General features: G+C 37.7%; 1 long non-coding RNA gene across 1 annotated transcript; it reads left to right on the forward strand.

Moving 5' to 3' along the window:
* The first annotated feature begins 19,756 nt into the window (after positions 1 to 19,756).
* LOC150021340 (uncharacterized) lies at positions 19,757 to 47,090 on the forward strand. The gene is made up of 3 exons (XR_016514242.1): positions 19,757 to 19,854; positions 20,918 to 21,066; positions 46,725 to 47,090. It is a non-coding gene; the product is annotated as an uncharacterized LOC150021340 (long non-coding RNA).
* The last annotated feature ends 24,999 nt before the right edge of the window (positions 47,091 to 72,089 follow it).

A 72,089-nucleotide genomic window follows, 5' to 3' on the forward strand; every position in this document is an offset into this window, starting at 1 on the left:
CTTTGAATCCTTCTTGCCACTCTCTTCTTGCCTACAAAGTTCCTTTAAGAAATCAACTGATAGTCTTATAGGAACCCCTTTGTAGGTAACTCTTCTTTTCTCTTGCTGCTTTTAAGATTCTCTCTTTATCTTTAACCTTTGGCATTTTAATTATGATGTGTGTTTATGTGGTCCTCTTTAGGCCTAGCTTTTTCAGGACTCTCTGTGCTTCCTGGACTTATATGTCTATTTTCTTTGCCAAATTAAGAACATTTTCCTTCATTAATTTTTTTCACATGTATTTTCAATTTCTTGTTGTTCTTCTCCTGGCACCCCCCATGATTCAGTTGTTGGCATGTTTAAAGTTGTCCCATAGGTTCCTAAGCCTTTCCTCGTATTTTTTTTTAATTTTTATTTCTTTATTCTGTACTGGTTGACTGTTTATTTATTCCTTATGTCCCAAATCATTGATTTGAACCCCAGCTTCCTTCCCTTCACCATTGGTTTTGTGAGGAATTCCTTTGTTTCATTTAGCATAGCCTTCACTTCTTCCCTTTTGCGTTTGCCCTACTCAAGCATATCTGTCAAGTCTGTGAGCATCTTTATCATCAGTGTTTTGAAATCTGTATCTGTTAGGTTGGCTATCTCCTCATTGCTGAGTCCTCCCACTGGAACATTAATCAATAGCCTCTTTTTGGCCATACTTTTTCCTGTCTCCTCAACTTGATAGGCTTCTGTGTTTGACTCTGTCTTAGGTAGAGATGTAGCACCTGTTATGTTGTAAGGGGAAGAGCCTTAAGTATTTGTCAATATGGGTGACCAGTTTCACCATGTTGTGGTGCTGTATGCGGGGGAGGGGTTTGAGAGGAAATGGTACCACTTGGTCAGCACTTGCCTCTTTTCCAGGCACTTCTCCAGTTTGCTGTATGGGACTAGTGCCACTCTAACTGTTGCCCTGGATGCGGTTCTCAGGGTTGGTGGGTCTGAAGACATTCTAGGACCATAGAGGCCTCTAAACAAATGAACTCTGCTGAGATACCAGCAGTTTCTTTTTCCACCCCAACCTCCACTGGTTTTCACAGTCAGAAACAATGAAGCTTTATTTTACCTAGCACTGGAGCCATAAGCTGCATGGTCTGGTCTGGGGCTGGGATCACTCCAGGCTGTCCTTCCCTACTTTTTAAAATGTGTGACTGCACTTTCTGCCAGCTGGCCACAGCCACTGTTGCTGTGCTGCTGCTTCCACATTATGTCCTCTCCTCCCCGGCTCCGCCCCTCCTACCTGTCTACATGAGTATTTCTTCTTTATATCTTTGTTTGTTGGACTTCCATGCAGCTTGATTTTGTGGAATTTTTGGTTGTCTCCAGTTTTTAGGTAGTTGTATATGTCTTCTTAGTTTTGGATGGAGACACAGCATGTCATGTGGTTTTTTTCTGGTTCCACACATGTAAGTGAAATCATATAATATTTATTGTTTCTTTTTTTCTCTGATTTGTTACACACACACACACACACACACACACACCATATTTTCTTTATTCCATTCATTCATTGATGCACATTTAGCTTGTTTCCATATCTTACACTTCGTAAATAATGCTACAATGATCATGAGGGTGCAGATATCTCTTTGAGATAGTAATTTTGTTTCTTTTGGATGTATATTCAGATATAAGATTGCTGGATCATATGGTAGTTCTATTTTAAATTTTTTGAGGACTCTCTATACTGTTTCTCATAATGGCTGTGACAACTGACATTACTACCAACAGTGCACAAGGGTTTATTTTTCTCCACATTTCCACCAATACTTGTTGTCTTTTGACAATTTAATCTTTTGTCATTCTAACAGCTGTAGGGTAATATTTTATTTTGGTTTTAATTTGCATTTCCATGATAATTAGTGATGTTGACCATTCTGTTATATAACTGCTGGCCCTTTATATGTCATCCTAGGAAAATGTCTACTCAAATTCCTTGCCCATTTTTAAATTGGATTATTTTTTAATTTTTATTTATATTTTTGCTATTGAGTTGTAAGAGCTTCTTATATAGCTGAGATATTAATCCTTTATTGGATATTGTTTCCATATATTTTCTACCATTCTTCTGGTTACCTTTTCATTTTGTTAATTATTTCCTTTCCTACAAAGATAATTTTTAGTTTGATGTACTCCCACTTGTTTATTTTTGCTTTTGTTTCCTGTGCTTTGGGTATCAAATCCAAATATATATATATTATTGCCAAAACTAATTTCAAGGAGCTTTTCCCCTATGTTTTATAGTTTCAGGTTTTATGTTTAAGTATTTAATCTCTTTTGAGGGTTTTTTTTTTTCTGTATGGTATAGGATAAGGGTCCAATTTTATTCTTTTGCATGTGGTTATCCAGTTTTCCCAGCACCATTTATTGAAGAGATTATTCTTTTCCCATAGTGTATGGTTAGTACTTTTGTTGAAAATTTTATGTTTATCATATATGTATGGGTTTATTTATGGACTCTCTATTCTGTTTATTTTTTTAATCTATATGTCTGTTTTTATGCCAATATCATTCTGCTTTGACTTACTATAGTGTTTTAATACAGTTTAAAATCAGAATGTGTAAAGATTTCAGCTTTTCTTCTTCAATTGTTCTAGCTACTCAGGGTCTTTGTTTGTACCATACAAATTTTAGGGTTGTTTTTTTCTAACTCTGTGAAAAATGCTATTGTAATTTTGATAGGAATTGCATAGGATCTATAGTTTTTTGGGGGGGGTAGAATCAACATTTTAACAATATTAATTATTAGAACCCATGAGCACTGAATACCTTTCCATTTATTTGTCTCTTCAATTTTTTTCATCAGTTTTATAGTTTTCAGTATACAGATCTTTTACCTCCTTGATTAAATTTATTCCTAAGTATTTTACTGTTCTTGATACTATTGTAAGTGGGACTGTTTTTTTAAATTTCTTGGATAGTTTGTTGTTAGTATAGAGAAATATAACTGATACACATTGATTTTGTATCCTGCAACAAAATTTATTTATTAGTTTTAACAGGTTTTTGGTAGTCTTTACAGTTTTCTCCATATAGGATCATGCCATCTGCAAACAGAGACAATCTTATTTCTTCCTTTTTGATTTGGATGACTTATATTTCTTTCTTTTGCCTAATTGTTCTGGCTAAGACTTCTAATACTATGGTTGAATAGAAGTAATAAGAGTGGTCACAATTGCCTTGTTCCTGATCTTAGAAAAAGCTTTCAGCTTTTCACCATTGAGTATGATGTTAGCTGTGGCTTGTCATATATGACCTTATCATATTAATTTATTCTATACTTATTTTGTTGAGAGGTTTTTTTTTTTCATGAAAAGGTGTTTACTTTTGTCAAATGCTTTTTCTGCATCTATTGAGAGGATTATATGATTTTTGTGCTTCATTGTTTATGTAGTATATTACATTTATTGATTTGTGGATGTTGGACTATAATTGTATTACAGGGATAAACCTCACTTTATCATGGTGTATCATTCTTTTAATGTGTTGTTGAAATCAGTTTTCTGTATTTTTTTTGAAGATTTCTGCATTTATGTTCACCAGGGATTAGCCTTCAATTTTCTCTTTTTATGTAGTGTCCTTGTTTGGTTTTGCTATCAGATTAATGCTGACTTTATAAAATGAGTGTGGAAGTGTTCTCTCCTCATTAGTGTTTTGGAAGAATTTAAAAGGGATTGGCATTAATCCTTCTTTAAAATTTTGGTGGAATTTACCAGCAAAGCCATCTGGCCCTGGGCTTTTCTTTGTTGGGTCACTTTTGATTACTGAATCAATCTTTTTACTCTTATTGGTCTTTAAAAATTTTCTGTTTCTTAATGATTCAGCCTAAGGTATATGCTTCTAGAAATGTATGCACTTCTTCTAGGTTATCCAGTTTGTTGGTGTATAATTATTCATTACAGTCTCTTATAATTCTTTGCATTTTTTCAGTGAATCAGGACTATTTCACATATCTAAAAAGGCATTTTACTTTTATAAGTTTCAGCATGATGGTGGAAATGAAAGACAACTGAGGGTGGAAGGAGGGAGAATAAACTGTACCCATAAAGAACTCATTAACCTAAAAGGAGCTGACAACCAGTTAGGCAGCCAGCATCTGTCACTCCTTGTGTACACTTTTTGTTTTTTTAAGAGCAAAAGGTTTACTTTTTAAAAGTGAGTCTATAAGTTCACTATAAAATAAATAAGAGAAAATTGTCTTGCTGCCATTTACCATCAAGAAATATATATTTTTGGTATTGAAAGAGCTTGCCTAGGTCATTTTTTTTCTTCCTATAGCTGCTATAAAAAGTTAAGCACTTAAACATGCATTGTTTTAGGACTTGCAAAAAATGCTTGTATTTATAGCATTCTATTTCAATTCTCCTGATTATTCAGCATAATTAAAATAAAGCCCTCAAACACAAACAGCTAGTCAAACACTTCTGGAAGTTTCTCCTGACTCAGGCCTTTAGTGGCAAGAACACATTATACACACTGTGGGAACTCTCCATTTAAGGACATATGTGATCCAGGACAGTTAACCTTAACAAATCTTTAAATAAATTTAGTCATGCTTTCCCCTTGACTTTGTATTTCCATAAAGAAAATATATGGAACCTTTACAAAACAGTAATGACAGGGATGATTATGAGGCTCACATGGCAACTTTTGGTGGGTTAGCAGTCAAAGTGTTATTTAATATTGAAACTTCACACAGAGGGATTTAAACTGTTCCAGAGCATTCCAACCTCCAAGGAAGCAAAGAACTTGTGAAATGATGCATTTTCTGGAGTATCAATGAATGAACATTTTTGCCATGAATTTCTGGGTACTAGTCTTCTTAAAGTGTCTTATAGTAGCTGCTTACAACAAACTCTACTGATTGTTTCTGGCACCATTGATAAGAACTTGAATAAGGATTTGTTCCAGGTGGCACTATAGTTGCCAAGATTCTCTGCTAAAACCCTTGCAAAAGCCACTGACAAAATTACTTACTTGAGTGTATCAGAAGAAATCACCACTGGAAGTAGAAGCAGGACTATCAGATGTGGGGGGAAGTGTTTTCATTCTCTTCTTTCCCAGTGTAAGTAACTTTAATTGGTGTGGAAAATAAAGGAAAACATTGGTCTTATGAGAAAATCATAAGAAAGTATGACTAGCTTCCTATCAGCCAAGCTAATAAAATATTCAGAAACTTTGGAAAAAGGATAAGACAGACATTGAAACTAACCTCTATTTCATCCCTTGGAGTCTCTGTGAAGTACATAATCTTGGAAAGAGTTAATAAAATGTTGATTAATAGAAGATGTACAAGCTATAGCCAAATAAACACAGAAGCTAGAAATATTGAGAATAGGTTAGTTAATAAATTGATTCTGTTATTATTTTCAATTGATTGGGCCTGAAACCTAACTTCTTATGACTATTTCTTAAAAAATTACCAGAGAAAAATAGAGTAAAATCAATATGCTATTCCCTTGTCATGAGTAATTTTATTGCCTTCAGTTACTAGTACCATTTATCTCAAAGAGGTAAGTGGATATCCCTGAAAGCTCTCATTTGCCAGTGACAGAATATAACTATGAAGCTGACTTTTCTATTTGTGGTTAGATTTCAAAATGCTGAAATGGACTACAATAAAATGCACCTTGTTCCTAGGAATCTATGCAGCTTGTGAGACTTTTACATAGTACTTTTTTTCTCTCTTCAGAGATTTTTTTCAAGTATAATTCTCAACTAGTTTGTGCTGAACAGATCTCAGTGAATTCACTACCTTATAGCTTGTTAGTGAACCCAGAGGACACATTCATATTTGACATTCTCTTCCTCATTCTCCATATTATATTTACCACTAATTCCTTTTAATTCTACCTTCATGTGCCTGGGGTCACACCACTATATCTATCTCTACTGCCACATTTCTAATAAAGGGAACATCATCTTTTTTACTTTTTTGGGACATCATCTCTTGTATGAACTATTGCAATAACATCAAGTTCATCATTCCATTTTCTCTCTTCACCTTCTCCAATGCACTTTCTAGAGACAGAGAAGTATTTTTAAATCATCAATTGAATCCCATGCTATTTCTCAGCTTAACATTTTTAAGTGGCTTTTCACTGCACTTAGAATGAAATCTGAACTCCCAATTTTAAGTTACCAGACCCCAGTGCAAATGTCTTCCTCATTAAGATTATGCATGATGAATAGTTTTCATTTACTTCTTTGGATTCAGATATTTGAGCAGAGCAAAGTGAGATCAAGGCATTTATACACTCAACTCTCTCCCTGCAGTTGCACCAGCTTCTTTCAGGGAGACCACCCCATGTTCTCATAACTACACACTCCTCTGCCCCTCCAGGCCCCATCTTACCTTATGTGTTTTCCTATATCTTGCCCACTCCTTTGTAAGTAGTTCTTTATTAAACTTTTCACAAACTATCCAGATTACATGTGCCATCTCTATTAGGAACATGGCTGATAAAGTATTTGGCAGTGGAAATGGCCTGAAAAATTGATTCTTGGATTTGATAGCTCCATACATTTGTGGAATATATAAATAATCTTTTAGTAGGAAAGAAAAGGACATTCATAATCCATGGATTACAGCATATTTATGATTACTTAAAATTTTACTCATGTGGCATAGGCCTAAGTGCAAGTAGAAAGCAAGGGAATAGGAGATCAAGTGCTATGGCATTTGGTCCTATCGTAGCAATAGTAACTCTAAAGACTATTGACCAGCTGAATATTTCTGAAGGCCGTGGTGATCCTACAAGGTGACAGGGACAAATTCAGAGCCATAAAAATACAACTCAGCTTGGAGAGGGACTTCCGGCCAAGATGGAGGCCTAGACTGAGAAGCTCCATCTCCCTCCACAACTAAGAATGAATACATCTACCACAAAACCAGAAATAACCAAAAATTCCAGAAAATAAAGCTATATGGGAGTCCAACATATGAAGTTATAAAGAAGTGGTGCTCATCCAGATGGGTAGAAGGGGTGAAGCTGGGGCAGAGAGGTCAAGCTCTGCTGGCAGTGGCAGCTGCAGCGATGGCGGTGGGACAGCCGTAAGCACAGACACCCATATTTAAAAAAAGGCGAGAAACACCTGGGGAGCATCCCTGGCTGCAGATCAGACGCGTCTGCTCATGATTCCAATGTTGGGGAAAGCAGACCCCCATTGCCTCAGACTGTGAAGGCTGGAGGGGGTGGGGACAGAGGAAGAAGCTCCTGGTCTCTCAGCGGAGAGTAAATGACAAGAATTTATCTTGGGCCCCCTGCCCCCACACAAAACGCCACAGTGTGGTGAGAAGGGTCACCTGGTAGTGACGAGTGCATGGGGCTCCACCCCATATAGTGTAGGAGGTGTGACAACCCTGCCCAGGAAGCAAAGGTAAACACAAAACTGTCAGGATGGAACAGATCATGATAGAGATCCCAATGATGCAACTAACTAGCCAGCAAATATCTGATCTAACATATCAGCAGATAGGAATCTTTCTGAGGCACAGTTCAGAGCTATGGTTATAAGAACGCTTACAGAGTTGACAGCAGATATTAAACAAGATGGGGAAGGAGTGAGGGCTAGTGCTACTGAGATGAATGAAAACACATATGAAACAAATCGTGAGGGAAGGAAAACCAGGGATCAAATCAACAAATCAGAACATAGGGAAGGAACAAACAGTTAACTGGTGCAGAAAGAGGAAATAAGAAGTGAGGAAAATGAGGAGAGGCTTAGAAACCTATGGGACAGCTATAAGCAGGCCAATCATAGGGTTGCTAGAAGGTGAAGAAGAAGAACTAGAAATGGAAAAATTATGTGAAAAAATAATGAAGCAGAACTTGCCTAACTTGGGGAACAAAATAGATTTACAGGTCCAGGAAGCACAGAGAGGTCCAAAAAAACTGGACCCATGGAGAACCACACCAAGACACAGTATAATCAAAATATCAAAAATTAAAGATGAAGAGAGAATTTTAAAAGCAGCAAAAGAGAAGAATTATGTACAAAGGGGTCCCACTAAGACTATCAGCTCATTTCTCAAAAGAAACTCTGCAGGCAAGAAGGGACTGGCAAGAAATATTCAAAGAAATGAAAAGCAAAAACCTACAATCACGGTTACTCTATCCAGCAAAGCTGTCATTCAGAATAGAAGGGCAGAGAAAGTGCTTCCAGCACAAAGTAAAATTGAAGGAGTTCATCAGATCCAAACTACTGTTATATGAAATGTTAAAGGGACTTGTTTAGGAGAAGGAGGACCAAAACTATGAACATTAAAATGAAAACTGCATCACAACAACCAACAACAGAAGCTAGGGAATTGAAACAAAGGCAAACTAAGTAGGAAACAAGAGTGGAAAAGTAATTATAGGTATGGGGAACATATTGGGGGGAGGTCATCTGGGAGGGGAAAGGGGAGGAAGGGAGGGAGATGGTATAGGACTTAAAAAGCATAGTAGGAGGGAGTGGAGTAGACAGGAAGATGTTGAGAAGAACTATATGCACAACCAATGGGCATGGACTAAGGGTGGGGGAGACAACTGGATGGAAGGGGGTCACTGGGTGGAGGGGAACAAAGGGAAAAGGTATTGGGACAACTCTAACAACATAATCAATAAAGCATATTTAAAAAATACAACCCAGATTATGAGATATAAATCAGAAACCTTCAAGACCATCTTTGAAGGATACCTCCCTACCCCATCTAAGGGAATAAGACTCCCCTGGAATGAAACTTAATGACTGCTGCTGGATGAGGTGTCTCACAAAGACGTGCCAGTTCTCCTTTGTACTCAATGCCACTAACCTTCATGTCTTCTCTGCCCATGATAAGAGTTAAATCCCAATATGGATCAGATGAAGACATGCAAAGGCTGCTCTGGAAGATTATAGTGTATACAATGAAAGGGTCATAGAATCATATCATTACGTATTAGTACAAATTAGGAGCATGTAAAAGTAAAGTGTGGATTCCATAGGTGTTATTTGATTGGACAAAAATAATTGATGTACACATATCACAAAAGTTACAAAACTTAATGTGTTGGTGTAAACACCTAAGAGTAATTTTAATCAACAAGATTGGCTAATTATAGGCTAGGGTCAATGGTGACCTACCATCAAAAACATTTAGTTCTGAAATTTCCCTGGCATACTGCAGAGAATGGAGTTAAAAGTCCTAAGGAGATAGCAATATTGAATTCATTTAATATTGTGAACTGCTTAGATACTCCTCTAACCATACCTGCCACTAGGGCTGGGAACACTTTCTCAATAAAGCCTTAAAGAAAATCCTTTGTGAGAGGTCACTTATGTTCTTAAAAGATTCAGTGGTGGCTGTGCTCTGTAGGTTGGTAAGCATGGTCAGGATACTCATTAGTTTATTGTTATTAACTAGATAAATCTCAACTTTGGGCTGTGTGGATTTCAATAGTAGCTAAGCATTAATACTTTGAATGACAGAATTGAAGAGCAGAGAATAAAACCCTACTTTCAACATCTCAACATCCTGGTAGTACTCACTCTTATTTGACATAAAGTTGTGAATCAAAAACCTTAGAACATAAAAATATATATTTTTTATTAAGTTACTACAATTTGGTGTTTCATTTTTCTTGTCTTTTTAGTTTTAGTAATTCAAAATTTTATTTGCTATTTTCTTTTTAGCACTTATGCTTTATCTTAAAAACATAACTCAATTTATAAAATAAATTAATTGAAGTTAAAAGAGGGATGTAGATAATAAATATGTGTGAAAGATTAAGAAGATTTGTTCTATAGAGCACGATTAAGAATCCACTGGTTAACTAGTCAAGGTGATTGGCTTATCACTTTTAGAATTGTCCTTTCCCTTTCTAAAAGAAAGGTGATGAGTTATTTTTATCAGAGGCACTATGCCTTCCAAGAACTCATAAATAATATTTAGTGGCTCAGTAATTGCTTCAGTCAGTTCCTTAAGTACTTTGGGATGTAAGTTCTTAGGATCTAATAATTGAATGGCATCTAGTTGTTTTTATTTTATTTTTTTAATGTGATCTTTGTTATGAAACTGCCTTTTTTTTTTTAATGCCCTATCACACATGTAATTATAGATTAGCGTTGGAAATTAAAGGAAAGTTGCTTTGTCAGTATCATTTGTAGAATTTTTTTTTTACTATAGGCCTAGTAAAATAAAAGTAAATTTCAAATTTTTTTTTTAGGATTTCCAGGAAATGAGAACATGCATGTTAAGAAAACTACTAATAATATGATATTATAAATAAAATTAATATAATTTATAAAAAATGTTAATGAGTGTTTTTGACAGTAGATTTTAATTCATAGGAAAATTCTTACTAGTTTGTTTGAAATTGAGTTTTCATAGATTAACAACAACAATAACAACAAAAGTGACTAATATTTTGTTGAGCTTCATATACTAGGCCCTGTGTGTTAGTTCATTCCTTTGTATGGATGATCTCATTGAACTCACAGATCAAATTATTATCTATGTGGTAACACAACAGAGGAAATTAAACTTAGAGAAGTTAAATAAATTCCTCATGCTCATACAGGTAGTGAAATTAGCTAAGTTGTTGTTACTTGCTATTGCCTCAGTTCTAACTCATGGTGACCCTAGGAATAAGTGGTGTCCACAATGTCCTGTCTATGCTAAACTGTCTCCCCTTTGAGGATGCTTCTCTCTAATTATGGTGATGGGGACATTCTAACTAGGAGAAATTGGAAGTTAATATTCTAGAAAAAGTGTAAAGTTAGGTATGAGAGAAAATTTGTAAGTCATCTTGTCAAACATCATATTTCACTGATAAAGAACATGAGGCCCAAATAATATAATGTGAATCTACACTGTCTGGGTTCACCTCTTAGGTCTCTCAATTCCTCAGTTTCTTCCTTTGTAAAACGGGAACAATAATAATAGAACCTACTTTAAAGAGTCACTCTATGATTAGTCTCATCTATGTTATATCTAACTTTCCTCTTTCTAAAGTTTAAGAACAAGAACATCATTAAGTGTAAAGGAGGAATGATATCTACATATGTCACTTTATATTCTCATTCTCAGAAATATTAGGGTAAAGAATAAGAAAGCTTCTGCCCAGGAACACATGTAACAACAAAAAAAAATTAAATAAAAATTGTTAACATGGTGAAGGTTATACACTTTCTTTTCTTTTGGTTTCTTGGAGCTAATTTGTAGACAGAGGGAGATTTATGCTCATTATCAGGATGCACCACTCTCAAAGTAGCAGAAAATCTGACCAACATACACTTCTCTAAACTAAAACTACTGTTTTGACTAACAAGAAGTGTTGAATAAGCAGTTGTCGGCACTGGTTTATCTAGTTAATCATGTCAGGATTGCTGTCCTGAAATTGTATTTGCTTTTCTCTCCTGGCCTCAAGATAATTACTCTAGGTCCAAAAATCATGACTGTGGGCAACCGGTCCTCATGGTCTAGGGAATTGTAGCCCGGGCCTGAGCATGCTGCTGCCGGCATCCCGGCTGTGCATGTCTTTTAGTCTCAACATAAGGCTGTGTGTGGAAAATGACTGAAAACCACTCAGAGGGTTGCCATGAAAATTACATTTGAAAAATGCTTATTATGCTTTAGAACTTGCTCTGATTTCTTTATCTGTAGTATAATATAAACAATTTCTAGATGGGAATGTATGAAACCTTACACCTAATGCCAGTGGGGCACCAAGATGTTTAATAAACCATAACACAGACTGGTCACTGTGCCCCCTGTACTCGTACATGTAACCTATTATTGTTAGCTATAACCCTAATGCCTCCAAACTATTGATGATTCATGAATTTTGACCTTGTATCTCTCATGTGTATCCTCCTCAATAAAAGGCATGAGGGAAGAGGGTCTAATCGATGTTCTCCACTAGAGAGGCAGCCACCTTCCTTCCCCAAGACATAATAAAATGTCCTGGGTAAAAGTTTGTTCTGCTGTGGTCACGAAGCCTCTGCTGGACAGAGCAACTTCCAAATGAGCCTAGGGTGTGCGAGGCACCTCTGCCATACATGACCTTGGTTAAGGCATGAAGAAAGGGGGAGGAAACAGAGCCAGCCCCCTCTGTTCTTTTTATTAAGATAAGTAAACTAATTCTAAGAATACCCCAGTGTACTTGTGCCAGTCTTATTTACTAGAACCAGGGCTATTATGTTTTCAACTGGTTTTTCAGTGTAGGCGGTCAATGGAGAGTAGAGTTGGGAATAGATTTTGAATAGTCAATAGTTCTATTTAGATTTATAATTATTATGTGCTGGCCACATTTAAATATTTGCTAGGGTACATATTAATGGAAATGGGGAAAGAAATGGCCATTTATAATAATTATTTTATTTAATCCTCAAAACACCTTTGAGAAAATAAATAAACTGAGATTCAGAAAAGTTAAGCCTATTGCAAATATCTTATATATAATGTTCTTTGAAATTGGGTCTGACTGACTTAAAAGTCTGTTTTTTCAATTGGAACATGAAAAAGTGAAGAGAGCTTTGAAATAATAACCACAAGTTAGTGAATGCCTTCTAAATGCCAGGTATCACAAAAGCTAACACATTTTAAAATAGATTATCATATTTATCCTCATAGCAATCCTTTGAGATATTCTTATCCTTATTTTATAGGCAAGGTAAAGGAAGCCAGGAAAGTTGGCTAGCTTGTCCAAGTTTACTCAGATAAAAACCCGAGGCTGGAATTGGTATTTAGGTTTTGTCTAAATCCAAATAATTTGCTCTTAACTACTAAAACAGATTTACATTTGTCATTTGTATTTAAGAGAGTGTTGTCTAACCTCCCATCTTAACATGTGATGATTCTAGAAGTTAAACATATTATAATAACTTGGTAGTTGTTGCAAATGTACCCTTGGGTTTTTCCCTAGTTACCTGTTAGAAATGTCAGGATGAAGTCCCAAGCAAATGGTTTCAGAAGGCATAGATACTCTATCTTACCTGATGGTCTGAAACAGGTTGAGGTTTGAAAAGACAGTTGAATAGGGGTATTTGCCTAGAACCAACTCATTCTATTCCTTTTAACTACAGTGCCATATTTAAAGCTTTTTTATGCAAATAGGACAATAAAAAAAAAAATCCCTCAACACCTAAGATCACTGTAGCTTCGCAGTTGAGTAACACGTAGCTGTAATATTTCCTGGTGCATTAGAACATTCCAGAACTAAGGGCTTTATGGAAGTGAGGAAGAAGCAAGTATAAGGCATTGTCTTTATTAATGATCAGATGATAGTATAGACTTTGCAGGAGGCTTAGAATGGTAACTGTGTATGGATAAAAGGATGAGACAATTTTTCCCCATGTAACTTCCCTTTAAATTAAAGATGATTTAAAGGCCAAAATCCCTTCAAAGGCAGTCATGAAGACTTTCAGAAAGAGACGTTGCAGCACACTTCACTGAGGAGAATAATATTTGCCCTGTGGATATCAAATACACAGGAAAAATACCTACAACGGCTGACGGCAACCACTAAAGGAAAAAAATTAGATAAAAACACAGGTGTGAGATTTTATTGCTAGCACAGCTGTAATAACTTTATAAAATGAGTGCTTTACCTCAAAGTGTCTGACTTGAACATCTGAATAATCTTATTTCTCAAGGCATCTGTCAATGGATCTGTTCAGTTCTCATTTGGTCCATGCTTATGGGTGAACCTGTTCCCATTAATGACCAGAAAAAGTGACTTCATGCAACACTAATCCCAAAGAAGTGATAATTAGGCATTTTGAGTTTCTGCTCTTCCCTTCAGTTTAATAACTAGTCCTTTCTCTTGCTTGAAGCTATAACTACATGACATTATATTATCAATTTTAACATAGCTTTTTACCCTTTTTGCTACAAGACAAACACATACATATTAAATCTTTGTGTTTTTCAGAACAATTCAAATATTTAAACTTTTTTCTGAACTTCTAATAATACTTTTTGTAATGGCATGACTTCTTTATTCTAATGATAATTATTACAAATGAATCACAAGTAACATTTATTGAGTTATTGCTAAATGAAAGCTTATAGAAATACGTGCTCTTATTATTTTTTATCTTACAAATGAGAAAATGATCCCCAGAGAGATATGTAACTTGCCCAATATTATATAGTTTATAGGTGGAAAACTTATCTTAGTCCAAAGCCTCAACATATAAGACAATGCTAGAGAAATCTAAATTGTACAGCTATTTAAATTTAAAATTCCCATTTTGAAACCATAAAACTACCTTGAATTACAATGGTTTCCTGTTGGAAAAAGTGGAAGTAATTATGGACCTTTCTTCTCACAGTTTATAGCAATGCCCCTTGATAGCTTGTGCTCCAGTATATGTTTGATGAATGATTAAATTAATTGGCAATAAAATACAAAGGAAATGCTAATGCTTGAGTATGTTCAGAATAATGTTATTTCTTTACTATTTTCAATCATATTTAAAGTATTGAAGAATGGACATTTGTTGATGCTACGTCGTATTACTTTAATGCCCTGCATTGTTGACTATTTATACATAGATTATTCATGTTCTATGTCATTGTTTTATATTGAAATGTATAATGTTTTGTACAGCCTTTGTTTGGAGTCACCCTGACTCTTTTGACAGAGATGGTCATTAAGAGGCACAAGATCAAAGACATGAGCTGATCGAGCAGAAACAAACATTGATGCAGCAACAGGATAACTCCTCATGGAGACAGGCTGCTCTATTTGCTTGCTACCCAGAGAACAGCTTTAAGAATCTGCTCCTCATAGCAATTTTTCTTGCTTCAGGAAATCAGGTCATGGTCCCAATCTGACTGTGATTTTCACACAGATTTAGGCTATTTTTGCCAGTGCTCCCATGTTGTGCAGATAATTGAGAACTGACTAAAATTTATACATTTTTCTTTAGGGTAATCAATGGAAATAATGGCTATAAAATTAAATTATTTTTTTCTTGAGGTTTGCAGAAATTAAATTGACAAAACTTTAGTGTGTAATATAAAGTTCTTTGGAAAAAAAAGAGTACCACACAAATTGTATCATTTCACTTCACTTGTTCCTCATTGTCTAATATCCAAACAGCTTAACTTGGTCATCAAGGCTTCATAGTCCCAGCCCCAATGTTTTTCTTAGTCTTAAATTTGACTTCTATTGTATGTATGTTATGCAAGACCAAATTGAACTATACATTAATTCCTGTACATTTACTACATTTTCAATTCTTTATTTCTGTGAAAATCCTACTCGTTCTTCTAGGGTGCAGCCTCTTTTATGAAGTACTGACTAATGCCTTCAAAAAAAAAAAAAAAAGGTGATCTGTTCTTTTTATAAATCCCTTAACTTTGTGCTTCTCTTAAAACACATGGCAAGTTCTCTTTTAAATACAGGTATTTCTATAGCTGACATTTGTAAGTTCTTTAAGAACCTGGGAAATTGCCCATCCTTCTGGTAGGAGATTAGTCTGGGGAGTGGTAAATTAATACATTGTGGGGACTGTGGAATTAGAATGATGTGCAAGAATCAGAAAATAGAAGGTCCACTTATAACAGAACCCACGGTCTGCCCTGATTGAAGCAGAACCCATGGGCTGTTCAGTTATGAGGGGCTTAATTGCCCACCTCCAAAAAGCATAACTCTCATACCAGAGTTTGGTGAAAAGAAAAGGAATTGTTTATTTAAAGGTTATACAGACTAAGATTAATGGCAGATTTCTGCCGTTAAGTCTTACTTTCTTTAAAACACCTACAAACACATAGTACTGCCTCCCCCTGCCAAATCAGGCTACTTTTAGAATAAAAAGTCAGAGGTACCATTTTCCTCTAAGAAAATAGAAGTCTGTGGATTTCCCAGACACAGTTCAGCTTTGCCGGCAGCTCCAAATCATTCGTGCCTGATTGGGGAGGTTTTACCTGTGCCGTGGTGTTTTTAAGCTCTTAATCAAGAACCATGTGGTTCTCTTTCATCCCCTTGGTTTTCCCCTTCTATGTCCTTGCAAACTGTGTGGAGTTCCCCTGGTTAATGGCTGCCACTTTATTTTTAAATGCCCGACCATAGTCTGTGATGCAGTCAATGTGTGGTGAACAGTTGCAGCCACTTGTAGAGTTTTACATAGGCCCTGTAAGATTTTCATCACCATTCTACAGTCAAAGCACCTCCCATCTCCTTGGCAATTGGAAGGACCAAAGTCATTTGCATAACTAAGAAACTAGCTACCACACTAGCCACCACTAGTATACCACTAGATACACAAAGGCATCTCTTAGGAAAAATAGCTTTGCTCCACTGAGTCCCATCCCCCACTCCCCAAACTATGGGTCCTGGGGAATTTTGGGATCCCTGCTCTGTAACACAATCATCAGAGAATTATTGGTATTTAAGAAAGGCCATTTAAAGTCCATCCAACTTAAAAGAAGACCAAACACATAGTTAATAAATACTATTAACATATTTGATTAGGATTGTATCATGAGAAATAAAAATTAGTTTTTTATTATATTTAATTTATATTTGAATAACAGATCTATTAGAATGAACAAATTATTATTTAGGAAAATTTTCCCCTCTGTGTGATTTTCCTGACTAAACTGTAGCACATTATCCCATTTCATGTGTGACTTTTGCAGGTCATCATTTAGAGTGTCACTTTATAAAATATTCATCCGTTTTCCCAAAGCTTCTCTAGGTCCTTTACTATTCTGATTATTTTCTTTTAAATTGTAAATTGTTTTATCCTGTTGACCTCTCATCTTCAATAGTTAAATGACTAGAGTTGGAAATTTCCTAATTTGCTAACAATTGTTCTTGTAATTCAAGCAATCTTCAATGTCACTCTCATTAACTTTATAAAGTTTTGCCTTTTTTACTACAAATTCAATATCTTTAAAAAATACTTTGTTTTCTATTTGCATTGTAGACCAATACTCAATGAAAGATTCTCAGGCAAAAATGTTGAACTGAACAGTTATGTTGAATAATGTTAAGTAGTAGGAATTTTTGAGCAGAGAATAACCTTATGTGATCTGTTTATTCAGTATAATTTTATATTATTCTTCCCACTGTAGCTTTGGACAATGAACACTCAGATGAGAATTATCTTCTGTGTAGGTTGCATTGGCCCACTCTCCTGCCTATTTTTCGTTGATGTTCTACAAAGTGGTCCCCATGTGAGGGCATTGGGCAGATGCTTCTTTCACTAAATCCAGCAAGAGCTGCATCTCCTTAAAGAAGAGATCCCCTTATCTTGGGACAAAGTTCATATCTACTTTTGGCATGTCTTTAAAAATATATAAATAAGGCACCACATAGTTAAAGTTTCCCTGATCCCATTATTCTTCTCTTGCTCACTCCTCTTCAGCCATGCATGTCATGTTACAGGTTTTACTACTCTTTATGCAAACTACCTCATCAGGGCCTTTCTATTTGATGCTGTTTCCTCCATCTGAGTGGCTCATGATGAAACTGTTCACATGACTCTCTTGCTCACATCATTTAGGGCTCTGCTCAAGGATCACCTTCTCAGAAGGGTATTATTCTCTGATCATTCTACCAAAAATATCATCCTTCATCATTTTTTGTCTTCTTGTACTCCTGTTTTTCTTTTTGACACTGATTACCTTTTTTTCCATAGCACTGACATTATACTACATATTATTTTGTTATTTCTGCTTAGAAGAATGTTTAACTGTTATTTCTTGAATGAATGAATAATTTTGTAAGCTATCAAGTAACCTCAACTTCAACTGTTCTAAGTTTAAGAAAAAGACAACTTATTTTTAGGAGCTTTAGAGATGTATGGTGGCTCTATTTGTATTTAGCAGCTTAGTGGTTTAAATAAGAGTTTTTTGAAATTTGTTTTAAAAATGTTGCTTTATTCAGAAATTAATGTATATGTTAGAGAAATCTACATTCAATTTTAACCAAGTGGCCACCATCTAATACTAAGAAATTTTATATAGTTTCATGTGCCTAACAAGGATTTGGGGATCATGTACTGCCATGCCCTCAAAGAAAGCCAGATGTTACCTGAATTGTAAGGAAACTCTCGATCTCATATTGCTTACAATGTGGTTTTATTTTGCTTATTGGCAGTGGCCTATGATAACCAAGTAGCATTATGTACCAGTGGAAACCTGCAGAAGATATACCAATATAGCAGTCAAGAGACTATATCTGTTTTAAATTTCAGTGCAGTGTTTCCTGGACAACTAAATGAAGCTACTTAGAGATGAGCATTACTTTTTCAAAATTAAAAAACCTAAATTCTACAAAAGGTAAAAAAATAATGTAATGACTATTTATATATCTTTTCCTCAAATGTTCTGGTCTTTATCATTTTGCTGCATTTACTTTAAAATCTGTCAAGACACACAATTTTCATTTATACAATTTGCTGAAATATTTGAAATTAAGTCACAGACATAATGATATTTTACTCTATATACTCCAACAATTATAAGAAAAAGGACATTCTTTTAAACAAACAAAATATCATTTTTATAGCTAAGAAATTGACTGACATCATGATAATATTATCTATTATCCAGTTTTATTGAAATTGCTCTGGTTGTCCCACATGTGTTCTTTATAGTTGGTGTGAATCTAGTCAATGATCCCAATTTTAGGTGGCAGATCTTCTTAGTCCTTTTAATCTATAGCCTCTCCTTTTGCTTTTGCTTTCTTCTCCCCTACCCCTTCCCACCTCGCCGTTTGTTTTTTTTGTTTTTTTTTTTTTTTTGGTCTCTTATAACTGAACAAGCTTGTCAAATCCAGGTCAATTGTTTTGTAAAATGTTCTACAATTTAGACTTGTTTGTTTTCTCATGACTAGTTTCAGGTTAAAGATTTTTGCAGAAATACATTATAGCCATATGTGATATTGTATATGTACTTCCCATATCAGAAGACACATAATGCTCATTTGTCTTGTTACTGGTGATGCTGACTGATCTCTTCATTGAGATGAATGAATAACTTGTGGGTGAAACTGAGAATGTGGAGATCCTTCCTTCTATGTTTTTTAGCATCATTTGGTAATGCTTGTTTAAATAAATTTTTACATTGCTGTTTGCAAAATGGTGATTTTATAATTTTATCATTTCTTCTACATTACTTTTGTTACAGAGAGCTTTTCCTCCCTTCCTCCCCCTATACATTTGGTTGCATCTTCTAAAAATATAATAATTGCTTATTTTCTTAAAATAAAAAAAGAACATTGCCTCAGATTTGACCAGTTGGATTTTTAAAGCTAGCCCCTAGGTTTTTGGTTACATCCCCATTGAGTACTTTTTTTTTTTTTTTTCCCCTGACACTACAAGAACATTTAGCCTCACCATTAATTTCATTTTCCTCAGCTACTTCTCCAAGAAATTTTAGTTCCTTTATGTGGAGAATGGTATTTAGAAACCAAGATCTTGGCCTAGATGACCACATTGGTGTTAAAGTGGGCATGAGCAATTTCTACTTTATTATATGTAGTCCACTTCTAGTCTTCTTACTTGTATTCCCACTTGTTTAATTTTGGCTTTTATACAAGTAGAGCACTTTCTTCCTTTGTATTTTCTTCAGCTAAGTATTTAATTTTAAATGCTGCTACCTAAAATTTGATTTAATTCCTAAGGCTTGGCAGAGAATGAGAATCCCTTCGCCTTCATCTGACAGCGTGAGAGCTCTAAAATTCCACCTTCATTCAAGTCTTACTCAGTCACCTCTGTTTGTCTTTCATTTGATTTTACAGATGTCTTGGAGTTCCCAAAATAAATAGAGATCATCACTGAACCACGATATCTGGAAGATAAGGCAAATGCTTACCTGTGTGCTTTGCCATCTGCTCTGTTTTAAATTGGGTAAGTACATATTCAATCCCCCCAAACAGCATGCATGTGTCAAATACCCATGGTGACTGGCTCTAATTCCATATGGTTGATTCTGATTATTTTTTTACAATTGTTCATATTTATAAACCCAGCAATTAAAAGAAGTTAGATACATTAATTCCTATGTAGTCCTTAATCACATGGTTCCAAAAATGTGTGTTAGGTTTTACAAGACATTGTTTCATTGAATGGACTATTATTACTTTAATGGACATGTTATACATACATATTATTTTAGAAGATTTCTTTCTTTCTTTTTGGATTTGTCAAGCCTTCATCTGCAAATAGAAAATTAATTATACCTTATTTTAATTGTTCCAAATGTGATGACAGTGAAAAGCAACAATACAAATTCCCACTATTTTTTTTCCTACCAATGTTTCTATGCAAAGATTAAGAGCGTCTGTGACTGGTTTCTAGAGTGATAATTTCAATTGGCTCAAGTCCATTAACTGTAGGGAAAAACACCTGGCAAGGCGGTTGGTAGCAGCCCGTTCTTGTTAACCTTTCAGCCTTCACAATAACTATCAGCAGGTTCAAGTCAGGGCCTCTAATAAACTGGCATTAAAGTTGCTGACAGCTAATAAATAACATTTTATGGGTTTCTAGGACTAAATAAATGAAAATGTTATGATTAATTAGAATCAAAAATTTTCAAATTTCACAATCCTAGAATTAAATAATTTTTGACATAGAAAATAAAATAAAGATCAATATGGCTTCTTAGAAGACATTTTTCTATAAACAAAACAGATTTCCAGAGTATATTATTTTAGCTACTTTCATCCTGTTTAATTTTCTGCTACTGTGCTCTTTTATTTTTAGTAAAAGGAAAAATAGCTAAGGAACAGAAAACTTAACAGTACCAACCAGAAGCAAAGTGTTAACTATATTCTTCCCACCTGTAAAATAATTTCTGCCGGTGAATTATAGAAACCCTTTAATCCCAGATAAATGTGGGAGATTGGACCTTATTCCTGCAGGAAAAAGAGTATTTAGAAGCTTCATTAACGTCATTCTTTTTGCCTTGCAGGCAGAGTGTATCTATAAAGAGAATACTAGTTATGGGAGCTAAGATGGAAGAAAGCCAGAATGGGAGAGTCACTGCACCAACAATAATCCTGTGAAAAGCTAGTCAGAATCTGTTTTCTTTCTTGTGCCAGCAGCTGGAAGAAGAAGAAGGTATGGATAAAAAGTGGCATAGGAATCCATTTCATCATGTCATGACCAGATGTGTGTTTTTTTTAAAGACTACTCTCAGCTAACTATGGTGGTAGGAAGATAGTGAAGTTCTTCCTACAACCATAGCCCAGCTCCTGTAGATGAAAGGGAATAGAATTAACTTTTTACAGATTTTATTCATTTAGTTTTAGAGAGAGAAGAAGGGAAGAAGAGAGGGAGAGAAACATCAATGCGTGGTTGTCACTCATGAGCCCCCAACTAGGGACACAGCCCTGACTGGGAATCAAACTGGTGACCCTTTGGTTTTCAGGCCAGCACTCAATCCACTGATCCTCACCAGCCAGTGCATAAGATTATTTTTAAGAGTAGAGAAAGTCTCCTGGAACACTGAGTAGAGACCTGTATTAGGAAAACTACCTAGTCCTTCACTTCCTATGTGTCTTCTTTTCTCCTCATATGGAGTACTTTACATCCTGTCACTTCTGTTCACCAATGTATGTTTTTCCCCTACACTGAACAAACCTGTAACACCAGCTGTGTATTTTACAATTTAATTTTGGCTCTATCTACCTTGAGGTAGGATCAGATACAACATGTTAATGGCTCAGTCCCACAAGACAGCTCCCAATTTCAGGTGACAGCTCCAAGTAATAGGTCCCCAGGTTACCCACAGCTTCTGTCCAACATGGGTACCAATTGGGGTTCCCATTACTTCCTCCCTCTTGGATTCAGTTATCTTCTCAAGCAGCTCACAGAACTCAGAGAAACACTTGCTTACCTTTACTGATGTATTAAATGATATAAATTAACAGGCAGGTGAAGAGATACATAGGGCAAGGTCTGGATGGTCCAGAGCACAAGAGCTTTTATCTTTGTAGAGTTGCGTTGCACCAGCCTCCTGGTGTGGATGTGTTCCCCAGCCTGGGTGCTCTCTGAACCCCATATGATTTGGGGTTTTTATGGAGGCTTTCTCACACAAGCATCATTTTCATTAATATAATTTCCTCTCCCCTCTCTGGAGAAGTATGTGTGTGTATGTGATGAAATATAAGGGAAGCTGAAAATTCTAGGCTTCTTATGATGGCTTGGTTTTTCTGGTAACCAATCCCCATCCAGGAGCCATCCAGAGTCACCTCATTAGAGCAAAAGATGCTTGTTGAGTTCTTGTTACTTAAGAATTTCCAGAGTTTTAGGAGCCCTGTGTCAGGGATGGGGGATCAAAGACCAAATATTAGAACAAAAGATGTTCCCAGTGTTTTTATCACTTGAAAACTACAAGGGTTTAGGAACTCTGAGCATTGAACCCGAGACAGAGACAGATATATATTTATATATATATATTTTCTATTATCTCACAAGACCTGGAGAGAGTAAGGTGAAAACATCACCCAGCTTCCGATCTTACAATTCAGAGTTAAAAGGTCTGGTGAAAGCAGTACTTGTGGCTATTTTCACAAGTAAGATTCTGGAGAAACAAATTCAAGTAAGGTCTTACCTTCTGGGAATGCATGGAGCTTTGGAATTAAAAAGTTTTTTTTCAAGGATGTAAATATTTACTAGTTGAAAAAATGTAGTAGGGTAACATTTAGAGGTATTAACTATCATTCTTTATAGCCCATGGCTTTTTTTTTCCCCTGGAGAAGGCAGCCATGTGTTCCACATTAATGTTTTAGGGAATGGATATCACCAATATCGAATATGAAGAGAGAAAAGAAAAATCTGCTTTTGAAGGGACTTTAGAAAGGACCTTTGAAACTCCTCATTGGGAGAAAAACCTCTGGATGCTCTAAAACTTAAGGTTTAAGAAAGTTAAATAATGGAATTGGGAGATTACATGATAGAGAAGATAAGTATTTTCCACGCTCAGTAATTCAATGACATTTACTGAGAAGACAAAAGGGATAATTAGAGGATAAGCAAGAAGGTTTATGTATGTTGAGGCCCTGTATTCTCTTCTTCCACCCTTGCTTGAAACCTGGGAAGGCATAGACAGATGCCAGATCTCAGAGCAAAATCCATTTCCTCTTTCCTAGTGAAAACCCAAACAAGTTCTGAGATCCAGAGCCCTGCTTGTTCCAGCAACATATGGAAGCAAAAGGCAGGCTCAAGTGTCATGCCCAAGATGAGAGAGCCTTGAGCAGCCTCACAGAATTTCTTATAACATACCAAGGAAAAGGAGAGAAGCTGGTTGCTTCCTATGCCTCTGAGAGAAAGCCTAAGTAACAGAGACAGAGGGATGAGAGCTAGGATTGAAGAATTCCTGCTGGAGGGGGCATGAGAAAATGCAGAGACAGCCTGCATTGGTGAGGGATTGAGGATTAGATGGGAACATGCTCATCTAAGAGAGTGTAGACAAGAAGAGTTCATGAGTAAGGAGGAATACCATCTCCTCATTCATTAACATTGAGACATTATCCAAGAACTCTAGATTTATGACAAAACCCCCAGAAAAAAGGAAATAGTCCTGACTTCATTAAGATTTTATTTCTCTCGCATGATCAAATAGAGACACAAAATACAAATTAAGTTAAATTACAGAAAAATAAACAAATTTGCAGTTTCTGTCCACCTGAGTTTTGTGGAATGAGATTCATACTCATTAAATATTATATTAGCACTTTGGCGGGTGTGGCTCAGTGGATTGAGCACTGGCCTGTGAACCAAAAGGTGCTGGTTTGATTCCCAGTCAGGGCATATGCTTGGGTTGCTGGCCAGGTCCCCAGTTGGGGGCATGTGAGAGGCAACCACACATTGATGTTTCTCTCCCTACCCCTCTCTCTAAAACTAAATAAATATTTAAAAAATATATTAAGTTATTTGTATATCAGCTTTAATACATTTTATTGGGAACTAAGGTCCCGAAAGATAGTGGTTATATCTTTCATCTTTCTGATTTCCAAGCATTTTGAAAATAATAGGAACTTCATAAATATTTGTTCAATAGTATGAAATGGTTTAGTCCAAAATGTTGCTAGAAGTAAAGTTTCTTAGCCCACTCACTCATCCATTTTTATCAAGCCTGTTGCTCAGCTACTTACACTCATTCAGTGAGTCATCAGACATAACCAGCTACGGTTAAACATCAGCTAATCCACAGATGGTTTGGAAAAGATGCAAACACAAAGATCCTAATGACTTGTGCACATAGATACCCAGTCTCAACATCAGATACTTCTCTACTTCTTGAAGTACTGTCTTCACTTGGTTTCTAGCATGCTCAACTTACCTAGCTGTCCCCGTACTTTGTTCATGACTACTCAATTTCTTTTGCTGCTTTCTCCTTCCTTGATCTTATTCAGTTTCCAGGCTATAATTTCCATCTGTCTATTGCTGATTCACATATTCATATATCTGGTCAACATTTCTCTCCTTAGCTCTACCTGCCCCCTTTACCTGTGCATTTAGATGTTTAATAGACTTCTAAAACTTAACCTGTTTAAAACTGAGCTCCTGATATACTCCCCCAAGTCAACTTCTCCAGCAATTTGCTGCTGTCTCAGTAAATGACAATCTTCCATTTCTAGTTTCTTAGTCCAAAACACCTGGTGCCATTGCTCTTTTTCTTTGAACTTCACTTTCAAATCCACAGGAAAATCTATTTGGCTCAAACATATCCAAAATCTGACTATTCCCATCACATCTACTGATGTTACACAAATCAAAACCCCCTTTCATCTCCTGTCTGGATTACTGTAACAGTCCCCCAGCTGGCCTCTCTATTTCTAACCTTGCCCTCCTGCAGCCCATTATCAACACAGTGGCCAGAATTTAAAAAAAAAAATTATAATCATATTAAAGCACTCCTCTACATCAATTTTTTTCATTGCTTTCTAATTAAGAGTAAAACCCCAAATCCTCACTACAGTTCTTTTCATGTGATCTGGTTCCATATGACCTCTCAACCCTCATTTCTCCCTCTTAGGATCTCAGTAACTCTGGCTTCCTTGTTCTCTCTCAAACATGCCAGACATACTTTAAAGAAAAGTCCTCTGTACCTGCTGCTTTCACATCTTATAATGCTCTTCCCCATTATATAGACATAGTCAGCTCCCTCATTTTCTTCATATTTTTATTCAGAAGTCCTCTTTTTAGTAAAACATTCCTGGTCACTCTATCTAAAATTTCAATGCCTAACTTCACATTTCATAGGGTCTTTCTCTGTTTTATAATTTCTTCATATATATATATATGTATATATATAAAAATATATATATATATTTACTTATTTATCTTGTTTATTATCTGTCTCCTGCATGACAGTGTTTTGTTCACTACATGATATCTGGCCCTACAATAGTGCTTGGCATATGTAAGTATTCAATAAATATCTGTTGAGTGATTATTTAGTGAATAAATGAGTATTTACTAAACAACGACCAGATTCTTTTTTAGTTTTATTAATTCATAGCCATGTGAAATAAAACTATGCTACTAACAAAATTTCTTTACATGGGTTATATTCTATTTTATTACAAAACTCAGTATTAAAAATGCTTCTGTAATACAAGTTTGTATATGATAAAATATACTTTTCTCCTAGTAAATATACTTTCTTTTTTTGCATTTTAGCATATTTTTATTATTGGTTTTATAAAACAGGTCACTTCATAACTTATTTACAGCAAATTGAGCTTGCAACGACTAACACTATCAAAGAATAATCAATTCATAAATATTAAATGTGTTCAATCTAACAAGTATACAAGCAGGGACCCCAAAACCCAGAATTTATTTATAAAAATTTCTGTATTTATTCTTACATGTTTAAACTTTAGTCACTTTCAAAATACTCTCCATTTGATGCAATACACCTATCAAGACATTTTTCACTGCTCAAAAGTTTTTGAATTCATTGATTTTGATACTTTTTAGTGCTTCTGCTGTTTTTTATTTCATCTCTTCCATATAAGCAAAATGTTTCCCTTTGAGGTCTTTTTTTTTTCACACAGAAAAACAAAAAAAGTCACTTGGGGAGATTGTTTTTGGTCAAAATCTGCAGAATACTCAGTGCAATGGGGGCAGTTATGCTTGTAAATCACTCATTATGAAATGGGAAAATGCACTGAGTCTTCAAAAAACTCACTGAAGCCAAACACAGCCTCTGACAAAAACGCCAGCTGGTGCACTGGTACAGATGGGTTCCTAGAACACTCACCTAGTGGGGAAGCCTGTACTATAGGGGCTTGTGATCCAGAAGTTAATTCTCTTTATTTTGGAGGGCCCCCACTTCATATCCTTTTTTTAAAAGGTATTTTAACTTGATAGTTCTTTTGTAAAAGTAGAAGTTCAAAGGTAAGTTATAATTTCTCCTTTTTGAATGAGGAAACAGACCCAATGGCATTTGGTAGCCTGCCTGGATTCACAGAGCTACTATGAGGAGGGACTAGTATTCAGGCCCATTTTACAACATTTTAATTTTTTAAAAGTACATTTTATTGATTGTGCCGTTACAGTTGCCCCATTTTTCCCCTGTTGCCCCCTCTGCCCAGTAGTCCCCTTCCTTCCAGCAATCCCCCTATTAGTTCATGTCTGAGGGTCATGTGTGTAAGTTCTTTGGCTTTACCCTTTCTGATACTGTTCTTAACATCCCCTGTTTATTTTGTTCCTACCAATTATACTTTTTAATTCCTGCACCATTTCCTTCTTTCTTCCCTTCCTCCTCCCAGCTGATAACCCTCCAAATGATCTCCATATCTATGATTCTGTTCCTGTCCTGGTTGTTTCTTTAGTTTGTTTGTTTTAGATTCAGTTGTTGATAGTTGTGAGTTTGTTGTTATTTTAATGTTAATAGTTTTGATCTTCTTTTTCTTAGTAAGTTTCTTTAACATCATGTAATTAATGGCTTGGTGATGATAAATTCCTTTAGCTTTACCTTGTCTGGGAAGCACTTTATCTGCCCTACCATTCTAAATGATGCTTTGTTGCATAGAGCAATCTAGGTAATAGGTCCTTGTTTTTCATCACTTTGAGTCCTTCTTGCCAGTCCCTTCTTGCTTGTAAAGTTTCTTTTGAGAAATCAGCTGATAGTCTTATAGAAACTCCTTTGAGGTAATTCTCTGCTTTTCTCTTGCTGCTTTTAAGATTCTCTCTTTATCTTTAAACTTTGGCATTTTAATTATGATGTGTCTTGGTGTGGTCCTCTTTGGGTCCAGCTTGTTTGGGACTCCATGCTTCCTGGACTTGCATGTCCATTTTCTTTGCCAAATTAGGGAAGTTTTTTTCATTATTTTTTCAAATAAGTTTTCAATTTCTTGCTCTTCCTCTTCTTCTTCTGGCATCTTTATGATTTGGATGTTGGTACATTTAAAGTCGTCCCAGTTGTTCCTAAGTCTATCCTCTATCCTTGTTTTTGTGAATTCTTGTTTCTTTTTACTGTTCTGGTTGAATGTTTGTTTCTTCTTTATGTTTCAAATCATTGATTTGAATCGTGGCTTCCTTCCCTTCACTGTTGGTTCCCTGTAAATTTTTTTTTTTTTCACTTAGTATAACCTTCATTTCTTCCTTTATGTTGTTGCTGTACTCAATGACTTCTCTGAAAATTCTTATCACCAGTGTTTTGAACTCTGCATCTGATAGCCTGGCTATTTCCATTTTGTTTAGTTCTTTAGATTTTGCTCTGCTCTTTCATTTGGGCCATGTTTCTTTGTCTCCTCAATTTGGCAGCCTCCCTGTGTTAGTTTCTGCATATTAGGTAGAGTTTCTTTGACTCCCTGTCTTAGTGTACCTGTTAAGTTGATGTGGTGGAGCCTTTGGTATTCACCAGGGTGGAGAGACCCAGTTCATGGCTCTGTGTTGGGGAAGAGGAGACAATGCCACTGCCTGGCTTCTAGAGGTTTACCCAGCACTCACACCATTTTTGGTCACTTCACTCACTTCCTGTATACAACTAGCAACATTCTGGCTGCTGCCCTGGTGGTGAAACCCAGAGTGGGTGGGTTTGTGTACTTTCTAAGTTTACTTGGGCCCTTTAAACAGTGCAAATCCAGCAGTTTATTCCACTATCCCAACCCACACTGGTTTTCACAGCCACAGGTAATGGGAATTTATCTTCTCTGTACTAGAACTCTGGGCTGTGTGGTTTGGCCTGGGGCTGGAATTGCTTACTCTGAAGGTATCCCTCTCTATTTTTATCCACCATACATGAAAGTGGGACTGTTAGTTCAACTGCCATCACCTCTCTGTGCCACACCTTGTCTCCACTCATCTCTCCCCTAATAAATATACTTTCTGAGCACAATACTATCTGGAAAAAACCTCTGTTAGTAATTAACATATAGATTACTTTGTCTCCTTGTAAATGGGTTCTTCATCCTAGAATAGTTTCTGGACCAAATAATAAAATAAGCATTACGCTTTTCAATAAATGCTCTGTCTTTGTGAACAATCTTCTGTTTTCGTTTTCTTTGCTTATGTTATTATTTTTGTTTTACTACAACTTTCAACCTCCTCATTTCTATCCATGTAAAACTTGCATATTGAGGGTGTAATATTTTTAATACTTGCTAAATTATTTTTTATGAATAAACTGATTTTTCTTTGTCTATAATTTGGGCATCAGGGAGAGAAAGGACAATTTTCTCTTTGAAAGGGGGAGTGTGCTTTTGCAGACAAAGGTAATGGAATTTGTAATCCATTTTTATTTTTTTAATTTATTTTTATTTTTTCTCTTTTATTTTTTGGTTTTTCAATTACAGTTGTCCCATTTTTCCCCCATTGCTCCCCCCACCCAGCCCATCCCTTCTCCCACAATCATATCCCTCCCCATTGTACATGTCCATGAGTCATTCATACATGTTCCTTGACTAGACCCTTCCCTTACTTATCCCCCTTCTCTCCCTCCCCCCTCCCCCCCTACTGACTACTATTCTAGTCTTTGCCTATTTAGTTCGTTTGTTTGTGTTGCTCTTTAGTTTCCTGTATTAGGTGATATCATATGGTATTTTTTCTTTCTTTGCCTGGCTTATTTCACTAAGCATAATTCTTTCTAGTTCCATCCATGTTGTCGCAAATGGCAGGAGTTTCTTCTTTCTTTCTGCTACATAGTATTCCATTGTTTAAATGTACCACAGTTTTTTGATCCACTCATCTACAGATGGGCACTTAGGCTGTTTCCAGCACTTAGCTATTGTAAACAGAGCTGCTATGAACATAGAGGTGCATAGGTTTTTTTGAATTAGGGTTTTAGGATTTTTCGGGTATAATCCTAGCAGTGGAATCACTGGTTCAAAAGGCAGTTCCATTTTTATTTTTTTGAGGTAATTCCATACTGTTTTCCATAGTGGCTGCACTAGTCTGCATTCCCACCAACAGTGCAGTAGGGTTCCTGTTTCTCCACATCCTCGCCAGCATTTGTTGTTTGTTGATTTGTTGATGATGGCCATTCTGACAGGTGTAAAGTGGTATCTCATTGTGGTTTTTACTTGCATCTCTCTGATGGCCAATGATGTTGAGCATTTTTTCATGTACCTATGGACCTTCTGTATGTCCTCTTTAGAGAAGTGTTTGTTCAGGTCCTTCCCCATTTTTTAATTGGGTTGTTTGTTTTCTTGATGTTGAGTCGTATAAGCTCTTTATATATTATGGAGATCAGTCCCCTGTCTGTGATATTATTGGCAAATATGTTTTCCCATATGGTTGGTTTCCTTTTCATCTTGCTGATGTTTTCTTTTGCTGAGCAGAAACTCTTTAGTTTGATGTAGTCCCATTTGTTTATTTTTTCCTTTATTTCTCTTGCCTTAGGAGATGTATTCATGAAGATATTGTTACGTGGGATATCTGAAATTTTCCTGCCTATGTTTTCCTCTAGGACTTTTATGGTGTCACAGTTTACATTTAATTCTTTAATCCATCTTGAGTTTATTCTTGTGTGTGGTGTAAGTTGGTGGTCTAGTTTCATTTTTTTGCACGTCCCTGTCCAGTTCTCCCAGCACCATTTGTTAAAGAGGCTCTTCTCACTCCATTTTATGTTCCTTCCTCCTTTATCAAAGATTAGTTGACCATAGAGGCCTGGGTTTATTTCTGGACTCTCTATTCTGTTCCACTGATCTATATGTCTGTTCTTTTTTTTTTTTTAATTTTGGTTTTTCAATTACAGTTGTCCCCTTTTCCCCCAATTTCTCTCCCCCACCCAACCCACCCCCTCTCCCGCAATCATATCCCTCCCCGTTGTCCATGTCCATGAGTCTTTTATACAGGCTCTTTAATTAAACCCTTCCCTTACTTACCCCCCTTCTCTCTCTCTCCCCTCCCCCCTATTGACTGCTATTCTGCTCTTTGTTCTATTTAGTTCCTTTGTTTGTGTTGTTCTTTAGTTTCCTGTATTAGGTGATATCATATGGTATTTTTCTTTCTTTGCCTGGCTTATTTCACTAAGCATAATTCTCTCTAGTTCCATCCATGTTGTTGCAAATGGTAGGAGTTCCTTCTTTCTTTCTGCTACATAGTATTCCATTGTGTAAATGTACCACAGTTTTTTGATCCACTCATCTACAGATGGGCACTTAGGTTGTTTCCAGCACTTAGCTATTGTAAACAGTGCTGCAATGAACATAGGAGTGCATAAGTTCTTTTGAATTGGTGTTTCAAGATTCTTCGGGTATAATCCTAGTAGTGGAGTCGCTGGTTCAAAAGGCAGTTCCATTTTTAATCTTTTGAGGTAATTCCATACTGTTCTCCATAGTGGCTGCACCAGTCTGCATTCCCACCAACAGTGCAGTAGGGTTCCCGTTTCTCCACATCCTCGCCAGCACTTGTTGCTTGTTGATTTGTTGATGATGGCCATTCTGACTGGTGTAAGGTGGTATCTCATTGTGGTTTTTATTTGCATCTCCCTGATGGCTAATGATGTTGAGCATTTTTTCATGTGTCTATGGACCTTCTGTATGTCCTCTTCGGAGAAGTGTTTGTTCAGGTCCCTTGCCCATTTTTTAATTGGGTTGTTTGTTTTCTTGATGTTGAGTCGTATCAGCTCTTTATATATTTTGGAAATCAGTCCCCTGTCTGTGATGTCATTGGCAAATATGTTTTCCCATATGGTTGGTTTCCTTTTCATTTTGCTGATGTTTTCTTTTGCTGAGCAGAAACTCTTCAGTTTGATGTAATCCCATTTATTTATTTTTTCCTTTATTTCTCTTGCTTTAGGAGATGTATCCGTGAAGAGATTGTTACGTGAGATATCTGATATTTTCTTGCCTATGTTTTCCTCTAGGACTTTTATGGTGTCACGGCTTACATTTAAGTGTTTAATCCATCTTGAGTTTATTCTCATGTGTGGTGTAAGTTGGTGGTCTAGTTTCATTTTTTTGCACGTCCCTATCCAGTTCTCCCAGCACCATTTGTTAAAGAGGCTCTTCTCACTCCATTTTATGTTTCTTCCTCCTTTATCAAAGATTAGTTGACCATAGAGGCCTGGGTTTATTTCTGGACTCTCTATTCTGTTCCACTGATCTATATGTCTGTTCTTATGCCAGTACCAGACTGTTTTGATCACAGTGGCTTTGTAGTATTGTTTGATGTCTGGTATCATGATTCCTCCTGCTGTGTTCTTCTGTTTCAAGATTGCTTTTGCTATTCGGGGTCCTTTTTGGTTCCATATGAATTTTTGGAGTATTTGTTCTAGGTCAGTGAAATATGTCATTGGTATTTTAATAGGGATTGCATTGGATCTGTAAAATGCTTTGGGTAGTATGGCCATTTTGGTGATGTTGATTCTTCCCATCCAAGGACATGGTATTTGCTTCCATTTATTTGTATCTTTCTTAATTTCTTTCTTCAATGTTATGTAATTTTCAGTGTACAGGTCTTTTATCTCTTTGGTTAAGTTTATTCCTAGGTATTTTATTTTTCTTGTTGCTATAGTAAATGGTATTTTCTTTTTTGCCTCTGTCTCTGATATTTTATTGTTGGTGTACAGAAATGCCTTAGATTTCTGTATATTTATTTTGTACCCTGCTACTTTGCCAAATTCACTTATTATATTGAGTAGTCTTTTAGTGGAGTTTATAGGGTTTTCTAGGTATACTATCATGTAATCTGCAAATAGTGATAGTTTTACTTCTTCTTTCCCAATTTGGATGCCTTTTATTTCTTTTTCTTGTCTGATTGCTGTGGCTAGGACTTCCAACACTATGTTGAATAGAAGCGGAGAGAGTGGACATCCTTGTCTTGTTCCTGATTTCAGGGGGAATGCTTTCACTTTTTGTCCATTGAGTATGATGTTGGCTTCAGGCTTCTCATATATAGCCTTAATTATGTTAAGGTATTCTCCCTTTATTCCCATTTTGCTGAGTGTTTTCATCATAAATGGGTGTTGTACTTTATCAAATGCTTTTTCTGAATCTATAGATATGATCATGTGATTTTTGTCTTTCATTTTGTTTAGGTGATGTATTATATTTGTTGATTTGCTAATATTAAACCATCCTTGCATCCCTGGGATGAATCCCACTTGATCGTGGTGTATGATCTTTTTGATGTATTGCTGGATCCTGTTTGCCAAAATTTTATTCAGGATTTTAGCATCTATGTTCATCAATGATATTGGCCTGTAGTTTTCTTTCTTTGCTGTGTCTTGACCTGGTTTTGGGATTAGGGTAATACTGGCTTCATAGAAAGAGTTTGGGATTTTTCCCTCTTCTTGGATTTTTTGGAATAGTTTGAGGAGGGTAGGAGTTAGTTCTTCCCTAAATGTTTTGTAAAATTTGCCTGTGAAGCCATCCGGTCCAGGGCTTTTGTGTGCCAGGAGATTTTGGATTACTGTTTCAATTTCCTTCTTTGTTATTGGTCTGTTGAGACTTTCTACTTCTTCTTGATTCAGTTTTGGAAGGTTATATGTTTCTAGAAATCTGTCCATTTCTTCTAGGTTGTCAAATTTCTTGCCATACAGTTGTTTGTAGTAATTTCTTATAATTGTTTGTATTTCTGAGGTATCAGTCGTGATTTCTCCTCTTTCATTTCTGATTTTGTTTATTTGGGTCTTCTCTCTTTTTTTGTTAATGAGCCTGGCTAGAGGCTTGTCAATTTTGTTTATTTTTTCAAAGAACCAGCTCCTAGTTTTGTTGATTTTTTGGATTGTTCGTTTAGTTTCTATGTCGTTTAATTCTGCTTTGATCGTGATGATTTCCTTTTTTCTTGCCCTAGGCTTTGTTTGCTGTTGTTGTTCTAGTTCTTGTAGCTTTAGGGTTAGATTTTTTATTTGAGATTTTTCTAGTCTTTTCAGATATGTCTGTATTGGTATGAACTTCCCTCTTAGGACTGCTTTTGCTGTATCCCATAGGTTTTGGGCTGTTGTGTGTTGATTATCATTAGTTTCTAGAAATTTCTTGATTTCCTCTTTGATGTCATTGTTAACCCATTCATTATTTAATAGCATGTTATTCATTCTCCATGAGTTTGGGTGTCTTTGATTTTTTTCCCTGAGGTTGATTTTTAGTTTCAAGGCATTGTGGTCTGAAAAGATTCTTGATATGATTTCAATTTTCTTGAATTTGTTGAGGCTTGTTTTGTGTCCTATTATGTGGTCTATCTTTGAAAATGTCTCATGTGCATTTGAAAAGAATGTATATTTTGCTTCTTTGGGGTGGAAAGTTCTATATATACCAGTTAAGTCAATGTGGTTTAGTATGTTGTTCAATGCCTGTATATCCTTGGTGTTTTTTTGGTTTGATGATCTGTCTATTGTTGATAACGGAGTATTGAAGTCCCCTACTATGAGTGTGTTGTTGTTAATATCCTTTTTGTGGTCTTCTAATATTTGCTTTATGCATTTGGGTGCTCCTATGTTGGGTGCATATATGTATATCAGTGTTATATCTTCTTGATGGATTGTTCCCTTAAGTATTATGAAATGTCCTTCTTTGTCTCTTTTTACTGCTCTTGCTTTGAAATCCGTTTTGTCTGATATGAGGACTGCTACCCCAGCTTTTTTTTAGGTCCGTTTGCTTGGAATATTTTTTTATATCCCTTTACTTTCAGTCTGTGTAAATCTTTTGTTTTGAGGTGTGTTTCTTGTAGACAGCAAATATGTGGGTCCTGTTTCTTATCCATTCCGTTACCCTATGTCTTTTAATTGGAGCATTTAATCCATTTACATTTAAGGTTATTATTGACATGTATTTATTTATTTCCCTTTGTATCTCTGTTCCTCTACTATTTTTTTGTTTTTTTCTCTTCCTTTTTCTTATAATATTCCCTTTAGCATCTCTTGCAATGCTGGTTTGGTGGAGATGTATTCTTTTAGTCTTCCTTTGTCTGAGAAACTCCTTATTTCACCTTCTATTTTGAATGAGAGCCTTGCTGGGTAGAGTATTCTTGGTTGTAGGCATTTGTTTTTCATTGCTTGAAATATTTTTGACCATTCCCTTCTGGCTTGTAGTGTTTCTGTTGAGAAATCGGTCGATAGCCTTATTGGAGCTCCCTTGTAAGTTACTTGCTGTTTTTCTCTTGCTGTTTTTAGGATTTTCTCTTTGTGTTGGAATGTTGCCATTTTAACTATGATGTGCCTTGGAGTGTGTTTTTGGGGGTTCCTTTTCATTGGAACTCTCTGTGCTTCCTGGACTTGCATAACTTTTTCTCTCATCAGGTTAGGAAAATTTTCTGTCACTATTTCTCCTATCAGTTTTTCAATTCCATGCTCTTATTCTTCTCCCTCTCTTATTCCGATGATCCTGATATTATTTCTTCTCATGCTATGCTGTAATTCCCTTACATCTTGTTCATATTTTTTCAATCTTTTTTCATTTTGCTGTATCTTTTGAGAATTATTTCCTACATTATCCTCTAACTCACTAATCTGATCCTCTGCTTTGTTTAGTCTGCTTTTGACTGATTTTACTGTGTTTTTCAGTTCAGAGATTGCATTCTTCATTTCTTCCTGGTTCTTGTTGATGGTTTCCATGTCTTTTTTTATGCTGGTGTAGTTCTCTGCAAGTTCCCTGTAATTTTCTTGGAGCTGCTGGTAACTTCCTTGGAGGTTGTCATAGTTGTTTTTGAGGTTGTAGAGCATATTGAGCTTCTTCACCACCATAGTTTTGAATTCCATGTCTGACATTTGGGCTATGTCTATTCCATCTACCTCTCTTTCTGGGGATTCCTCTTTTCTTTTCTTTTCTTTTTTTAATGTGTTTTATTGATTATAATATTACATTTGTGCCAATTTCCCTTCCCTCTGCTCCCCTCCACCCGGTGGCCCCCCTCCCTCCAGTTGTCCCCCCCTTTTAGATCATGTCCATTAGTTGTGCATACAGTTCTTCTCAACCTCTCTCTGTCTATTCCATTCCCTCCTACCATGATCCTTAATTCCTATATCATCTCCCTCCCTCTCCCCATTCCCCCTCCCTGTTGACCTCCCCCCAATATGTTCCCCGTACCTATAGTTCTTTTTCCACTTTCGTTGCCTGTTTAGTTTGCCTTTGTTTCAATTCCCTAGCTTCTGTTGTTTCTTGTGATGCAGTTTTCATTTTAGATTTCATTGTCTTGATCCTCCTTTTTCTAAACCAGTCCCTTTAACATCTCATATAAGAGTGGTTTGGATCTAATGAACTCTTTCAGTTTTATTTTGTCCTGGAAACACTTTCTCTGCCCTTCTATTCTGAATGACAATTTCGCTGGATAGAGTATTCGTGGTTGTAGGTTTTGGATTTTCATTACTTTGAATATTTCTTGCCAGTCCCTTATTGCCTACAGGGTCTCCCTTGAGAAGTCAGCTGATAGTCTAATTGGGACCCCTTTGTACATAATTCTTTTCTTCTCTCTTGCTGCTTTTAAGATTCTCTCTTTATCTTTAATTTTTGACATTTTGATTATAATGCGTCTTGGAGTAGTTCTCCCTGGGTCCAGTTTTTTTGGAACTCTCTGTGCTTCCTGGACCTGTAAGTCTATTTCCTTCCCCAAGTCTGGGAAGTTCTCCTTTATTATATTTTCACTCAATTTTTCAAGTTCTAGTTCATCTTCCTCGCTCTCTGGCAAACCAATGATTCTTATGTTGGGCCTTTTATAGCTGTCCCAGAGGTTTCTGATCCTCTCATCGTTGCTTCCCATTTCCTCTCTCTGCATTGGTTGACTGCTTGTTCCTTCTCCATATTCCAGTTTGTTGAAATGAACTCTGGATTTTATTTCCTCACCATCTGTCTCGTATGTGGTTTTGTTCCTTTTGTTATGTGTGTTTTTCGCTTCTTTCTCATCTTTTTCCAGATCTTTTGTGAATTCTGTAAGCCACCTGATAACAATGGCCCAGAACTGAGCCTCTGACAGGTTTCTTATCTGTTCATCTGTCAGGTTCTCCATCTGTTGCCTGGTGAGCTGTGCCACCGGGATTTCTATAGTTGTCTGCCTCATTTTGACAGATGCGTTTTGTTTTCTTGGGCCGGCTGTAGGGGGCAGTGCCTGTGTACTCGTAATGACCCAGCGACCGGCGCCATTCGGCAGCCTTTCTTGCTGTGCCGTGGTGCTTTGTCGTCACAATCCAGCGACCGGTGCCTGTCCGCGACCTATTTTGCAGCCCTGTGGCGCTTTCTTTGGGGGTGGGGGTCCAAGATGGATTCACACAGTTATTCCGCTAGGAGACCGGGATCTGTCCTCCTGCCCCCCTGGGCCTCACTGTTCAAGGCGATGTGGTGGCTGCTTTCCCCAGCGTTGGGGTCGCGAGCTGCCGGGGGTTCGACTGCAGCCGGGGTTGTTCTCCCCGCCACTGTCCCAGGTGCGACCGCAAACAGCACCGCCCCCTTTCGCTCCCCTTACCTGTCCAAAGGGCGCCGCTGGTTTATAACTTCATATGTTGGGCTTCCGTGTAGTTTTATTTTCTGGAATTTCTAGTTATCCTTTGTTTTGAAGTAGTTGTATTCCTCTCTAGTTGTAGAGGGAGACCTAGCACGTCCGTCTAAGCCTCCATCTTGGCTGGATCCTCTTTTCTTTTCATTGAGAGGTTGTTTCTGCATCTTACCATGTTGTATTCTTCTTGTTTGTTTTTGTTATTTGGATTTGTCTGCTTTGCCTTCCCACCTTTGTGGTATGAGATTCTTTATGGTAGATCTGGGGGTTTCAGTGGTGCAGTCTCTTTCATCTCCTGAGCCTGATGTTCTCGGGGTACCTTTTATATCATTTATTTATGCTGTCTGGTTATATTTCAGATGTTTTTTGTTAGGATCTTCCTTCTGGCTAGTTGATTGAGAGTCACTTTTCCACTTTATCTTGAATTCTTTTGTGGAGATGTCAGTTCAGCCTTTGTGTGTTGTCCTGTTTTTCTGTATTCACAGCTGGTCTAATGAGGTGGGTCAGAGGTTCCAGTTCCTTGCAGCAGTGGGCCCCTGCACTGCGGGTTCCTTTGGTGTCTTTTGGAGCTAGCCAAGGTGTCTTTGCAGGCACATTTGTGAGCGGGTAAGGTGGCCCAAGAGCTTGCCTCAGGCCTGTCGCATAGCGCTCCGGGAGTTTCCCAAGGTGGCCAGGGAGTTATCCTCAGGACTGCCGCACTGTGCTCCAGGAGTTGGTCTCTCGCCTCCCAGTGCTGGGCCCCAGACACTCGTTTACAGCGGAAGTGAGCAATTGGTGCCTATTGATGTCGGCGAGGTAGTTTTGCACTCGCGCGCCTCTGCTCGCCCAAGGAAACTGGGGAGCTAGCCTCACGCAGCGCTCCGGGTGAGTGTCTGTGGGTCGCTGCTGCCCGCTGTTCCAGCGCCACAGCCGCCCACCATTCCCACACTCGCCTGGGTGGGCATGAGCTGAGCCTGAGTGAATGCTTTGTGCTCCTGCCTGGCACTTGGGCCTGGCTCCCACTGGAGCTGGCCAGGGGCGACTGCGCACAGTCTTCTGTGTATCCAGAGGTCCCTCCCTGTACCCATTTGGGCACTGATCTTATGTTTGTTGGGGTGTGTCTGAGGGGCCCCTGGATTCTCGGCCCTGCGCACCTGGGTCAGTGAATGAGGGCACTTTCCTATGCACGCCTGCGACCCAAGGGGAGGGTTCGGGAGTGAGCGTGCGCACCTCTGCGCCTGTGCTCCTCAAGAATGTACTTTCACCCCCAAACTTCCCCCCCCCTGCAGTTCACAAGAGAAAAATATAAAGAAAAAAATTACGATTTCACTTGCTCAGCAGCACGCTGTCTCCTGTCTTTCAGCACCTATGCCACCTAGTTGAGTCCTGTCTCTGCCAGCCGGCAGAGATCTGCTTTCCTCCTGACTTCCCTCTGGGGAAGCCTGTGGTTGCCAAAAAGCCTTTGTGTCCTTTCAGCTGCAGCTCAGGCAGCTACCCCAGTCAGGAATTCTGTTTCGTCCCTTTTTCTTCTTTCACTGTTCTCACTAAACAGGTTGTTCCCAGATGTTTTTTCTCTAATCCAGCAGTGCCAAGGCTCAACTCCTGCCAGTGTCCAGCTGCTCACTGAGATGTTCTGTCTGCAACTAGTACAAACTGCAGACGGGTCTTGGGAGCCTGAGAATGCAGCCTCCCCTCACTCCTCCACCATCTTCTGCCTCTTAAACTTGACTTTTAAAGCTTTTCAGATTGGCCAAGATCACTGGGCGCAATTTTGCTGGAGTGAGATTTCTTAGCCTCATGTTTGGAGCTTCCAAGTGGTAGTCACAGTGTCAATGGCATCTCTTACAGGTTGGGCAGTGTCTATCCAAGGCAAAAGTCAGACAAACGGCCTCTGACCAACGGCCTCTGACCAATGGCCTCACGACCAACCGCCTCACACTTGTAATCCATTTTTAATGCTTCAAAGCCCCAGAGAGAGGAGGAAGTTCACTGCACATGTTGACAGGATATGAAGGGCAGACGGGCTGTAATCTTCCTTAGTGTCAAATTTCTAAGGCAGGCTTTTTTTTTTTTTGTCTGGCAATTGGAAGAATATGCAAGGTAAAGCTTGAATTTTTGACATCCCTTTATTGCAGATATTATTACAGCATTCACGTGTGCACAGTGCCATGGGCATGCACTGGACCACCAGCGGGCTGCCAGCCACACTCCTGTCGCTTTTCATGCAACCCTTGCTGCTTGCTGCCGCTTATATACTATGCATAGACAAAGCTGGCTGCTAGCCAAAATATGACATTAATGCTTATATAACTGCAAGTGTGCTGCGCATGTGAATTTAATTATTATCTTTAATCAGCCCACACCTGGGTATCTGAGGTAAAAAAGCCTGACAGGCTTTATTGTCCTCACATTTAGCATTTGATACTTTAGTAGAAAACAGATGTTCTTGGGTTCCTCTGGCCAATGTGCAGCAGCTCAGCATAGTCACTGCAGTGGTTGGTGAGGTCCAATGGAGAGAAGTTCTTGTTGACATGTGTAGGCTCCTTTAGTTGTAGAGTGTGTGGACATGGTTTAAAGCCTGCAGAAGAACCTACTGTGGTGGGAGCAAACTGGGTCCACAGATAAGATGAAAGATGTGGCAGTGACTCAGAGGGATTTTCAGAATCAGGGGGCAGAGGGGAAGCTGTGTAAACTTGAACAGGTAAGATATAAGGCCAAGCTGAGAAATATAAGATCACAAGGGTAGAGCCAGAGAATAGGCTAACACTGGGTGAGTGATCACCAGCTAACACACCCAAAGATTTGCTTGAAGCTAGAGAGCTCCCCTCCTCCAATACCCAATGTCATCTGAGATGTCCACACTTATTATACAATATATTATACCAGGGGTCACCAATATGTAGGTATTTTGTTTTTATATGTCCTGTAACCTAAGAATGTTTTTTACATTTTAAAATAATTTTTAAAAATCAAAATAATTTGTAACACTTGAATGTTATATGAAAACCAAATTTCATATAAAATATTCATAAAGCTTGATTAGAACATAACCATACTGACTTATTTACGTATTGTATATTGTTGCTTTCCTGTTATAGTGACAGAGTGGAGCAGTTGCAATAAAGACTATATGGCCAATAAAACCTAAGATATACTGTCTGTCCATTTACAGATAAGGTTTGCCAACCCTTGCAGTGTACCATCTTAGAAACTAGCCTAAGGAGAAAGAGAGGAGTCTAAAGAACTGAGGTATAACATAAAAGAGACTGAATTAATCCCCAAGAGATCACTGAATTTTTGAAACCACTAAATTTAATTAGATTAGACAAAATTCAGATTAGCAAAAAAATGCCAGCTGATGCCAATTCTTCCACATGTTCTTAAATTGCTCTATGGGGCATTCTCAGTTATAGCTCAGACAGAGGGTCGGCTCTAGGCACTCAACAGACTCTGTGCAGATTTACTCACACCTTATGTGACAGTACTTTACAGCAAGTATCAGACAAATAAAGATTTTATTAGAACTCTGGGTTATGAAACCTCTAGGCAAAACTGTGAAATAGCTGGGTCTTTTTAAAATTCTCTCTCTCTTCCTCTCTCTCTTTTCTTTTTTTTTTACTTCCAAGTTTGTTAGCAGCCCTCTTTCCATGCTTGCTAAGGTATCAACCTCACTAAGGCTGTTTTATTAATGTCTTGTGCCATTCCCTCCCAGTTGTCCTTCCATGTTCTGCACAAGACAGTGGGAACATGTCATTCATTGACACTGAAATATGAATGTAGTGATAGTTATTAATATGTTAAGCCCCCCAGATATTTTGAAAATAATGACTTATTAATTCAAAGGGATGAATTCCTAATGAAAGAACTTGAGTGGTAATATTTGGTTATGTACTTTGGTTATCCTGGCTGGTTTGGCTCAGTGGATTGAGCGTCGGCCTGCGAGCTAAGTGTCGCTGGTTCGATCTTCCAGTCAGGGCACATCAGAGAAGGAAAACTCTGACTCCAAAAAACCTCCGCTGCCTTGCGGCATACCTCTTCTGGGGAAAGGCTAAGGGAGTAAACCCCGACAGAAAATCCGGAGCCGGAGTCCCTAAGGCGGTTTGACGTTGTAGTCAACACCGGCAACTCCTGCGGCGCACCTGAAACCAAGCTGTATTGACTCCGTCTTTCCCTTGGACCCTTCAGCTGCGAAGAGAGGGGGTGTCTGCTGCATGGGCAACAGCAGACCCTCCATATCACCCTGCCCAGGCTCTGTAGCTTCAGCTTCACTGGAGAGGACACTCCAGCGTCATCGCAAGATGTCGATTCAACACGGGAGGAGACAGATACCGTGTCACTCCCGAGTCGGACTGCACAACCATTCTCGGCGGTGCAGATAGACTCGTAAGAAGCTACACCATCGTCTCGAGACGGACGGCTGCCGACGACGACGACGACTTTTAGAATTTAAACTTTGGATTCATGTTAACATAATAGGTCAATTTTGTGAGGAACACATACTTATATGTATATATGTGATATATTTCTTTTTTTAAAAAACTTTTATATTACTTTTAAAGGAGAACAATGGAAATAGATAAGAATTGATGTTAAGTAAAGACACAACTGGATTTATAAGCCAAGTAGAAAAAAATATGGAGGTAATCACTTATTCCTTAAACTTAATCTTGAACTTCAATATTACTATTGATTAGGGGTTATTATTTATCTTCTTAGTTCTATAACAACCAAACCATTAACAAAAATCCAATATTTTAAAGTTTCTTTCAGTATTAAGTAGTCTTTTCATTTTTTAATCTCTAAAAACAATTTTTTTTTTTTTAGGTCTTTTTTTTTTTCAGATTTAATGTGTTTTATTGATTAAAATATTACATTTGTGCCAATTTCCCTTCCCTCTGCTCCCCTCCACCCGGTGGCCCCCCTCCCTCCAGTTGTCCCCCCCTTTTAGATTATGTCCATTAGTTGTGCATACAGTTCCTCCCAACCTCTTTCCGTCTATTCCATTCCCTCCTACCTTGATCCCCAATTCCTATATCATCTCCCTCCCTTTCCCCATTCCCCCTCCCTGTTGACCTCCCCCCAATATGCTTCCCGTACCCACAGTTCCTTTTCCCCTCTCGTTGCCTATTTAGTTTGCCCTTGTTTCATCTCCCTAGCTTCTGTTTTTTTAAACCAGTCCCTTTAACTTCTCATATAACAGTGGTTTGGATCTAATGAACTCTTTCAGTTTTATTTTGTCCTGGAAACACTTTCTCTGTCCTTCTATTCTGAATGACAATTTCGCTGGATAGAGTATTCGTGGTTGTAGGTTTTGGATTTTCATTACTTTGAATATTTCTTGCCAGTCCCTTCTTGCCTGTAGGGTCTCCCTTGAGAAGTCAGCTGATAGTCTAATTGGGACCCCTTTGTACATAATTCTTTTCTTCTCTCTTGCTGCTTTTAAGATTCTCTCTTTATCTTTAATTTTTGACATTTTGATTATAATGTGTCTTGGAGTGGTTCTCCCTGGGTCCAGTCTCTTGGGAACTCTCCTTGCTTCTTGGACCTGCAAGTCTATTCCCTTCCCCAAGTCTGGGAAGTTCTCCTTTATTATATTTTCACTCAATTTTTCAAGTTCTAGTTCATCTTCCTCATTCTCTGGCAAACCAATGATTCTTATGTTGGGCCTTTTATAGCTGTCCCAGAGGTTTCTGATCCTCTCATTGTTGCTTCCCATTTCCTCTCGCTGCATTGGTTGACTGCTTGTTCCTTCTCCATATTCCAGTTTGTTGAAATGAACTCTGGATTTTTTCTCACCTTCTATCTCGTATGCGGTTTTGTTCCTTTCGTTATGAAATTTTTTCGCTTCTTTCTTATCTTTTTCCTGCTCTTTTGTGAATTCTGTAAGCCACCTGATAACAATGGCCCAGAACTGAGCCTCTGACAGGTTTCTTATCTGTTCATCTGTCAGGTTCTCTATCTGCTGTCTGGTGAGTTGTGTCACCAGTATTTCTATAGTTGTCTGCCTCATTTTGACAGATGCGTTTTGTTTTCTTGGGCCGGCTATCGGGGGCAGTGCCTGTGTACTCGTAATGACCCAGCGACCGGCGGGCACCGTTTGGCGTCACAAATCAGCGACCGGCGTGTGCCTGTCCGCGACCTATTTCGCAGCCCTGTGGTGCTTTCTTTGGGGGCGGGGGTCCAAGATGGATTCACACAGTTATTCAGCTAGGAGACCGGGATCCGTCCTCCCGTCCCCCTGGGCCTCGCTGTTCAAGGCGATGCGGCGGCCGCTCTCCCCAGCACCGGAGTCGCGCACCGCCAGGGGCTTGCATAGCCGGGACTCCTCGCCGGGGTCGCGCACCGCCAGGGGCTTGCGCAGCCGGGATTCCTCGCTGCCCGCCGCTCCGACCGCAAACAGCACTGCCCTCTTTAACTCTTACCTGCCCAAATGGCACTGCTGGTTTATAACTTCATATGTTGGACTTCCGTGTAGTTTTATTTTCTGGAATTTCTAGTTATCCTTTGTTTTGAAGTAGTTGTATTCCTCTCTAGTTGTAGAGGGAGACCTAGCGTGTCCGTCTAAGCCTCCATCTTGGCTGGAAGTCCTAAAAACAATTCTTTGAAAAAGGTATTTTAATTTCAATTTTACAGATGAGGCTTCTAGTATTAATAAATTTAATTTTTTTATTTTTTTCTTCTAGGTTTTGTATAAGTTACAAACCTTGGAACTAAGCCAAAGTCTGTATAACTTAAAAGTCTATATTCTTAAATTGAGAATAAGTTAAAAATCCTAACCACTACTTGACCCTATTTCCTATGTTTAAAATACATTTTTATAAACGACCTAGTTGCATTTTTTTTTTCTAAATAATTATCGAGTTTCCTATATGCAAGTCCTTAAAGGCTTCAGCAGCCTACTCCTTTGTTTAACTCACAAGGTTAAATGGCCCAATTTAGCTATGCCAGCACTCTTCTTGGCAAAGTTAGAAACTCATTGTGTTGTGTTAACCTTGAAGTTATTTGATATTAAACCAATTTTACTTAGGAATTTTTTTTCACTCCCCCCAAGGTCCCCTTTATTCTGTCATATAATTTGCTGTGAAGCTAAATGATGCATTTAAATAAAATGACCAAAGATAATGACTATAACAAGGGAGAGACCAGAACAATTGCTGTCATAATATCATTCTGATCTGAATGACCCTGTTGTATTGGAGTCATGAGACAGTGGGTGTTAAGTCATGGTAACCTGCCACTTCAGTAATCCAACTTCTAGTGGATTGGCATGTAAAGAAAAGTTGCCCAAAGTGTACGTATTTGTTATAAGACAAGCTCAGGAACAATCACAACATTAATTGGAGGTAGACTGTAAGAACAATGTACCCAAGTTAATCATAAAACTGAATGAATTTAAAATCTGTTTCTTATTAGAGCTTATATGACATGGTAAAATAATAGGGAAAACAGTTTTGGTCGCTGTAAAAACTGGTTTGGCTTGGCTACACTGTAAAATAAAAGCAATTGACAAGATGTCTTTCAAAGACAATTGTGTTTGTGAATTTAGAAGTTGAATTTTTGTGGTTGAAAAAAGCAATTGCAGAGCTTCCAGACTATATATCAATCTTAGGAGAATATTTTTCCTCCCTCTCTACCTCCCTCTCTTCCTTCCTTCCTTCCTTCTCTTCCCTTCATTCCCCTCCGAAAATGAGAAGATTCTATAAGCTATTGTTATTTGGCTCACTTGCACAGAGAGAGCTGTTATAATTTTACTTTAAGCTTTCAGATATCAGTCCCATGAGTTTAGCACTTATATATACTTGATTAAATTAATTAATCTCCAAAAGAAATGAACTAGAATTTACAATTCCTTTCTGTCACTTTTTTAATGCATCATTAACCAGATTTTTTTTTTCCATAAGGCAGTGGAGAGACCAGAAATTGTTTTTTTTTAAATTTGCTCAATAACCTTCTGTATACTTTCTTAATTTATTTCTAAATAGGAAGTTTTATAATTTTCTTTATAACTTTCTTTTCCCTTATTTGATATATAATATGATATTAATGACCTAGTTTATAGACTTTATTACTTCATGAATATGGGGTCTATTGAGACCAGATTTTGATTTTGTGATCCTTATATGTCCTTGGATTTTGTCCCCACCAGGACAATATATATATATTTTTTATTTTGTAATCAGAGGCCAAATTTAAAGTACATCATCTTTTTTTCTATCAAAATTCATTAAATAACCAGTTTGCATGCCCTTATGCCAATTATATATCCTTTTCTCAGAAATAAAATATGTTGTTTTGTTACAGAAACAGGGGTGTCCAAAAACAAACCCCAGAGTTTGTGACTGGGGGATGGGGAAAAGGAAGCAGCTTTTAAGATGCCTTTGCATGCCTGGGGCTAGTTGCTAGTGTCTTTGTTATGCAAAATGGCTTTGATACTTCCAAGGCCCAAGAAGATGGGAGGAGTCTTGAACTGTGGGATGGTATGGAAGGAGCCTACAGAGCCTGCGCAGGGTTCTGTGAATGGTTAGAACTGGTTGCAACACCCACTGTGTCAGAGGACGCAGTCAGGGATATATAAGCAGTTGCGGACATTTTAGCTCTCTCTTGCTCACTCTCGCGCTCTCCCTCCATGTGGTTTGGAGGAGGGGGCTCTCCAGGTTCCTCTCTCTCTCTCTCTCACACTCCCTCCATGTGGCTTGGTGAAGGGGCCTTCTCCATGCGGTTTTGAGAAGCTAGGTTCTCCATGTGGATTAAAGAAGCTGAATTCTCCATGTGGTTTTGAGAGGGCTCTCCAGGCTGCTTTAAGAGGATCTCGCCATGTGGTTTTGAGAAGGAGAGGAGATCCACGCAGTTTGCAGGAAGAAGGCAGTTTACAAGGAGGCTGAGAATCCACGCGGTTCTGCATTGAGAGCTGGAGGGCACCACAGCACAGAAAGGACCTCCCCAATCAGAACTGAGTGATTGGCAACTACTGGTAAAGCTGAACTGTGCCTAGGAAGTAGGGAAACAGTGTTTCCAACTTTTCTAAGGCTGGACTGGTTTGGTAGGGGGAGGCAGAACTATGTGTTTGTGAGTATTTTAAAGAACATAAAACTCAACAGCAGAAATCCGCAAATAATCTAAATCTATTTAACTGTTAAATAAACAATTTTTTTTCTTTTCACTAAACTCTAGTACAGAGAGTTGTAATTCTGGCGGCGGGCAATCGGGCCCCCAACTAAACAACCTGTGGGTTCTGTTTCAATCGGAGCAGCTCAGAGGTTCTGTTACAATTTTATGCTATTTATCTGTAATATTAATCCTGAATTCTGTTGTAAAAAAAATGCATTCAGTCTCTTCTGGCCTCCATGCTTGTGTCTGTCCCAATATCACTCCCAAGCCTCAGACTCTTATCTCTCCTTGGAGAGCTCACAAAACCTCAAATTCCCCTTGACCCTGCCTTTTCCCTTGTAGTGATTGACATCACCTCTACACAGTTGTCAAAACAAGAAACAGGGAGGTAGCACTAATTTTTGTGCTTTCCCCCTAGACTTATTTATTCACAAGCTTTTATTTATTTTGCCTTTTAAATATTTCTTCATTCCATCCAATTCTCTGCATTACTACTTTCATCCCCCTTATTCTGGCCCTTGTTATTACTCATCAAAATTATTATAATAGTAATTTTTATGTTTTTCCAGACCCTAGTAATGTCCCATATATTTCTCCTCTCAGGTCTTAATCTAATCCTGTTACCTATTTAATTAAAACTTTCAGTAGCTCTCATTTGCTTTTCTTTAATGTAAAATATAAATTCCTTAGTGTCACTTATAATGCCCTTCATGATCTTGATAGGGGACTCAAGAGTTGGAAAATCTTAGTTTTAGGTAATAGTCAATAGTTTAGTAATTAATGCATGCAAAAAACTATTGTTCTAGGAACTGAAGATATGACCCACGTTGACCCCAGGAAACCATAAGCAGTTCCACTTGTGTGCCCCAAGAGGACTGCAGAAATCAAGATGGTATCTGAGCCATTTTGTTCCAGGGAGAGATGTCTACCACCCAGAACACTGATAAAGACCACTGTTCAGAGCAGAGATAAATATCACCATCCATGACACAAATAAAGAATTACCAGTCAACAGATGAAAGAGTGCTGCAGCTTTTTATCTGATTAATCTCTTTCTTAATTCTAAATCCCTTCCCTTCCCTACACTTTTTCCGCCTTATAGAAAAGCCTGGATTGAAAGGAAATGCAAGACACTCTGTTAGGGTACATAATCCACTGTATTCTCAAGGTTGCTGACCATCTGAATAAAGCACCCATAAAGAGTCAACCTCTGTCTCTGCTTATTGGTTCTGGTAGTGACAGACAGCACATATGCTGACTTTTCTAGTTTCAATCTGATTATTGTCTATTTCTCCAATATATTTATTATTACTCTGTGCCTTATGCTTTACAATTTGTTTATACCAAGTTTGTTCCAGTTTCTTCAATCTTCCATGCTGTTTCTTTCTTTCTTTTCTGTGTTAATAACATCATATTTTTAAAAAACATTTATTTATTTATTTTTAAACAGGGGAGAAAGGATGGTGAAAGAGGGGGGCAGAAACATTGATGTGAGAGACAAACATTAATTGGTTGTCTCACATACATGACCTGACCCCAGGGACCAAACCTGCAACCCAGGTATATGAGAATCAAATCTGCAACTCTTAACTTTGTGGGAAGACACCCATTTAACTGAGCCACACCAGTTAGGGTCCATTCTGTCTCTTGCCTCTGGGCATTTATATATTATTTCTTTTTGGAGCCCTATTCCCCACCCTCTTTACTATTTATAGTTTCTACTTAACATTTAGGTTTCATCTCTTCTGGAATGCCTTTCTCCTCACCTCTGATTGGGGGTGGGACACAGCATCACAACAGTGTCTTAAATGAGGAGGAAGAAGGAGTGGTACCAAGCAGTAGTTCTCTATTTTATTTCTTTCATAGTATTTTACAGAGTTGGCTCAAATACTTACCTGTAGCTGTAAGGGAGGCTGGGATTAAAGGCATTTTTTAAACAAAATGAGACAGCAAGTCTAGCTTAGACAGATCATAATTCATTACTCAGACCATATACTGCTGTTGGAAACAATTAGAATTCTTTTATCAAGAAAGAAGGAAAATGGCTTAAGAGGAGGAAATCAACGGTGTTTACCAGCTTTTTCTTACATACTGATACCCCAGGGAACTGCTCAGCAGGCCTATTTCTTAATCTAGTCCTAGTTATTCCCCCATTTCCTTTCCCCAGAAACGCAGGCTGTTTGCAAAACTTCCAAAGCAAGATGCAAACGCCTACAGAGCTCTCCCAGTCAAGGTTAATTTCTAGGCATCTTCTGCTTGTTGCCTCTTAAGGGAGCTACTTGCTACTTTGCATGCTACTTGTTTCTGGAGCTGAAGAAACATTGCTTAAAAGGATTAATTTGGCTAGTGCTCCAGAGAATTTGGAAGGTAAACAACTGCTTCTTTTCTTTTCTTTTTTCTTTTTTGTCAGTATGGCAATTAAGAAAGGGAGATTAAAGAAAGAAAAATAAATGCAGTTTTTATTTCTATAGTAGACTAATAGCTTGTGAATTGTTGAATAGGTAATAAACACCAGAATAGTTTTGGATTAACAAATCCAATTCACGGATAAAAGTCTCTCTTCCTTCAATTACTTTCTCTCTGAAGTGTCCAAACACAGCACAGACCAAAGTCTGCCAATTTAAAATCGAGAATTTGTGTTCATGTGATTGTGCATAAAAGTGTTTTTATGCTAGAGACACAAACCTGCATGACAATTTGGTATCAAGTAAAAGCAGATTTTTCTGCAGCCAGAAGTGTTATTTTTTATTTTATTATGGATGAGAAAAATATAAATATGTGGATGAAAAAAGGGGCTCTGTGAAAAGTAATTTCATAGGTTGATGGATCATAAATTCCTAAATGGACAGGTCAAGATGGGTAGTCACACCCCAGGTTTATCTTTGCCTTAAGCAAGCCCTGCCCATTCTGTACATCTAGGAAGACAAACCTTTGAAACACTTCTCTTCAATTGCCTGCTTCTAAGAGGTGATCATCCTCAAGAAATTATAGAACCTTAACTAATTTATAATCCAATCCCAGCCTTTCTCTCTCCCACTTACCTGTAATCTTCTTTATGTCTTCTCCTTAATCTTGATTGCATGAAAGAAATGGAAAAACTGTTATTCTCTGGAGAATTTGAGATCTTGTTTCCTGGCATATGTCATCAGTTTGGCTCAAGTAAACTCTTAAGTATTCTTTACAGGTCCGGATGTTTCTTACATTAACAAATATACAGCCAAGCTATTAGAGTAAATGATCCAATAGGAGTATTAGTAGTTGTTGGGAAACATAGTCTCACGGGGTGAATACTAATTCTAGCTCTGTTATAAATTTACCTATCAGTGACTGTGGCAAATTGCTTAATCTTTTTAAGGTTGTTTGCTTATATTTTAAAGAGTGATGTTGACGCTTTTCTCACACTGGACTGTTGAAGCTCTTACACTTCATTGCACCCCCTTATTCCGATCTTAGTGCCTGATACACAATAGACACTCAGAAAATAATCTTTAAATATACTTATAGAGAGCTGACAGCTCTGGGGGGGATTGGTGGAGGGAGGGATCGAGCAAAAAAAAAAAAAAAGAAAGAAAAAAGAAAAAGAGAAAGAACTCAGAGACATGGATGACAGTCGGGTGATTGTGGTGGGGAGGGCAGTGGGTAGAGGTGGAAAAGAGTATTTCCAACTGGTGATGGAAAAAATACAATAAAATAATATAAATTAAAAAAATAAAATAAAACAAATAGAACATAACATTAAGAATCAAATCAAACAGAAACCACACAGAAACTTTATTTCTTAAATATGACTTTTTCTCCTTTTTTTCTTTTTGATTCAAACTGGCCTCATATAGCTCTCAACTCATGTGCCTCTTTCACCTTTGCGTATCCACTCCCTTACTCACTAAGCTCTCAGGACAATGAGGTTCTGATCAGCATCAAATTATCCTAAGGAAAATGCCTTGGATCTATTGACCCCAGATACAGAGTTTCAGTCAAACTAGAGGTAACCCCTAGGCCTCAGTTGTGTTTCAGCTCCAGGCCTAAAAAAGAGGTGAAACTAGATGAAGTAATGCTATGGCTGGCATCAGGACCAGATGCAATGAACAATGGCCCCCCCCCACCAAACAACCAGTAGAGACTATGACCCTGACCATGACCCTAATGAAAGGAATTTTAGGTACACACATGCAGAAGGATTTTAAGTGATAGTGATAAGATTTATTAGAGTGAAGCAATAGTATACCCTTGAAGATGCAGAGAGCAGACAAACTATAGTAGTGGCTGCATGGACAGAAGCAAAGGGAGAGTCTTCTGTCACTGTTTGCTGCTCGCCTGGTTGCAAGTCTTTGAGGGAACCTTAGAGCTTAGTGGAAAAGAAGGCAAAAAGCACATGCCTGAGAAAGGGCACAGGTGTGCTCCAAAAAGACGTGCAGGCACGGGTGCCCTTGAGGAGGCCGCCACACCGCACAAGGCATTTCTCCAACTTTCAGATGATAGACTGCACTCACTGTGCCCAGGTCCACCATGCCTAATGCCTCATCCACAGCCAGGTGGTTCAGCTCCATGTCACTGAAGAACTCTAGTTTCCAGGGCTGCAGGCCCTCCCTTGTGTCTACCAGGCCTAGGAGGGTCAGGGGCCACAGCTGAGGTGCCATCACCCTCTACATATGAAGCTCCAGTAGTCTAGCACAGTCTCAGCTCCTGGCTGGCATTAACATTCTTAGCTGTGTGACCTTGGTAAGTTACTTAACTTCTCTGTGCCTCATTTCCCCAACTGTATGTCTGCTTCCAAGACTAGATGGAGCCCAGGCTACAATAGTGGCTGGGCTCTGGCCCATGGCTGCCACAGAGAAGAGTCTTTGTTCAACTTCTATATGCTTCCTTTGGTTTGGGAAAAAGCAGGCTTCTCTTCAAACTCTTCCATTTCTTTCCTGGCTTTTCCTGGGCCTGATGCCCTCCCTCTATCCAATCCCATTCCTGGATCTTCCAGGGTTTAATGCCCTTATCCTATCTGATCTTTTCTCCAGATTTTGGTCTACTGCTCATACACTCAGTGAAAAGAATTTCCCCTTGTGATACCCGCCTCCACCGCCCCACCCCAATTAATCCAGTGGAATGGTGCTAGTTTTTTCCTGGAGTGACTGAAAAGCATATTTCTTCTCTACTTGGGTACCCAGAGTGACTCTGAAACTGTCATTTCCTTCTTACTCTGGCTGGTTCCATTTGCTCCCTTCTTTTTTGTTACTATCTAACTTCCTACTGCAACACTAAATTCCTTAGTCACCAAGATGAATAATTTTTCTGCTATATAACCCATCCCATGGAAGCCACTGGGAGCCAGGTCTTTGAGCATTAGCTCACCTGTCCCCAGACATGGGCCACTTTCCTTGTTGCAAGCTCCAGTTTGTGTCTTATTGGTCTTTAATGCATAGACAAATAGACCCCTTTATTCTGCTAACATTGTGAATGACTATACAAATACAAGTATTATTTTTATTTCTTACATGATATGAGCATGTCTTATTTCAAAGCCAAATGCCAGAAATTAATGGATAATTTAAAGTCACAATTTAGAAATATTTAATTTGTAATATTTTTAGGATTCCATTTGGTAGTTGATTGAAGTTGACTTCATTTATAAAACTTTAGAATTATTTTTAGGAGCACATTTTACTTGTAAACTATTGAAGTCATTTAAAAATCAACTTTATAATCTTAGCTGTTTTCAAGGTTTACTCTTCTGGGTAAATAAACAAATGGAGTAGCTTTTGATGCACTATATCTTTTATTATCAGTAATTAACAACCCAATTAATCAAAAGACAAATGCTGAAAATTGGCCATGAAAAAGAGAACTCACTGATACATAATTTCAGGACAAGATCATGATGTGGTTTCCCTTGGTTATTTCAGTTCCTGGAAGAGAACGTTGGCCATTGAGGTAATGTAGCTTGAAACTTGGTGGGGAGTATTGCTGAGAGGAACACACAGTTGTCTCTCCAGTTCAGAATTCCAGAACACCCACCTACAAATACCCATTAAATGCTGTGTACCAGTTATCTCACATGGTGAAACCCTTTAAAAAACTAGGACAAGGGAGAAAACATTGTTAAATTAATTAAACATGAAGACCACTATAGGCTGAGGTGTCTTTACTACCTCAGTAGTTTGCACACACAAACCAGACTATAAACCTGGATTGTCTCATGGTTAAGAAATTGAAATGAAAGGACTACCAATTACAGTCAAGTAGGATTTCCCAAATAAGGTAACCTTAAGCTATAGTCAATCAAATGATTTCCTTGCTTCGCTTCTACTTCTCTATAAAACCCTTTCCCTTAGCTTCTATTAGTGGAGTGCTCCTAACCACTTCCAGTTTGGTGCTGCCTGATTCAATCAATTTTGTTGCTCAAATAATAACTTAAATTTGAACACACCTCAGTTCATCTTGTAATAACTAAATGCAAGTGTTATTCTAACAGTTACTGTTGCTTATCTCATCGGCTTTTTCAGAGCAGCAACAGCTAAATTTTATTGGTTATACATATAAATATGCTATAGTAAGGATTCTAACCTACTTTGAAGTTTCTGATATTAACCAAATAAAGAGCTAGTGCCCATAAAAGAGGTTGAATATACATCGTAGGAATTATTACCAAGGGTAACATCACTATCCAGTGAAAATTACTTGTGTATAGAAATAAAAAGGGAAAACATTTAAAAATACTACCCACTTTGGTATTTTTCCTTTGTTTTTGTCATTGTCTTTTAATTTGGTAACACTTTTTATTAATCAGAACATGAGTGACAGGGCTGTTGCTGTAGGGGAAAATAAAGGCAAGAGTCAAATTCTTGAATCTGTGACACTCCTACATAGGTTTTTATAATTTTCTATTGGAGATATTAGTCTGAAAGCTGAAGAATGTTTTAAAAGCAAAGCTCGGTACTATTAAGACAAAAGAGGTTTGTAATGAAATAGCAGAAGTTGGACTGAATATATGTTAAGGAGACTGGAGTACTCAAAGCATGGAACTCAAACCAAAAACCACAGGGTAGGGAAGTAACTTTCTCTACTCTCAAGGAGACAGATACACCTACTGAACTAAGGGAGATAATTGAATTTGATGTAAGTGGAAGTTAGATACTGATGGGACCCTGCAAAGGGGACATTGCCAAACACCCCTGAGCAGATGATAGGAATTCTCATAGACTTAACAAGTACTAGTTTTTGCTTTTATTAAATGACTAAAAAGCAAACAAACAAAAATCTGTTATCAAAACCAAGCAAAAAATTACTCATAACCTCACCAATCTGATAATATATATTTCTATGCTTATTTTGCTAGTCATTTTTACCTGTGCAAATTTACCTGTATTTATGTCTAGTCTATATCTGTACCTGTACATATACCTGCAACTCTATTTGCATCTGTATCAATATCTTTAACTACAGTTGTAGCTACAGCTGATTCTAAAGGTAGTAAGTAGTATGTCCTGGAAAGTTCTTGGAATATGGTGACAAATAGAAAGGAATATAAAAAAACTCATTCAATATTTACAACAACACTAGGTTACAAGCTATTCCTGTGAGCCTCAACATATAAGTGTAACTGCACAGAAACTTCAATTCTTTAATATGATCTTTTCTCCTTCTTTTTCTTTTTATTCAAACTGGCCCCATCCAGAACTCTGATACACTCATCCCCTTCTCCCTTGCATATCTACTCCCTTAATGATTAAGCCCTCAGGACAATGAAGTTCTTATCAGCATCAATAACTTTAGGAACAAAACCTCAAGTTGTTGACCAAAGAAACAGAGTTTTGGTCAAGCTAGAGATAAGATCTCCACTTCAGTCTTGTTTTAACTCCAGACCCAGAAAAGACTGGCACCAATGAAGATACCCTTGTGAAACAAGACAGAGCAAAACCATCCTGACATCAGGATCAGATGGAATGATCAGCCACCTCCTATTGATAGAGAATACAATCCTAATTTTCATCATGATTAATGATTTGTCCCCTATGTAATCACCTAGAAGCCAAGGGGAGCCAGGTCTTTGAATACAACCTCACCTGCGACTCCAGATTTGGCACTATTTTCTTAACCCTGTGGAAGTCACAACTGACCTTAGAGTTACAAACAAACTTTTCTTAAATATTGTTACATATATAGGGTGCATGGGTTCAATGTCATGATTAGCTGCATTTTTGTATGTGATTGTTAAGCCATAACATTTAAGCCATCAGTTTGATTATAAGATGTGTTTCATAAGGGTGGGTGATATTGGATAATAAACTGTATCTGAGAGATACCACAAACTTTGAAGTCAGTGTTTGGTATAATTGTTTTGTTTTTATTTGCAAACTTCGATATCAGTGTTTTTAGTTTTGTTTTGTTTTTAAATTTATTATACCATTGAAAATGGCTGGAAAATATATCAATTTGATAATCCAAGACATGTTGAAGAACTTCAATAGATGCTACTCAAGTTGTTACTGAGCAAAGCAGGGCTCATTCATGTGGCACCTTAGTGTATGACCCAGCAATTAGTATTGAGAAAAACAGGTTTTTAATTACAATATTCCAACCTTGGGAGGTCTGGGAGCACTTCAGCTCAGAGCCCTGTTATCCCCCAAGATCCAGCACTTCCCTTGCTCCCCAAAAGGCTATAAGCCAAAACCAAGCCCAATAGTTTCACATTCCTTGTCTGTCAGCTCTCTCTTTCAGGATCTGGGATACGTTGTCTTCAGCCTCCATGTAATAGTCCAGAAAAGCATGTGCTGTGTTACACTAGATCATGGTGAAGTCCAGGAAAGGAACAAGTCCTAAGAGAGTGTTCTCTCTGTATGTCCCAAGTTCCAAGAGTCCAGATAAGATTCTGAGTCTGCAAGGCAGAGTCCTTGGTGGCTTTGGAGTCAGCCAGAAGTCATTACCAAAGCAGCAGCATTTCTGCTTTCTTACTAGCCCAGGCCGCATGGCTGAATCCTGGATACAAACTGCATAACTGCTTGCTGCTTCTCCCTTCTCATCGAGGACTAGCTTCACTACAAACTGCATAGCTCCTACTTCAGTACAGAAGTAGCATGGCCAAATCCCCTTCCTGCTCATGGCTCCTTTCTCATGGCTACCCATCCTCTTCTCTTCTATACTTACTCTGCCCACATGGCCCTCTCCCAGGGCAGACCAGCTCTCCTACAAAGCTGCCTAGTTGCTATGTCATGGCTCTCTTCCTACACACCAGACCTTCTAGCTAACTCCTGTCTATACCCTTTCAGAACATGTGGCTTCTCTTCTTTTATCCTCCTGGCTATCCCTAATTTTAAATGCTGACCTTGAGCACTATATGTCATTGTTATGAAAAGTACTTAAGCTTATCATCCACCCTTTTACCTTGGGGCAGCATTGCTTCCTTTCAGGAAAGGCTAGCCGTCGGCAGCCATCAGTCTCGAGAGACGATGGTGTAGCTTCTTAAGAGTCTATCTGCACCGCCGAGAATGGCTGTGCAGTCCGACTCGGGAGTGACACGGTATCTGTCTCCTCCCGTGTTGAATCGACATCTTGCGATGACGCTGGAGTGTCCTCTCCAGTAAAGCTGAAGCTACAGAGCCTGGGCAGGGTGATATGGAGGGTCTGCTGTTGCCCATGCAGCAGACCCCCCCTCTCTTCGCAGCTGAAGGATCCAAGGGAAAGACGGAGTCAATACAGCTTGGCTTCAGGTGCGCCGCAGGAGTTGCCGGTGTTGACTACAACGTCAAACCGCCTTAGGGACTCCGGCTCCGGATTTTCTGTCGGGGTTTACTCCCTTAGCCTTTCCCCTGAAGAGGTATGCTGCAAGGCAGCGGAGGTTTTTTGGAGTCAGAGTTTTCCTTCTCTGAGGAAAGGCTAGTATATTAAGCCTATCATCTGCCCTTTTGCCCTGGGATGCAGCAGAGCTATTATCCAGTTACCAACTTACCATCGATATGCAAAGTACCTTAAAGGCTTTATTATCTCCTTTCCCCCTACCTGTAACTATGAGCTTTGCAGAAATTGGGACCCCTCCTGCTCTGTTATAAAGTCTGAGGATAAGAATAATAGAGTTAAATGTGAAAGTGAAAGTGATTTAGAAGATGAAGATTATGTAGAAGTTTGTTCAGAACATAGGGATACCGAGCAAGATATTTCTAGTGAAGAAAGTGAAGATGAATTAGACATAAATAAAGAGTATTATTTTGGAAAGGATAAAGGTTCAAAATGAAGAAAAAAATCCAGTAAGAAGACAAATTAGAACACAGCTGCAGAATATTTTGTGTCAACTTCCGTTAGTTCAGCCAAATGCAAAAAGTGCCAAGATAGAACTTGAACCTTAGAACTGCTTTATCACAAATGATATTGTAGATCTAGTCTTATTATATACAAATAAATACATTGAGTCTATCTTGAGCTGGTTTTTATTAGAAAGATGCTAAATGAATAGATAAAACCAACGTGAAAACATTTTAGGCTTCCTACATCTAGTTGGTTTACATCGCAGCTATGAGCTAAACTCACAGAATTTATGGGCTACTCATGGTAGCAGGATTGAACTCTTTAGACTTATAATATCTTTATGGAGATCTATATTTGTTCATAATTGTATCAGGTTTGATGATAAATTTGCCTACCTAGAACACCTGAAAGTGGACAAATAAGCAAGTCTGAGAGACATTTTCTCAGCATTTGTAGAAAACTGTAGATTATGTTACTCTATGGGACAGAATGTAACAATAGATGAAATGTTACCTGGTTTTAGAGGCGAATGTGGATTTAGACAATATATTTCACCCAAGCCCGGTTGATAGCTTATAAATTTTTTTGGTATGGTTGATTCAAAAGTATTTTACAAAGGAAATCTTGAAATATATGCTGGTAAGAAGCCCAAATATCCTCACTTGATTAGTAATAAACCAGTAGATATAATCAAGAGACTTGCATGACCCACTTACTCATCAAGACATAATATCACAGCAGATAGCTGACTTACTGATATAAATCTTATCTCTGATTTGAAAAAGAAACAACTTTCATATGAAAGTATTGCTCATAAGGATAAACCCCAACTGCCCCATGCATCTGTGTCTTCTAAAGCCAGGCCCCCCAAATCCAACTTATTTGCTTTTGTGCATATTGCACACTTGGAGCTCATATAGCTGAAAGGGGAAAGCAACACAATTTTAGTTTCAAGTATGCATTTTCACGACACTGTAAATTTAGATTTGCAAAAGACTGACACAATAGAATATTACAACCAAATGAAGTCAGGAATTAACACAGTGGACCAAATGATAGGCACATATAAGGTGGCCAGCAGTACTGGGAGATGACCTATGGTTATATTCTACATAATTTTGTACATTGCAGGAATAAATGCTCAGACCATTCATATGATGAACAGCAATGTGAAAATAAGGCACAGAATATTCATTAGAACTCTTATAAGTGTCAGAACAAATAAAAAGGCATTCAGAAATCTCTACAGGTGTGCATAAATGTTTACACCTGAAACTTCATCAACTTCAAACATAAATTGAAGGAAATTCTAACAATGACATAGATATGGCTCCCTGGACAAGTGCAAAAAGAAAAAGTTAGGCGCTATGCATCCAAAATGAGTTACTTATCAAAATAGTTTTGCAAGTGTTGTGAAAAGTATTTATGCCTTAAGCGTAGCATTATTGTTTGTGATGACTGTTACAAATGTTTTGGAAAGTCAACTATTGAAGATTTTTTGGTTGCATTTTTCTTTTTTAGTAATATCCATGTTTCCATTATTTGAACATTGTTGTTCTTTATGTTCTAATTTTTTGTGTTTAATAATTTCTAGATTGTAATGGAGAATAAATAAATAAATAAAAATTATGTATTTTATTATGTAAATATAATAAATGCAAATTTACAGTGTTTTTATTTTTATTTTTGCATTTCAGGACATACTAGCAATGAATATATCTCTTGGATACACATGACCTACACTGTAATTTTTTCTTCTTTTTTTGTCTGCAACCTCCTCAGCATTAAAAATCAAACTTTGCTTTCTTGGCTGCTAACTCCTGTTCACTTTTGATTGAGCTTTGATAAACGCAGGTGAATGAACCCCTTTAACTTGGTAGCATAAACAGATGGAAAGAAATGGTCAACAGCCATAAAAACCACTCAGCACCACCATCTTCATTGCAAGATGAAGGAAGAGAGCAACAGAATGACTGAAGGAACTAAGCATGGGAACCTGAAACCAGAAAAGTCAAATGTTTGTGCTGCCTGTCACTACCAGAACCACTAAGTAGAAACAAAGATTAAAACTTTATGGGCACTTTATTCAGATACTGATGATCTGAGAAGATGGCAGGTTATGAACCCAAAAAACATCTTAACATCTCATCTCGAGCTGACCTTTTTATAGGGAGAAAAGTGGTTTGGAAAAAGTTTAATCACATAAGAGTTGCAGTCTGCTGGCAATTTTCCTAGTATTTCTTTATCTGCTGAACAATATTTATCTGCTTTAGGATGTTTCTTCTCTGTAACACAGTGGCTCAGATACCATCTCCACTGTTTGCAGACCCCTTTGTGCACAAAGGTTGAATTGTCTGTTGACCTCCTGGAGTCACATGTTTATGCATTCCAGTTCCTGGAAAAACAGCTTCCTGCGTGTATTACTCACTTAAGCCTACCAACTATAACTACAGCTAAAATATTTACTTCTTCAGTTTCCCTATTAAACCCACAAAATAGCCCACAAGTACTCACTAGAAAGTGTTCTGGGTCAATTAGGAAATAACAGCTAAAATTGGAAGGGTCTCCCCTGTTCCTATAATGGGTGAATGCAAGGACCCACATTAATGTTTAAGGAGTTGGAGCTGGCTAGCCCCTATACGCTAATTAACCAGGATTTCTGTACAGGATAGGGTCCCATACAGGGGAGAAACTGCCTGGAGTAGAATCAAATTTGGTCAGGATAGGGACAAAAACAAGAAATGAAAGAGGATGTCAAGTAAAAGTGGGAAAGAGAAGCAAAACTAGAGAATCTAGGAAAGCAAGCCATCATATTTTTAACACCACACAGAAATAGTGAAAGAAGGAGCCCTGTGAAGTTAGAAAATGCCATTTGTACCATAATCTTTCCTATAAGTTACAGAAAATAATTTCACATAACAATAAATATAAAAAATGTGTTGAGGTAAATCCCATTAAAAAGTATCAAGATACAAGAGACTAAGGCGTAAAGCATGCTGAAATGATGTATTAATTAATTTTAGAGAGAGAAGAAGAGAGGGAGAGATCATTGATGTGAGAAAGAAACATTTACCAATTGCTTCTCATATGTGTCATGATTGGGACCAGATCAGCAATCCAGGCATGTGCCCTGACTGGGAGTCAAACTGATGGCCTTTTGCCTTGTAGATGACACCCAGCCAACTGAGGCACACTGGTCAGGGCTGGAATGACATGTCTTCAAAAAAGACCAAAATTATAACCTATTTCAAAATAAGATTAAAGACATTAAAATGGAATACAAGATGTAAATAAATGACATATATCAAAATTTGAAAAAGTAAGAAAATCAGGTGACAGAACTCGAGTCAGACATAAAAGAAAAATCATATTAGAAGGAACAACAAACACAGCAAATAATGTTTTAAGGAAAATGAAAGATTAAAAGTTAAAAAAACTAAAATCCAAAGGAAAAAAGGACCACTGAAGATAAGCAAAGATACACCACACAGATGACAGGTGTACTGATGATGAAAACCAAAGAAAGAGAAGAGGAAACTCAAAACCACAAATCAAGAAAACTTACCTGGAGGCTAAAAAAATAGACATAAACTCTTATTGAAAGAACACATTGTATACACAAGAATGTCAACCTGAAAACACAAACACGAAGACCTATTTTAGAGAAACTCCTGGAATTCAAAAAAAAAAAAAAATCCTTGGGCATCTGGGCCAACAGCATATAATTTATAAAGGAAAATTACATATCATCATCATACTTTTCAATAGCAATGCTGTATACCAGAATATAATGAAGATATATATTAAATATAACAAGAAAGAAAAACATGTAAAAATAAGATCTTTATATCCAGCAAAATCATAAGTAACTGTTTTGTCAATACATGGGAACTCAAGGACTTTTCCTATGAGCACTTCTCAGAAGATTCTGTTGGAGACTAGAATGACCTTCATATATATATAATAGTGACAAGAATATATTTATAAAAGTAGGAATAAAGGACAGTTAAAAAAACAGAATATTGTATGTAATATCTTTTTGCTCTGAAAATATGTATATCTGTATTACAAGTTAAAAATAGAGGAGAAGGGAATAGTCTATCTAAAATTAACTTGTTTTAAATTAGTATTATTATTTTCTTTTTTTAATATGCTTTATTGATTATGCTGTTACAGTTGTCCCAATTTCTTTTCCCTTTGTTCCCCTCCACGCAGTGACTCCCCTCCTTCCAGTTGTCCCCCACCCCTTAGTCCATGCCCATTATTTGTGCATAGTTCTTCTCAACATCTTTCTGTCTACTCCACGCCCTCTTACTATGTTTCTTAATTCCTGTACCATCTATCTCCCTTTCCCCCCTTCCCCCTCCCTGCTGACCTCACCCCATAATGTTCCCCATACCTATAATTCTTTTCACATTCTTGTTGCCTACTTCTCTGTAGGACAACAAATATAACTTAAAAAATTGAAGAAGGGAGAGTGAAAGAGGCAAACAGATTAAGCTCATTGACTGCTGTACAAGAAATAGGGGAGAGTTAAACTATATCATATATGTATATAGCCCTGGCTGGTTTGGCTCAGTGGATTGAGCGTCGGCCTGTGAGCTAAGTGTCGCTGGTTCGATCTTCCAGTCAGGGCACATCAGAGAAGGAAAACTCTGACTCCAAAAAACCTCCGCTGCCTTGCGGCATACCTCTTCAGGGGAAAGGCTAAGGGAGTAAACCCCGACAGAAAATCCGGAGCCGGAGTCCCTAAGGCGGTTTGACGTTGTAGTCAACACCGGCAACTCCTGCGGCGCACCTGAACCCAAGCTGTATCGACTCCGTCTTTCCCTTGGACCCTTCAGCTGCGAAGAGAGGGGGGGTCTGCTGCATGGGCAACAACAGACCCTCCATATTACCCTGCCCAGGCTCTGTAGCTTCAGCGTCATTGCAAGATGTCGATTCAACACGGGAGGAGACAGATACCATGTCACTCCCGAGTCGGACTGCACAGCCATTCTTGGCGGTGCAGATAGACTCTTAAGAAGCTACACCATCGTCTCTCGAGACGGACGGCTGCCGACGACGACGATAAATAATAAAATGCATTACATATAATGCATAATGTATAAAATGTAATAATAGTTTTCTTTTAAAGAAATTTAATGTATCATAATCATTTTATCTCCTTTAGAATACAGTACTGTTACCAGACAGGGGTCTGGCCCTGAGCAGGTCTGCCTAGGGCCCACTCAGTGTGTGGGTTCTTAAGTCTGTGTAGGAAAGATTGCACAACATGAATCCAGGTGACTGTGAGGATCTGTTTACTAAAGCTGAAGACAGTAAAACAAGGAAGGGTTTAGCATAGAGGAAACAATAGGAGAGCGGGGAAGGTTCAGGGGATTAGCCTGGGACAAGCTGCCAGCTGCCCATTGCCTTAGAGTTTAGGGGATGCATGCCTATGAAGAAAGCAGTGGAAAAAGAAGAAGGGGAAGGGAATGTTGAACACTGCTCCTCAGAGAGGGAGAGGACACACTGGTTCCTTAGTCTTGAGGCTTTTAACTCTCTCTCTCTCTCTCTCTCTCTCTCTCTCTCTCAGGCAGAAATCTTAGGGGAGGTCTCAGGAGAGGGTTTCAGTGGAATATTCATCAGTTTTCCAGGTGTGCCCTTTCAGGGTCATGGTCTTCACTGACTGGTCAGTGGCAGGCAGAGATCTTTAGTCACTGCAGTTGGTTCTTGTATTGCCCACCTGGTTTTGCTGTTTTTCTGGGCCCAGAGTTAAAATACAGCTGAAATTTGAGTGCTTTCTCTACGGAGGTGGCCTTTTGTATCTGACTAAATTGCTCAGCCACTGTGTTCAGCTAAGTTTCCCTATTCCACTTTCCAAGGAATGTGTTTTCAACAAACCTTTATGTAGTAGAATGCTTTCTATAGCTATAATTATTTTCTTAAGAAAATAAAATTATTAGTCAAATATATTTTTGATGTTTTTAATACAAATTATCTGTTTTCCAAAAAAGTTTACTAGCAGAGTCCAGTCCTTCCAGCATTGCCTTATCCCTTTAAATATATGTTTGCAAAAGTTTGCAGCAGGAGCAAGGATAAATTATATTAAATTTCAGGGACAATGTTTTTCTTATTTAAATACAACCTTAGGAAGAAAGAAAACTTAAAAACATTAAAAAATCTGAAATTTTTATTTAACGTATTCATTATTTGTTTTGAAGTTTAAAGTGTTTATCTTTGTATGCTTCCAAATTAAATCTTAAGTGTGTCTTCACTACTTTAAATACTCTAAAAGCTGGTAAAACAAAAAAATTTTAAATATGGAGTTAATAAAAGTGGAATAACAGATCAGTGTTTCTCTGGCAGTCAGGATGGTGACATGAGTAAACATGACTTGCTTTCTTGCACAACCAAATCAAAATCACAACCAAAATATAGAATAACCATCACTCAGGACCATCAGACATTGAGTTGAATAGAAGGCCAACAACTATAAAATTAAAGAAATCACATTCATCCAAATTGGGAAGAGGGGTGGAGACATGGAATGGGCTGGTTCCACACCCACACATGGTAAATAAAAATTCAGAAGTGATATCTTGGGAGTGAGGAGTCCCAGCCCAATACCGGGCATCCCAGCCTAGGGCTCCAGTGACAGAAAGATAAGTTCCCATAATTCTGGCTACAAAAACCAGTGGGACTTGAGTCAGTGGAGGAAACTTCTAGAGTCCCAAGCAATTTCCCTTAAAGAGCCCACACATGGACTTACTCAGACTCACTTTCTCTGAGTTCCAGCACTGAGTAGCAGCTTAAAGGCACCAGTGGCATACAGGGAGGAACTAAAATGTCTGGCATGAAGAAGGGAGCTGGAGTCAGATTTCTTCCAGACAAAAACATGGGGAGAGGCCATTGTCCTTCTTCTGAGGCCTCCAAAGAGCCACAGAGCTAGCAGGCTTATCTTAGCCATATCTAAGACTCTATCAATCTAGTTAACAGTGTTTGTCCCACCCTGGAGATCCCCCGAGGTTGTCCCACTAATGGGCCCACCCAAGCTGTTAACCAGGACTTTTCCATATGAATGGTTGGTCTTGACCCATGTGTTGCAACTTCTTAAATCCTCTCAAATAAGCAACAGCTGGACTCCAGTCCCTATACCACTTGCTAAGTGTTCCTGTGTCCAGTAGTAGCAGCAGCCAGCCTAGATTTACAGCTTGGCTTCTACTGGGAATCTGCAAGCCCAGCACCAGTAGCAGCAATCTCAGATTGCTTTACAGCTCATGCAGGGTGGCCCCAGGCAGAGCACAGGTGGGAGCTGATCATGGCCTGTATTACCTGGGAAACCACAGAGTCTGTGTACTCAGTAGACAACTACTGACCATGTCAGAGCACCACCACCCTGCCCCTGAACAGCTGATCCTCCATGGAGGACAAAGGTTGGTGGTCAGTGGTTGGAGCCAGTCTTTGTAACTGACTAGCCTGGATAAATCCCTCCCATTTACCTTCCAATAGCAACCAAGGCTCAACTACAAGAGGAGGATATACTCAGCCCACACAAAACGTGCAGCTTGAATACTCAGCTTGGGTGGTAGAGAGGCTGTGCCATTGGACTCTGTAGGACGCCTACTGCATTAGGCAAAGTTACCAAGACAGGGAGTCGTAACAGCTCTACATAACACATAGAAACAAATACAGGGACGCAACCAAAATGAGGAGACAAAGAAACATAGCTCAAATGAAAGAACAGATCAAAGCTCCAGAAAAAGAACTAAACAAAGTGGAGATAAGCAATCTATCAGATGCAGAGTTCAAAACATTGGTTATAAAGATGCTCAAGAAACTTAGTGAGGACCTCAAAAACATAAAAAAGATCCAGTCAGAAATGAAGAATACATTAATTGAAATAAAAAAATACAATTTATAGGGCAACAACGGTACAGTGGATGAAGCCAAAAGTCAAATCAATGATTTGGAACATAAGGAAGCAAAAACAACCAATCAGAACAAAAAGAAGAAAAAGAATTTTGAAAAAATGAGGATAGTGTAAGCAGCCTCTGGGACAACTTTAAGAGGTCCAACATTCTGATCATAGAGGTACCAGAAGGAGAAGAGAAAGAGCAAGGTATTGGAAACCTATTTGAAAAATAATGAAAGAGAACCTCCTTACTTGGGTAAAGAAAATAGACATACAAGTTAAAGGAGAACAGAGTCCCAAACAAGATGGATGCAAAGAGACCCACTCCAAGGCACATCATAATTAAAATGCTGAAGGTTAAATATAAAGAGAGAATCTTAAAAGCAACAAGAGAAAAGAAGTTTGTTACCTATAGGGTCGTTCCCATAAGACCGTCAGTTGACTTCTCAAAAGAAACTTTGCAGGCTAGAAGGGATTGACAAGAAATATTCAAAGTCATGAAAAGCAGGGCCCTATAGCCAAGATTGCTCTACCCAGCAAAGCTATCATCAGAATCTAAGGGAAGATAAAGAGCTTCCCAGACAAGGAAAGACTAAAGGAATTCACCATCACCAAACCATTATTATATGAAATGTTAAAGAGACTTACTTAAGAAAAAGAAGATCAAAACTATGAACAAAAACTGGCAGCAAATACATATTTATCAACAATTGAATCTAAAAAACAAAGCGAACAAGAAAAACAGACAGAATCATGGATACAATATAGAGAGCATTTTAATGTTGCCAGATGGGAGGGGTGTGTGAGGGAATGGGTGAAGAGGTGAGGGAGATAAGAAGTACTAATATGTAGTTACAGGATAACCACAGGGATGTAAAGTACAGCATAGGAAATGGAGTAGCCAAAGAATTTATGCAAATGATCCATGGCGTGGGGATTGCCTGAGGAGTGGACGGTGCGGGTAGAGGGAGGGTGCAAAGGGAGAAAAATTGGGACAACTGTAATAGCATACTCAATAAAATATAATTTAAATAAATTAAAAGTACAGTACCTGTTTCATTTATACAAAAATTTGAAATAGCTGATGACTTTAATAACTGATAAATTTTTATTTTTTTAAAAAAATTTTATTTATTTTAGAGAGAGAGAAGGGAGGGAGAACAAGAGGGAGAGAAACATCAGTTGGTTGTTGATGAGTCCTGCAACCCAAGCATGTGCCCCTGACCAGGGATCAAACAGGGGACCTTTGGCTTTGTGGGCTGACACTCAAACCACTGTGCCTGCCATCCAGGGCTGAGAAATTATTTTCAACAAATAATGAAGGTACTGTATTTTTAAAAATATTTTTGAGAGAGAGAGAAACATTAATATGTTATTCCAAGTATTTATGCATTTACTATTTGATTCTTATATGTGTTCTGACCAGATTGAATCCACAACCGTGGCATATGGGATGATGCTGTAAACGACTGAGTTACCCAGCCAGGGCAAGGTACTGCACTTAACAAAAGTTGTGAGGTTAACCAGTAATGCATTTGTTCATTACTTTTAATTTATTCTGAGGAACTAATCCAATTAGTGTTTTTATCTGCTGTTGTTAAGAATTAGAAACTAAGGAAAAATCCAGTTTTGTTTTAACATTGTCTTTTGTAAATTTCTGAAGACATTAGAGGATAGATGGTAGATTTCCTCCCCATGAATCCATCTTTGACATATGTTTAAAGTGAATTTTACAAATTGCTGTGAGACGAGATTTCTAAAATGTAGGCCATGAAATCAAGGTCTCAAATAGCTTGTGGTGGTACTGGAATTGGACAACCATCCATATTCCTGGCAGAGATTCATTTAAGTGATTCCTACATACCCCAGTGTTGAGTTTAGTCTAGTCTCTTTGGAATGAGAAAATCTACTTGAAGGACCTAGGTCAGTGTATTTATTTTTAAAACGAATTAATTGCTAATTTTTAACAGTGACAGGGCTCTCATAATCTCTTGCTAATATTTGTAGGATATTCCTTAGTAGAAGATCTCAGTTTTTGCCTAAGATTTCCTTTAAAAACATTATTGTTTTAAGAACAATGTTACTATCCCATACTGCCACTCCTTGGGGCAAAAGAGCATGGCTGAGCATCCCAGGTTATAGTTTCTGTTTCTTACCATTTATCTGGAGCCTCTCTCCAATAAAGTATTTTGAATTTAAACACTCTTCTTGCCATTATGCAATACCAAGAGTTCTCCATCTTGTTGCTTTCACTCCTTTATCAAGTCCACTTTTGTTTATTAAGTATGTTGATTAGTTAAAAGATATTTCAGGATTATATTAGAATACACAAATTAGGAAGGTACCTTAGAGATTTCTTCAGCACCTACTTAATAGAAGAAAGAACTGAAACCACAGAAGATATGACTTTGCAATGTTCACAAAGCAAGTTCACAGCTGTAATTCTACTCAGGATGTGTAATCACAATGAAAAAATTTCCCTAATTTATTAAAGGCTTTAAAGAGACTGAGTTACCCATATGAATTCTCTAAAGTTATATGTAGAAAATACATATCATTGTTTGTATAACTGCATATTTAGAGTCATGGATACAATACCAAATAAATAAAAATGTTCCATACCACATTCATGTTTGCATGGCATTGCCAATGCTCTATGGTACTTTAGAAATATTGAGAAAAACAGATGATTTCAGTTTATAAGAGAGCTTTAATTAGAATAGTATTAAGTGCATGGTTACCAAAACTGATTTCAGTTGTAATGAAGTATCATCCTTCTTCCTGACCACTTGGCAGCTTTGGCATGTTAATTCTTTCTTGGAAAATCAGATTTTCCTTGCCTTGGTGGCATATCTGACTCTGGTTTTCCCCCACACTTCCTGTGGGAGTTTGTGCTCTGTCTATATTGCTACTATCTCTTAAAATTAGCAATCTCCAGTTTTCTTTCCTTGTTTCCTTTAGTTTCTATTTCTACCCTCTTTGACTTTTCAAATATTTTCACAACTTCAATAATCATCTCTGCATACATTATTTCTAGTATTATACTATACTTCCAGCCTTTTTCCAACTGCTAATAATGCATTTCTAACTGCCTGGTAAGTAGGTTCATTTTGATTTTTGCTGGCATATCAAGTTTAATATGTCCAAATCTGAACTTATTATCTCCTCAAGATCCTAAACCAACTTGCCCTCCTTATTCTCCCTTTTCTGTTAATGTGTGATCTTTGTCACAGTCACTCAGGCTCAAACCTAGGAATAACTTTTTGTTATCACACATTTTTCCCTTATTTTGACATTCAAAAGGTTGTTAAGATGTAGATTTTACATCTGAATGTTGTCTCATCCATTCTCAATCCTGCATTTCTCTCCTTCAATTTAATTCATCTCTTTACTAACTCTTTGCAGACCATTGCTAGAGTGAACTGTTTCTCTATTTCTGAAAGTCTTGGTAAGTAACCCTGCAAACCTATGTTATGTTAATCTGACTGAAGAATAACTGTAGGTCAAGTGCTCAAAGGCTGCCAATGGTCCTCACTGGTGAACAGAGGTTTTTGTTTAAAGTGTAATGGTTTCTCTGTGAAATGGCTCCATACCACCTTGCTATTGTCATTTCTTTCATTTTGCTAGGCTGCCTTATCCAAGTGCTGCTTATATTTAAAGAGCATGCAAATCAAATGTAGATCATGCACAAGTGGGCTTCACTCTCTGTAATAACTTGTCCCCCATCTCTCTATTATAATTCTATTGATCCTTTAAAGCACACTTTAAAAGCCAAATATCCATAAATTATTATTTAAAAAACTTTATATGTCCTTCTCTTAAATTCTCAAACATCCGTATATAAATAGGTGGGCAAAAATAAGTTTACAGTTGTGAGTACACAAAACACAGAGTATATTATTGTATTATTACTTATTAATTTGTATTTTTTCATACACACAACAGTAAACCTACTTTTGCCAACCATGTATATATTGTTCATAACATTTAAACTACAAAACCTTCCATGACAATTTCCTTGCAGATCACTTTACTTAGAGTAGGTGCTTAGTAACTATTGCTTAAATGGAGTTATCCTATATGGTTGAGCCATACTGGTAAAATAACACTAGTAAACAGATGGGTTCATAATTAATGTTTGTGATATTTTCTGTACACTGGAAAAACTTATACTCTCATTAGCTGTGGCTTTTTAAGAAGTATTTGTATAAATTCCAAATACCAAACTCTGTCCTATTGTTAAAACACAGCAGATTTCAAGTCAACTTGATATTTCATATTAGAAAGGGAAATGCTAAGTATAATAAATATAAATAAGGTTAAATCTTTTTTATTTTTTTTGAAAGAAAACTGAAATTGGTATAAATAAGTAAGAATGAGATGTTCCTGTGGCTGAATTAGATTATTTTACCAAGTTGTTCAACATATTGTTTGAGAAATATGATGTGTTCTCAGTGGTTGTCTCCGTTTGTTACCACCCAAGCAGAGGGAGAAAGTTTGTTGGTCATTCAGTGAGAATTGCTGGAGCTTTAGACTTAAAGGAAGTATCCCCCTGAGATGCTCTCAGCCCTTCACATCTCCTCTGCTATTCATATATGCCAAGCAGTGTGTTATATAGATGGAGAATTGGAAGTCATGATCTTCTTCTTCTAATCAGCTAAAAATCTAGTGGGAGAGATGGAAAAATGAACAGTCATTAATAAAAAATTGTGACAAATGGTTAATTGGGAAAGTTGTGGATTCTAAAAGAACACATAGGCATTTCAAAGAACAGACAGGAGAGGACATTTCAAAATGAGCAGAGTTACTCAATCTTTTTGTCTTTCATTATCAACCCCATAGGAGCCTTTTTAAACCCATTTTTTTTCTAGCTCCCATACCCATGAAATTTTAAAACCACAGATACATCTTTTGTTCCTTTATGGACTGTGGCTGGTTGGAGAGACAGAAACTATTTACTATTAATTTACTTTTGTCTTCTAAGAATAAATTTTTATCCCTTTGGAACAAATATCACCCACATGAGAATGCCTGATATAGATAGGCTAATATGCCTAGAATTTATCAACCAATTTGAATGTGCTAAGGTCAATTTTGGAAATTTTTTATTGTCCTTTTGCCCTGATATTGTTGTTCCTACCTTGCTCTCAGCTATGGTCAACTAATTACACTGGGGAACACAATTTTTGTTGAGTTAGACCTGACACTTGTTTTTCACTATCTTTTAGCATCTAAACCCAAAAAATGACCTGTTTTTCTCTATCACGTCAACTATTTAAGGTACAGGATACCCCCCTTTATCCCTCAAATCATACAAAATGTACATACAAAGGAAAATAAAGAAAAAATTACCAGAATATACTGTTTATTTAGAGTTATTTTATTCACATAAAGGCTATATATTGTTATTGTAAGTCAAATTATGTATAAGTAGTAAAGGTCAGCTACCAAACATACATATTAAGGTATTTTATCTTTTCAAATGACAGGCTAGGATGCCAAAATGAGATTCTTTAAATAGTCTCCTTCAGTTGGCAAAGCTTTAACAAATTGCTTCATGAGACCCAGTTTTATGTGCAGGGGTGGGAATAGAATGCTCTTTCTGTCAACAAGTGGTTCATGTAGAATGTTTGGATCACCAGGTTTGAGGTCAGATCTTGGAGGCCAATTTGACTCCACCCAATGCTTCTCATGAGCTCTGCTGTCCCACATACACAGAAAACAAGGATACTTGGTGTATCTGCGTTGCTGACCAAGAAGGAAGCAGACCATTTGCGGGTCAACACAAATGATCCAATTGTACTTGTGATATTGCAACAGATCAATGACTCTCTTTATGTCTTCATATTCTTCATGAAACAAATGGAATGGCCAATTGGGACTGCACCAAATAAATTGCCATTGTGGAGGAGGACACACTTCAAGCTCTGCTTTGAGCTACTGATGAACAGTCACTATTCAGTTGCATTATAGACTGGAATTCCCAATTCCTCCATTAAACCATATATGTTATGGCAATACACAGAGCCACCGTCACTTTGAAAGTACTGCAGAAATGCACTTTCTCTTTATCAAAAGCAGGGTACCTTTGCTCCTTTTTCAAGTAAGTTTTCCTCATGCAGTCTTGATGCTAGGAGTTCTGACGTCTTTTTGGATAGTCTCAAATCTTGTGCCAAATCATCCAACTCATGCTGATCAAATCCCTTATGAACTGAGTCCTCTTCAATTTCAAAATCTTCATCATTGCTGTCACTTAGTTCTTCATCATACTCCTGTTTTTTGAAAGAGGGTAGTTCAATGAAAACTGGCACTGGGATTTCAGCTGAATGAGGCACTGGGCATATAGCTGATGGTAGACTAGGATACTCTATTTTCCATTTATTTTTCTTATTATATCCTGACATTTTCACTATATAAAAGTAACAGTCACTTGAAGGATCTCTGGGTTCTTGCCAAACCATAGATATAGCAAATGGCAATTTATCATGTGTTCCCTTTGTTCAGATCCATAAACTCTCGACACACTGCTTGCACACCTTGTGAGTGGCCCAAGACTTATCTTCATCACTAAGTTTTACTTTAAAATATGCAAACTATGCTTGCCTGACAATTGTGCTGATGTTTGTACTTTGACTGAGAATGGTGAAACTGCCACAGATAGAACAAAATGAATCAGGATTGTTTAGGCACTTACAGCGAGAAATAGCAGAGGCAGACATGATCTGAAGAAAAGCAAATAAGTATGTATGTAAATAAAATAATAAATTCAGCTAACTCCTTGTATACAAACAAGAACTCAGACTACACTTTGGAATATGATTCACTATATAGAGCAGCACACAACCTCTCACTACACTCTCTCATATGTAACTGAATAGCCTAGACAAGTATGACCCTGTCGCTGGTCTCCAAGCCCATCCCCCACCACTCCCCACTTGAGGGAAGTTTGCTCTCAGCCAATAGGAGAGCACTAGTGTTTCCCTTGCTTCAGGCTCAATCCAGCCTGGGGTGGTCACATTAAGATAAGCTGTACAGAAAACCTTGACGTGATAGAAGAAAACTACCTGTAGTTTTGAAATCAGCATGCCTATTTAAGTCTAAAATAGCTGAAAAATTGAACTCAACAGAAATAATATTAAAAATTGTTCCCCTGTGTTATGGAATAAGTATTGCAACTAGCTGGCTTTTGGGATAACCTCTCTGCATTTAGTAGGATGAGATTCTGCTGTGAGCAACAGAAACGTGAAAACCAACAGTGGTTCATGCATCATGATTTATAGTTCACTTGCTTTCATATAGACAAAGGCCAGAAATAGGGAAATCAGGGCTGAGAGCTCAACTCTCTTTGTGTTGTGTTGAAGACTCAGGCTCCTAGTTCACATTGCTTTGTTAACTCTAGGATGTGTCCCCTGTCCAAGTTGGTGTCTACAATTTAGGTAGCAGGAGGAAGAAACATAGAAGTAGGGGGAAGGACATGTGACAGATTTAAGATAGGATTCAGGAAGCTGCAAACATTGGGTAAAACTTAGTCATACTTGGCTATAGAGGGACCTGGGACATGTTGCCTTTATTCTAGTGGCCTTGTGCCTGCTAAAATTTTCATGGTAAAAGATAAGATGGACAGTTGGGGACCACTAAGGTTGTGTTACTTTTTGCCAGGAAATCTTACTATGAAGAAGTTATTTTTGCTAGATAAATAAAAATATAACATTGATTGGATTAAATACAATGCATTAAAATGAACCATACTCAAATATTTAACAAGTCAAACTCCTTTAAATATTTTTTCTTCCCCATATAGGTTTTATATAAGCATGGTTTTTATGTTTAGTGGACAGATATAATTTTTCCTTTTCATTTACTCTTAAAAATAGATACTTTTCCATGTTGTTATAGTATCCTCATAATTTTAGTGGCTTTATACTTGTTATAATAAATATTTTTCTGCGTGTTAACTTTTTGTCACTTTTTCCTTATTATTTTCCTTCCTTTGTCTATCTTCCCACCAAAAGTGAGATGATTGGGTTAAAGGGTACAAACATTT

This window comes from Furipterus horrens, unplaced genomic scaffold (genome assembly GCF_987537825.1).
Source record: "Furipterus horrens unplaced genomic scaffold, mFurHor1.1.pri manual_scaffold_1, whole genome shotgun sequence".
Taxonomy (NCBI): Eukaryota; Metazoa; Chordata; class Mammalia; order Chiroptera; family Furipteridae; genus Furipterus; species Furipterus horrens.